This window comes from Muntiacus reevesi, unplaced genomic scaffold, assembly GCF_963930625.1.
Source record: "Muntiacus reevesi unplaced genomic scaffold, mMunRee1.1 SCAFFOLD_31, whole genome shotgun sequence".
Taxonomy (NCBI): Eukaryota; Metazoa; Chordata; class Mammalia; order Artiodactyla; family Cervidae; genus Muntiacus; species Muntiacus reevesi.
The window spans coordinates 2,058,568-2,130,656 of record NW_027078022.1 but is presented as its reverse complement, the minus strand read 5'-3'; the positions used below and the strand labels follow the sequence as shown (position 1 = coordinate 2,130,656).

The 72,089-nt window shown below is 40.0% G+C and overlaps 1 protein-coding gene and 1 non-coding gene across 2 annotated transcripts; both read left to right on the top strand.

Annotated features, from left to right (window-relative positions):
• The first annotated feature begins 24,792 nt into the window (after window positions 1–24,792).
• LOC136155404 (exocyst complex component 1-like) lies at window positions 24,793–53,035 on the top strand. The gene is made up of 15 exons (XM_065917143.1): window positions 24,793–24,990; window positions 26,788–27,015; window positions 27,226–27,358; window positions 27,941–28,053; window positions 28,874–28,945; window positions 32,771–32,920; window positions 33,794–33,882; window positions 39,429–39,532; window positions 40,546–40,572; window positions 45,626–45,789; window positions 46,359–46,466; window positions 48,523–48,599; window positions 49,117–49,345; window positions 51,661–51,712; window positions 52,898–53,035. The coding sequence occupies exons 1-15, from the start codon at window positions 24,907–24,909 to the stop codon at window positions 52,900–52,902; spliced, it is 1,635 nt and encodes a 544-aa protein (XP_065773215.1). The 5' UTR covers window positions 24,793–24,906; the 3' UTR covers window positions 52,903–53,035.
• A 232-nt stretch (window positions 53,036–53,267) lies between these two features.
• On the top strand, window positions 53,268–53,340 carry TRNAG-CCC (transfer RNA glycine (anticodon CCC)). Its single transcript has one exon. It is a non-coding gene; the product is annotated as a tRNA-Gly (tRNA).
• Window positions 53,341–72,089: the final 18,749 nt, after the last annotated feature.

The following is a 72,089-nucleotide window of genomic DNA, read 5'->3' as shown; positions in this document are numbered from 1 at the left end:
AAGAATTAGTTCAGCACAGAGGGCCTTGAGACAACTCAAACTCTTTATTTAGTACTGAATTATGATTGGGTAAGTGTGTATGTTTCATGCTTAAGTGATTTTTATCCCACTTGTGTGTTCTTTTGGAGTTTAGATACCTAAATGTATTAATGCAGACCAGGTTATGTCCTGTACATTCTAGGTAAGCATTGTGATGTGTGTTTACTGAAAATGCCCAGTGCAGTCAGTGAGTTAGAATGCTGTCTCCTGCAGTAGCTGGTCTCTGTTAGGGTTCCATAACCAGTCCCAGCTGCAGCTTCTCTCAGAGTCACTCTGTCTGACGCTTCTGGAGACGCCGTGTGGAAACAGAGCTTCGGGCGCTGAGCTGTGTCTCCTATGCGTCGTGGGCTCAGTTTTGTCCAGCTCTCCGTGGCCCCGTGGAGCGCTGAGTTTCACATGGTCTCAGTCCTTCCTCCTCAGATCGAGTGTGTTGTTTTATTTAAGATCGATGAAACATATCTCATTCCTGTCATCTATTATTTCCATTATGTAAGATACTTGAAATTTCACTTTTGTATTTCCTCCCGCAAGTGGTTAATTCTATATTTATGTATGCATTAACTTCTGAAAGATTTGCCTTCTTACAACTAGAATACAAGTCCCATGTATTTAGAGAACATTCGCTTTGTTAACCATTATGCACCAGTTCCAAAAACTTGACTCAACCTATAGTAGTTATTAAAACATATTTATTAAAAAAAAATTTTTTTAAAACATATTTATTGAATAAATAAGTACATTCCCATACTGTCAAATACCTTTAAACCTCTTTTAGGAGTAGATTACTTATCATATTATGAATGATTTAGTTCAAAGCCCTTCTACATGTTCCTCTGTTTTTCTCTTTAAAATGCTGTCTTTATAAAATGTGGCAAATTTTACTGCTTCTCTAGGCTGATATGATCCTCTGAGTTTCATTTTTCCATTTTAGATAATTTCTACACTAATTAGAAAGCAATGAAAAACATACTATTATTTTTAGTCTCTAAAGCATGAGACTGTAGTGCATTTGTTCTTCCACTATAGTTATTTTTAAAATAAAAGGCAGTGTTTCAGTTTCATAGGTTTCTCTTAACTGCCTGGTGAATGCAGTCATTCTTTTGGGAGGTACTTTCTGACATATACTTGGAGAGTAGAGTATAAGAGCCTGTCTTTAAAAACTCACTGTCCAATAGAATATAAAAATCTTAAGGGGTGTGCCAACAGCCCCTAAAGATCAACAGAAAATCCTGAATCCAGTAAAGCTAAATTTATTTGACATATTGCAATAAGGGAAAATACACTATAGCTGTCACACTCTTGGTAACATCTCTGAAGGGGAAAACCGGGGAGGTGGGGAATAGTTGCATGGTTTTAGAATTTTAGAGAGTAATTTTCAGGTGAATCTTGCAAGAGAGGGAACCAGCTGGGACCGGGCAGAGTTTATGCTGTAACTGCTTTGGGTTGGCACGTACAGGGAAGTGAGGGTTTTGAAGTGCGGTGTGACAAGTAAGTCTCGTCTCCACAAGTCAACTGCTCTTATTTGCTCAGCCTTCTCTTCTAGGAGGGAGTATTCCCTGGAGCAAAAACCTAATTTTACTTTGCTTATTCTCAGTATTGTTTAACATAGTCAGAGGAAGTTTGCTCAGTCTCTGTATTGTTTAACACAGGAAGAGAAAATTATTTTGGCATCAGGTTTCAGTCCTTCGTTTTTGTGATTTATCAGCTTTGGCTGAAGAAGACTATTATCATCTGATCACATGATAAATTATATATGTATCACTGTTTGAGCTATCCAGCTCTTTGGGAAAGACCCTGATGCTGAGAAGGACTGAGTACCGGAGGAGTAGGAGACCAGAGAGGATGAGACAGTTGAACGGCGTCACCAGTTCAAGGAGTCTGAGCAGACTCTGGGCGATAGTGAAGAGCAGGGAAGCATTCTGCGGTCCTTCAGGGCACAAAGAGTAGGACATGATTGAACGACTAAACACCAGCAGCACTGTTTGATGTTATGGCTGCATATAAAGTTTCTGATAATAATCACTGCAGCTGTTTAAGATTTTCTTCTCTATTGGGGGGCAGGTAATTTATTATATACATATTGTTTGATGGAATTGCAGCCATGAAACAATATTTAAGACTGAAGATTAAACAATTGAGCACTACAACACAGACACATACTAATATGAATTATTATCATCAGAACTGTGGTTCACTTCTAAGCCAGAAATAGTCCTCATTCTTGAGAATAGATCAAATCCCACACCCACATTATCTCAAATTATGTATGGGTATTTCTTGTGTTTGTCCAGTTTTGGCATCAGGGTAAATTGAAATAATAGAATGAGTTGAGAAGTATTCTGTCCTCTTCTGTTTTTTAGAAGACTGTGTAAGGAATTGGTCGTGTTTTCATTAACTGTTTGACCATAAAATTCTTTGGAATTCAGCCTCAAAGCAATCTGTACACTGCATTTTTAAAAAATTGTTCATCAACTCACAAATCTACAAGTTATCTGAAAAGTTTATCTGTAAAACTCTACCTTTCCGTAGCTTCATCACATACTATGGATATTACCTTAGCACTTTATGGAGCAGTGTCACATACAAAACAAATCCCCTCTTCTTTTTCCTGAACGTAAAGTATTGTTGATTTGTTACATTGAACTCATAGTGAGCAGCACTATAAGTCATGCTTGAATGAAGCTTATCTAACACACATTTTTTCCTAAGAAGCACATCACAGCCGTCTTGTGCTTGTAGACAGCACTTCACTACACTTGAGGCCATTTAAAATAGCAAAATCACAAAAAAAAGCACGAGAACATGAAAAACTTGACACTAAGTATACGTCAGAAAAGAAACTTGTTCCGTGTGAGAGCTGAAATGACAGGGCAGTGTGTTGCCTGATTTGACCTCAGTTAGAACATGTTTTGGGTGACTCAGATGATTCATTACTTTTTATATAAGTTTGTAAATGACTGTGAACTTGCGCTGAGTGTCCGTTTGGGGGGTTACAAACACATTTTGCAAGTCGTCAAATTTGCAAATGCAGAATCCATGAAGAATGGATCCGTACGTTAGTATGCTCAATAGTGTCCTACATTTCTCCAAGGCTCTCTTCATTGTTCCTCATTCTTATTTTTTTTCTGCTCTCAGATTCTGTGATCTCTATCAGCCTGTCTTCGTGTTTACTGGTTTATTCTTCTCCTAACTCCCATTTCCTGTTGACCCCTGAAGCAGAATTTTTGTTTGGTTATTGGGCTTTTTGAACTCCAGAATTTCCTTTTGGTTCAACTTATCATTTCTATTTTTCATTGATCTTTTCTAATAGATGAGACATTATCATCATATCTTCCTTTAATTCTGTAAGTGTGACTTTCTTTAGTTCTTTGAAGGTGTTTGTAATAGCTACTTTAGAGTTTCTCTCCTCAAAGTACATTTGGGCTCTCTAAAATGCAGTTTCCTTTGCCTGTTCTTTTAAATCCTGAAACTATGCTTTCTTGTTTATTTGCCTTTCTCATAGTTGGTACTTTTTTAGTTCCAAACTGGATATTTGATAATACATTGTAGCAGTTCTGATACTAACTCCCTATTTCTAGGGCTATCATTGTTAACTAGTCTACTTGTTTGTTGGCATTTATTTTCTAGTTAGTTGCTTGTTTTAGCTGAGTGAAATTAGTTTTTCCCCAAATGTGCAACCCTTAATGTTGAGCTTAGAGAGTGCAGGCTTGAGTATGACTCCTCCTACCCCACTGGGTTAAAATGGTTTTATCTCTGTCCTCTTTGATTATCTCTTTCAGTGAACTCCCTTTGAGGATACTGCTTTAGTTGCAGATGGCATATCTGCATTGGTATCAGATGCCACAGTTAGCCTATGCTAATTTCTAGCTGATTGCTCTATTGTTTTGACAACACCCTGGTAAATAAATTACTCTGAAGTCTGATCTGATTCTGCTTGAACAGAAACAATCTGATTCCAGTGCTTCTACAACTTCTGTAGGAGTTGTCTTTGAGGTCACATTTTAAGGCTTCCGCCACCCCCAGGAGGACCCTGCTACTTCTTTCCTCAGTTATTTCTACTAACCTTCTAGCTGTTCTGCCTTTTCTCGTATTGCTGTTACAGAGCTATAAGCCCCAACTAATTTACTTATCACCAAAATCACCACTGGTGATTCCAGTGTCCTTAGGCTTGAACTTCTCCACACTCCATTCAATATAAGATGAGTCCTCTTAAGGAGAAGTATGGAGTGCTCTGTGCTTTTAGGCTTCCTCTTCTTCCCGGGCAGAATGTACCTGCTACTGCTTCATAGTTTAAGGTGAGGACATCACCCTGTTTCTCTTGCAGAGACACCCATGTTCTATGAGCAGAGTTCTAGGCAAAGATACTGTATGGTCGTCTTGGCTTTCTCCTCCTAACATGGAACCTCAGCTATACTCGTGTACTAAGACGAGGATGCTTAAGGTCTAGTATTCTCAGCCTGTCATGGCTGCTGTGGAACTTTTGTCCTACAACAAGGCCCAGGTAGAGGAAGAGAGCCTCTACCTTCTCAGTCATTTTTGCCTGAAATAGAGCTTTAGCCACATGAAGCTGGGAGAGGAAGGGATGAGAAATAGGTGGTCTGCTCCTCTTGGCAGATACCATAACCCTAGGCTTGGACTGTCATGAAAGACTTACTCCATCTTCTTAACTTCCCAAGCCTAGATTAGACCTCCTGTCACTATACCTGGGAAAGGAAGGGGGCAAGGCATGGTTCAGATGGCACTGACTCTGTTCTTCTAAAAGTTAGCAGATTTTCTTGAATAAGTATTTCTCCATTTGTTATATGACCTTAGGATGGCTTCCAGACATATTTAAATTGTTTTCCATACTTTGATCATTTGTTTTTTATTGGGAAGAGGATCCACAGAGTTCCTCACATCACTATTCTAGAAGTGCTTCTGACTTGACTTTTCTGGGATGTGTCACTGTTTATAACATCTTTGCATGAAAAGTTCCCTTGATATCTCTAATTTTCTTGAAGAGATCTCTAGTCTTTCCCATTCTATTGTTTTCCTCTATTTATTTGCATTGATCACTGAGGAAGGTTTTCTTATCTCTCCTTGCTATTCTTTGGAATTCTGTATTCAAATGGGGATATCTTTCCTTTTCTCCTTTGTCTTTCACTTCTTTTCATAGCTGTTTGTAAGGCCTTCCTAGACAGCCATTTTGCCTTTTGCGTTTTTCTCTTGTTGATGTTCTTGATCACTGCCTTCCCTGCAATGTCACAGACCTCTATCCATAGTTCTACAGCCACTATCAGATCGAATCCCTTGAATCTATTTGTCACTTCCACTATATAATTCTAAGGGATTTTATTTAGGTCACACCTGGATGGTCTAGTGGTTTTTCCTACTTTGTCCAATTTCAGTCTGAACTTGGCAATAAGGAGTTCATGATCTGTGCCAGAGTCAGCTGCTGGTCTTGTTTTTGCTGACTGTATAGAGCTTCTCCATCTTTGGCTGTGAAGAATATAATCAGTCTGATTTTGGTATTGACCATCTGGTGAAGTCCATGGGTAGAGGGTTCTCTTGTGTTGTTTGAAGAGGGTGTTTGCTCTGACCAGTGTGTTCTCTTGGCAAAGCTCTGTTAGCCTTTGCCCTGTTTCATTCTGTACTCCAAGGCCAAATTAGCCCAGAGACTTTGAAAGATGGGGCCTGACTGTTCTCTAATTGTGATATACATCTATCATCACCGTGGTGGTTTGTGAACTTGATAACAGCTGTGAAGTTTGGCACTTCCTCACAGTTAATACATGCCGGTATCTGAAATTTGTTTGTTCTGTTGTGGGATAGGCATTATTTAATTAAATAACTGTAATGTATGGATGTGAGAGTTGGACTGTAAAGAAAGTTGAGTGCAGAAGAACTGATGCTTTTGAACTGTGGTGTTGGAGAAGACTCTTGAGAGTCCCTTGGACTGCAAGGAGATCCAACCAGTCCATCCTAAAGGAGATCAGTCCTGGGTGTCCTTTGGAAGGACTGATGTTGAAGCTGAAACGCCAATACTTTGGCCACCTCATGCGAAGAGCTGACTCATTTGAAAAGACCCTGATGCTGGGAAAGACTGAGGGCAGGAGGAGAAGGGGACGACAGAGGATGAGATGGTTGGATGGCATCACCAACTCGATGGACATGGGTTGGGGTGGACTCTGGGAGTTGGTGATGGACAGGGAGGCCTGGCGTGCTGCAGTCCATGGGATTGCAAAGAATCGGACATGACTGAGCGACTGAACTGAACTGAACTGAACTGAAATTCATGCATGAGCAAACTGTTCAGAGTGAGAACTGCCTGTATAGCATATGTTGAGTAATGTCCCATGGTAAGAAACAAATACCTAGAGGCCTGTAGGATGAGAATTTGTATCTTGTTATGAGGAAGTCTTTCTCTAAGCGGAGTGTGAAATTGAGATATAAAGAAAAAAGAGAGTTGCTTTGACTTCAGAAAAATGAAAGAATTCTGCATAGCAAAAGGCAACCCAAATAGAGTTAAAGATAACTGGCAAACTTGGAAACATAAACATTTGATGATGTCTTTGGCCAGCAATTCCCTTTTTTCACCGTAGAATGAGGGGGAAATCTCAGTGAGCCAAACCTCATGAATCAATAGATAAGAGGTTAGACTAAATTTCTCATATGGTGTGGATTTAATTTTATGGAATGCAAAGTATCTTCCTGTAGGAAACACGGAGTATTAGCAGTCTTATCCAAATCCTTAGCAGTGCACGCAGGTAAACCTTGCGTAACTGCGTGATGGGTGAGTCTCTTTTCTGTTCTATAAGAGAGAGAGAACAATGAGCAGAATGTGTGTTTCTCCAGGGCCGAATTCTAGTATTGTCTCTGGACCACTGAGCTTTTCAAAAAATCGAAACGCACAGTCTCTCGCCAATCACTCTGAAACAATCAAGAGGGAAAGAAATGGAAAGGTTGATGAACTTGCCAGTCACCGTTGTGGTCCTGACTCCTGAAAATAGTGATGATGGGGAGGATGAGATGTCACATATCTGAAACTTACAGGGCATGAAGATTCAGATGTCCAGGGTGTAGATTCACATGGAGTAGGGAAGAATGCCTCTCATAACCTACCTCAGCTGAATTACTTATTGGGAATTGTTGATTAAGAAATGAGAGGATACAGGCAGGAGCAACTCCTGAAATAGTGCCTAAATAACTCAAATATTCCTAAGGAATCCTGCGGGCAACTGTGTCAGAGAGGAACTGACAAATGGAATATAATAAGCACAGAGATCATGCCCTTGTCAGCTAGCATACGGAGAGCATTACTGATCCTCAGCAAATTGCCAGGAGCCAACACACGAGACCCTACCCCTAAAGAGGCCATAGGGGAGAAAACCTGACGGGCAAGGCGAATCAGGTTTTCAGGGGTTTTGGAAAGCTGCCCCCGGCTCTCACCTTAAAGATGATATCTGTCTTTCTGATGCCTGCCTCAATGGACTACTCCCTAATTTCTCTGACACAGGCAGGAGGGCCTTCCCCGATCTCTTCCCAAATAAGAATCAATTTAGAATTTTAATCAATAAGTTTCCCAGGTGGTGGTATTTTATGAGATTATTTAGGGTGAAAGGAGTGTTTTAATTTAAACTCCTTTGCTGGTATTTTAGTTTGTTTGGCAAATGCGTTTAGGTCCTTGGTACTAATATGCATGATTGCTTATAATATCCTAATCATAAAACAGCATAAAGAACCTGATCACCTAAAGTCTTTAGTAGGCACAGAGCCCTTCGGGGGTGAGGAAGCCCTATGAGAGAACATAAAAATATTATTCTAAAAGTGGTTATAGTTAAAGATTTAGAAAAATAAGAGTTTAAATTTGTTAATTTTAACCAGGAATGCTAAACAGGGGCTGCCTCACTGGAGCTGCAGAGTCTTTGTGTGGTAAACCTTTTAGATAAATTTAACTGATAACTTCTGGAAAAGGATTGACCTTTGTGTTCATTAAAGAATAGATTACGGAAAACAGCTTTGCATTCACCTAGGTCATAAAATGTCAATAGGCCCCAAGGCCAGAAGATAATGTACAAGACCCTCATAAACAAAGAAGTATGCAGAAAACACCCTGGTTTCGTGAAGGACAAGCTGACGTAATGTTAAACTATCTTCCCCTTAGAAATGTACAAACTTAGGGTATAAAAGCTATGGTAAAAAATAAAGCATTGCCAGACTCTTCCAGACTCTCTGCACCCCCGTATGGTCATTCTCTCTCTCTCTCTCTCTCTCTCTCTCTCTCTCTCTCTCTCTCTCTCTCTCTCTCTCTCTCTCTCGCAGACTTGGCCCTATCAATGCTAGTCTCACGTCTCTCTCTCTCTCTCTCTCTCTCTCTCTCTCTCTCTCTCTCTCTCTCTCTCTCTCTCTCTCTCGCCGACGCCGTTCATCCTGAGGGTATCCCCTGGATCCTGCCGAGGCTGGACCCCGGCAGCAAATCATTACTGATCCTCAGAAAAATGTAATGTGACTGGGCCTAAAACCTGGTTGGAATTTTCCATAGATGTGTGATATTGGAGATGTGTTTGCAGCTGCACTTGCCAAATCTCCTTTTCAAAGCACAGTAGGTCATGGCCAGAGGAGCAAGGGCAGCTCTGCTCGCTCTCAGGCAGAAAAGGATTTTAGAAATGTCAGGTTCTCTCCCACAAAGGAAGGGGTTAGCAGATTATGAATTGGTGATTAGTACAAGTGTCTGTGATCCCTCAACTAATTTCCATCTTGAAGCTGGGATATAAAGACTCAGGTGCTGGGTGGTGAGTCACAATCTCTGAATAGGTGCTTAGTCAGGACGGATGGGCTGAATCCGGGTCTCGGCATCTGGTACCCAGCTCTTTTTCCAGCAGGATGCCTTTAGACATGACCCTGACACCTTTGCATCCATAGCTTTTTGTTGTTGTTTGGTTGTTTGAGTATATAAAATGGTGATAACACTACTTGGTGGCATTTCCAATTAAAAAAAAATAGCAACCTTTCATTACTCAGTGCAAATCAAACAGGAAATGCTTTCTCTGCTTAACAATTTTCTGGACTCTTCTGCGCTGGGCCAGATTCAGAAATACACAAGTGAAAGATGAGACAGTACATCATGTTTTATTCAATTGGGTCTTGATACCTGTGTGTGACTCTTAACCAAGTAGTATGCAGTAGTTAAGGACACAGATTGAAATTGTTTAGAGTGTGTCCTAAACTCTGACTGCCAGGATTTAAACCTCAACTCTGGAGATTGTAAAACCTGGGAAAAATTGCTCTCCTAAACTTCATTTCCTGCAACCGAGAAACATAACTGTATCTTCCTTGTTGTGTACTGAATAATACCCTTGTCCCTAAATATCCATATTCTAATGCCCAGAACCTGTGAATGTCACATTAAATGACAGAAGGGATTTTGCCAATGGGATTAAATTAAGGTTATTGATAGGAAGATTCTCCTGGGTTACCTGGATGGGTACTCAGTCATCACTGGTGTCCTCACGAGAGAGAGGTAGAGGGAGATTTGACTCCAAAGAGAAAGTGATGATGAAGCTAGGTTTGGATTGATGCAGCCAGAAACCAAGGAATGCTGACAAGAAAACAGATTCTGTCTTAGAGCCTCTAGAGGGGGCATGAATGGTCCTACCAACTCCTGATTTCAGTCCAGTGAAACTGGTTTTGGACCTCTGTCTTCCAGAACCGTAAGAAAATGTGTTTCATTTTAAGCCACCAAGTTTGTAGTAATATTACAGCAACCGTACCGAACAAATGTGCACCTCTTAGGAACTATTACCCCAGTTAAGATGTGTGCCTGGAAGCACACTTAGTGGAATAGCGGCATGCAGCAGGTTTGCCATCATAAGCCATTCTTAAAAACCTGAATCCTTGGCTTTGCGGGATCATCAGATCCAGTACAGTGGTTGCCGTTTTTCTCCTTGTTCATCCTGGTAACATGTCTGGACAGCTAGTAGAGAGAGCTCTGTCCTTCTCCACAGGTCCTCTCACCTCTATTAATTAGAAGGAAAGTAAAAGTTGCTCGGTCATGTCCAACTCTTTGGAGACCCCATAGCCCCCCAGGCTTCTCTGTCCATGGGGAGGCTCCAGGCAAGAATACTGGAGTGGGTTGCCATACCTTGCTCCAGGGGATCTTCCCAACCAAGGGATCGAACCCAGGTCTCCTGCATTGCAGGCGGATTATTTGCCAACTGAGCCACGAGGGAAGCCCAAGAGTACTGGAGTGGGCAGTTTCCCTTCTTCAGGGGATCTTCCTGACCCGGGAATCGAACTGGGGTCTCCTGCATTGCAGGCAGACTGTTTCCCAACTGAGCTACCCAGGAAGTCCTAACGAGAGGGAAGAGGTTACTTAAGTAAGACGTTACTTAAGCCACCATCTTCTTTTCCTCTCCTTTATGACTCTTCATCCAACTGGTCTTTATAAATTTTAAAGAAAACAAAGTCATTTCTCAATGGATTCAGATACTACCCCAAATTAATATTCCCCAAAAGTTCTTATTCTTATTTCCAGACCTCATCACCAGAAATTCCTGAGCCTGAACCCTGCCTAGCTTCTAGGATCAGTCATTTTCTCATTTCTCCCTTTTCCTTTTAGTTGAGTCTTGTCATTTTTGTCCCTTCCCTAAACATAACTTGTAATAAGGTGACATAGCAAAGTGATGAAAGTATAGATGGTTTGTTTTAATCCTGGGTTTTTGCCATCTACTTACTGTGCGACATTGGACAGGCTCTTTAACCTCTCTGGGCCTCAGTTTCAAAAAAATAAGTCAGTATTATAAATAATACCTACCTAAGATTGCAATTGTGAGGATTAAATGGGCTTAAGCACTTGCTAAGCACTTAAAATAGTACTTGTTGTAGTGTAAGCACTGTAATTGTGCTTGCTAATAATCATAAGTGCAATTCCCAGCACATAACTTACTCAACTTTCTGTCATCACTTTGAGGTATGTATTTGATGAAATCAGTAAAATCATTCTGTTTCAAGGGGAACAGAAAAGTATTTTTGAGCAATTGTCCATGTGGCTATTTCACCACATTTAGTGTTTTCAGATTTCTGTACAACAGCCTGGGCTAGTCCAGCAGCAAATTAAAAATGGACAGAGCTTATGTTTTGCACCCTTTATCTCACTGTCCCCCCGCCTCCCCCACACACATCCCCATCTCTTTGGACATAAGCTTTCATTTTTCCTCCATGTTCTGAAAACCTACTTCTAAGAAAGTGTCTCGGTTCATCCATGTCGCCGCAAAGTAGCATTGGCATATAGACACTATCATGTGTGAAATAGCTACTAGTGGGAAGCTGCCGGATAACCCGGAGAGCCCAGCCTGGTACTCTGTGATGGCCTGGAGGGGAGTGAGGGGAGGGCTGAGGTAGGCTCAAGAGGAAGGGGAGATACAGATATGGATAATTATATGTTTATATTATATATAATGTATATATTATATATGTATATATAATTATGACTGATTTGCTTTGTTGTATGGCATAAACCAACACAACATTGTAAAACAAGTATCTGCCAGTTTAAAAACCAAAGGTGTGTGATCTCCAACTTAGCGTGAATTTAAGACAAAAGTGCCACTTGTCTCAGAGAGAGAACTTTTCAAGCCTGGTTCTGTTTCTCAAGGTTGTTTTGTTTTTCTGTCTCTCCTAGCCTTTCCACCTTGGGCAAATACGGGAGGTCCACATTGTGGCTCCAACACTTAGCACCCGCGGCGTTCTCCAGGCCTGAGAGGAGCGTCTGAGGGCGGCACCCCTGTCCCGGGGCTGCTGAGGGACCGCGCCCGGCTCCGTCTCACGTGAGGCGTCAGCTGCTGCTCAGGCAGCCCCTCGCCTCTCGTCACCCTGGGTGACGGCAGCGCCCGGTCCAGGGAGGGCCTGGGTGGGCTCAGCATAGGCAAGGGTGTTTCTGGATCTCTGAGAAGAAAATATCGGCGACAAGAAAGACATGCATTCATGAGTCTGGGATTCTCAAATCTTCCACAAGCCGCCTGCTAATTCTTGAGAGGTATATGTGGGGAAAATGCCCTGCTTGATAATAACGAGAGTTTTAGCCTGAAGTTCCACACAAAATTTCTAATCTTAAGAAATATAAGAGGCCCTAGGTGAGATCTCACTCGTGGCCTAGACCAGTATTGGGCACAGTATGGAATAAGGACTACCTGGCTCATAATGACCTGAAGTACTGGTTGAAATCCAGATTGTTAACTCTCCCACAAGGCAAGGAAATTAGGAGTGATGGGGCCAGAATTATGCCGTTTTCATGATCAGTAACTAGTGGTTATTTCCAGTCTAACCTGAAAGCAATTTGGTCTCTTTTCTTTCAGGGTCTTATGCTTCCTTTGGTCTTAGAGCTTCAAACTGAGGAGGGGGAGGGGCAAGGGTTCTGAAAGAGGAGGGGATCCAGGCAAGGAAACAGTGTTGCCTTTGAACATTTTAAAAATAGTTTATTCTGGGGAAATGGTTCAAGAGAACAAAAGAAGGTGGGTCAGATTTTAGGAGAAGTGATGACATTTTGTGAGAAAATAGCAGTTGAAGGAAAAAGCAAACTGAAATACAGCATGAGTTTAAACAGTTGATGATAGAGACAGAAGTAGGAGCATCATGCCTACAGAGAGGGAAATACAGTTCTACCATTCTGTTGTCCCCAGGACCGAGCAGAACTTAGTTAATTTAACTTACTGGTTTTCAACCCATAGCATCAACCTGTAAATAAAACACAGGACACTTTGTTGTGTTTGCATAACAAATTATAAATATTATCATCACAGGTAAAGCAAACATGCTATTGCCCAAAGGTGAGCTGTACAAGGGGAAAGACAGAACTGGGGGCACAAGCAGTCTCAGGCATAAAGAAAATGATGAGATTAGAGTGAAAGTGAGTACTGTAGCTATGTCCTATAGCTAATATTTCTTGAGAGCTTCCGTGTGTTGGACATTGAAGGCTGCAGATGTGTTATTATTTGCATCATCACGAGCAACTCCACGCAGTGGTGGTTATCATCCAGTTCCTCATCATACAGGTGAGGAAACAGAGGCCCAGGAAGGTTGAGTAAATTGCTCAGGATTGCAGAGCTAATATACTGAAGAACAAAGCTTCCAAGCCAAGTGGTCCATCTCCAGAACCAAGGCTTTTAGCCACTAGGCTACTACTTCTCCCTTCAATAAAAGCCAGCAAAAATTGCATGGCATTACAGAAGAGAGGCAGCAGAAGTGATGAAATGAATATGATGTATTGGAGGGAAGAGGGATGAGAAGTAGTGGGGGTAGGAGTTTATCTTCCTGCCTCATGCTAGGGTGCTAAAATGGATCTACAATGGATACAGCAGATAAACATAATGTCTAGAATTATGGGGGCAACATTCCTGTGGCCAAAAACTGTCTCTGGAGAGGGGAACTGGGGTTAGAAAAGTTGAATTTCTGTATTTGAGATGCTATCATGTCCACATAGTATTTTCATAACAATATTTCCATTTATTTAGATGAAGCTTCAACTGTGTAAATGCATTAAAACATGAAATTCAAAATCATCTTTATATCTCATACATTTGCTAAGTGCTTGCCTTATCAGAATTGTTGTTTTCAGCTTTGAAGGATTTTTGTTTTTTAATGAAAAGCATTATAAATTTTAAAAGTTAAAAATTGTCCCTGGTGATGTTGTCCTGCATGGCCGAGAGAAGGTGTGGAACTATTAGAAGCAAACTGTATTTCAACCCTGCTTCTGGTAGGGAAGGAGAGTGTCTGAAGTCAGGCAACAGGAGCTTTGATCCTCTGGAGTCGGAAGGAACAACTTGGAGTAAATGAATCAGGCGGCAGGGTGCCGGGAGGAGGCTGTCGGCCTCTCTGTGATGGTGTTCTTTGTTTTGCAGGACTAATCTCAGAAATGTTGCATTAGGCTCAGTGCTGTGCATTTTTAGGCTGCAGTATTTTTCCATCTGTATACTTCATGAAAGCAAGCACTTTTATGCTCCCTTTAAAATGGGAATCTCCTATTTGAATTGCCTGGTGAGGACATTTGAAGTAATTCATTAAGCATACATATGCATGCTCTATCTCCATCTATGTAGCTATCAGTTATCCTTTCCCTACTCACCTGCCTGTATTAGTCTGCTCAGGCTGCTATAACAGAATAGCATAGACTAAGTGGCTTAAACAAGAGACATTTCACACTTCTGGGAAGTCTTAAGAGCAAGGCAGAAACACTTCCAGGTGAGTCCTCCATTTTTGGCTTGTAGATGGCCATCTCCTTGCTGTGTCCTCCTCACATGGTGGAGAGAGAAAGCTTTCGTGTTTTTTCTGTTTCTTATAAGAGCTAATCCTATCATGACAGCTCTACCCTCATGGCCTCTTCTAAACCTAGTTACCTCCTAAAAACTCCATCTCCTAATTCCATCACACATAAGGGGATAGGGCTTCAATATATGAATCTGTGGAGGGGGACAAAAAAATTGTCTTAACTCTCTATATCTGTCTGTCTATCTGTCTTTATGTGTAGAATAATAACAGTGGCTTATAATTCATTTCCCTGTGTTATTTTATCCTTCCAAAACTCTTGTGAGGTAAATTGGCCATAGGAAAATCACTGATTTCACTGAAACGTTTGAAGGTTGAATTAACTTTGTGATCACACAATCAATAAATGATGATGCCACAATTCAATCCACATCTTCTCCACCCTCCTTTCCTCTTCTCTTCTCCCTTCCCACTTTCTGACTTTCTTCCAGCCGCATTATTTACTAGCTTTTCCCTTAGGACATTGGTGTCCTTCTTCTGGGCCTTGCAGAGGTTATTCCCATTATCTGGAATGCTTTTTCCTCAGGTATCTGACTCAGTTCCCTCCCGCTACACTGTTCAAACTCCACCTTCCCAGTAAGACTTATCCTGTTCTACTGTTTAACTGGAACACCTTGTTTCTCTGCCCATACACTGCTCAATCTCTGTTGCGTTTGTTACTAGGCTTCCCTGGAGGCTCAGTCAGTAAAGAATCCACCTGTAATGCAGGAGACCTGGCCCGATCTCTGGGTCAGGAAGACCCCCTGGAGAAGGAAATGGCAACCCACTCCAGTATCCTTGCCTGGAAAATCCTGTGGACAGAGGAGCCTACAGGTGGGCTACAGTCCCTGGGGTTGCAAAGAGTCTGACACAACTTAGCAACTAAACCACACCTCCAGCTTGTCAGATAATTTACACTGATTTCTGTTGTCCCCTCTGACTACAGGATAGGCTACAGAGAGTCAGGAGTTTTGCCTTTATTGAACCTCCTGGAGGCCCAGCAAAACTCTAGGGTCTGCAAGAACTGGACACAGTTATACCTCTTATGTTTGGTATTTTAGCAGCCTATCTCAGAGCCAAGCCAGTTATTGAAGAGAATCTTTTCTGATACTTTAAGCAGTATGATCAACTTGAAGTAAACTTAAATTTTCAACAATTACAGAGCAGGCATGGACTCTTCCTTTGTTTCTCCAGACACATGAACCTGGATACAAAGTCCATCCTCTCTGGGTGAAGTGGGAACATACAGAGATGACTGGCCTAAGTTTCAATTGGATCAAAAGATGCACAAAAGAGACATTTAAACGTTTTCAAAAACGAAAACCATCAAGTGTGTTTCCTCTTCACACATCAGGGATTGTCTGGCCTCTGGTGTGGTTCGAGTGGTGCAGGGGGAGAGAGAGAGACATAGAGAAGTAAGGATGAGCTGCCCTGTCTCTCCCTCCTCTGGACCTTAGTTCTTCCTGGACTGTCACTCCTTACACTCAAAGCAGATTTCAGAAGTCAGCACACATGGTCATAATGTATGCCTAGCTCCACAACCCAGTCACTGGGACCCAGAAAATTTTGCAACCTTAAGTCTGCCTCAACACATCATGACTCATATATATCAATGGGTAAAGACACACAAACAGTAGTAGATTAACAGGAATAAGTTTTTACTTATATATAAATTACCTATATACATATTTGTCCATAAAGCTGGGAAAGATAAGTGTCCATTGAGGCAAATGGGTAGGGGGAGAGGAAGCAGCTAAAGACAGCTGTAGAACTTGCTAGTTCCAAGTGTAGGGAAAATATCCAGAAGTTTGGGTCGGCCAAGTTTACAGTCAAACCAGGGATGGCATAGTGGATGATACATGCAGATTACTTTCCATCCTCCACATGGAACTTCTCAATTCTGGTATGTAGTTCTGAACTGGGCTCAGATACTTCTCAGCCTGCACGACACACACACCCACCTTCCTCACCCATGCACATACAACACACACCTACTCGTGCATATCGCTGAGCGTGTGGTCCTTTGGCTCATTGCTGCTAAAGGCAACATCGTGCTCCTCCAAAGTCAGAGGGGTGCCCTGAGTTGGGGTCCCAGGAGTTCTGAGTGCAGACATTCCTCTCTAAATATATATGGTGCTATCCCCCATCGTACTACGTGGGTTTGGGCTGGGGAGGCCTGGGTGCTTTGTGTGAATGGGACAGCAGAAGTGTACCCAGTCACAGCGGGTGAGGTGCTGGCCCCCGTCACCCGCTCTGTGCTTTGCATATATGAGTTCCGAGCCCAGTGGCAGGTGCTGACACTGGGGCCTCCCATCCGAGATGAGATGTGGCTCCTTCCATGTGTTCACCCATGGTGTATTGGCCAGGTGGGTCCCAGTTGTACTGATGGGAAGTGTGGCTACCAGGTCCTCCATTCCTGGGAATGATGACGTTCCCTCCTATACCACCACCACTTGGATCTTGGACAGGTGGACCCCTTGTGTTTGGAAGTCAGGTGGAACTTCTAGTGGGTTTCAAGCCAGGGGTGGGTCTCACAGTTGCAAATCCAATGGATGCAGTGTTGTTCTAGTGAAAAGTTGAAATTGACTTGTCCCTTGACACAAATTTCTTCTTCATGGTGATGGGATTTGTAACTGTAGATTGTCTACACTCATGTGGGTCCTGGGTGCAGTGATGGGAAGTGGTAACACCCCGACCTCTAACCATAAGGATGGTGGTTTCCCCTGCCGTGACTCTACCACCTGGACTTGGCTGAAGGAGACCCCAGGCGTTTGGATTCAAGTTGGAACCAGATACGTGCCCGGATGCTGGGATGGGGGCTTGCTGTTCCTACTGCAGCAGCCAGCTGCAATGAGATGAGCCCAAGGTGATCTGGCCACAGTAGGAACACAGGTGGTGCTGGGTGTCCCACACAGTTCTGTGCAAAAGTGAGGTGGGCCAGATGCTTCTGAATAAGTGAGGCCTAGGGCATTCACACCAACCCAAAACTCCCACCAGCCATAGAGGCTGCAGCCCCATCAACAGTGGGCCTCATGTGGTACTAGCAAGACAACAAGCTACTGTCTCCAGGACTGGGCACTGTGGTATCCATTCCAAAACCAGAAGTAGCAGATACATCCCTGGGGAAAATACCTGAGCTGTAGACAGAGGGCGGCTGCATGTTGATGGTGGTGGTGGAAGACAGGGGATCTGGTAAACCCGAATCCATTATCCTTCCTCTGGGTGGCTGGACTGCAGAAGAGGTTAGCTTTTCATCTTGTGCTAGGGCTAATGGGTTTCCCAGTGGAATAGACTTGTTAGGCTTCTTCCTATTGTTGGCCCCAGATGTGGGTTCAATGGTGAGTTCTGGGTTTCAAGCTTCACTTGAAACATGGGTACCTCTGTTGACCACGTCCACAGGTAAATAAGTCGAGGCTCGGGTCCAGGCATCGCTGCCACTGGGTGCTGTGTTCTCAGAACCAGGAAGAGCCATGTGGTATGAGTAGTGGTTGTCCTTGGAGTCAGAGGTAGACTAGAAAGTAAAGTCTGAGGAGGAGGTGCATCCATAGCTTTGATGTCAAAGACTGGTTTGACATCTGTAGAGATGCTGACTGCTGAAGCATAGATAACTGCCGAAGCCATAGGTGGGGGGCTGGGGGAGGCAGGAGCCGAAGCCATAGATGGGGGTTTGGGGAAAACAGGAGCTGAAGCAATAGATGGGGGGCTGGGGGAGGCAGGACCTAAAGCCATAATTTGGGGACTGAGGGAAAGAGCCAAAGCCCTAGAGAGGGGGCCAGGGAAGACAGGACCAAAAGCTGTAGATGGGGGGCTAGGGGAGAGAGTGGGCAGAACCCTAGATGGAGGGATGGGGAAGACACTGGCTGGAGTCCTACACAGTGGGGCCGGGGAAGACAGGACCCAAGGCCGTAGATGGGGTTCCAAGGGAGACATTAACCAGAGTCCCAGATGAGGGCCCGGGAAAGGCAGCAGCCTGACCCCCAGGTGGGGGCCCGGGGAAGGCGGCAGCCGGAACCCCAGATGAGGGCCTGGGAAAGGCAGCAGCCTGATACCCAGGTGGGGGCCCGGGGAAGGCGGCAGCCGGAGCCCCAGGTGGGGGCCCGGGAAAGGCGGCAGCCTGACTCCGAGTGGGGGCCCGGGGAAGACGACAGCCTGACCCCCAGGTGGGGGCCCGGGGAAGGCGCCAGCCGGAGCCCCAGATGAGGGCCTGGGAAAGGCAGCAGCCTGACCCCCAGGTGGGGGCCCGGGGAAGGCGGCAGCCGGAGCCCCAGATGGGGGCCCGGGAAAGGCGGCAGCCTGACCCCCAGGTGGGGGCCCGGGGAAGACGACAGCCTGACTCCCAGGTGGGGTCCCGGGAAAGGCGGCAGCCTGACCTCCGGGTGTGGGCCCGGGGAAGATGGCAGTCGGAGCCCCAGATGAGGGCCAGGGAAAGGCGGCAGCCTGATATCCAGGTGATGGCCCGGGGAAGACGGCAGCCGGAGCCCCAGATGAGGGCCTGGGAAAGGCGGCAGCCTGATAACCATGTGGGGGCCCAGGGAAGGCGGCAGCCGGAGCCCCAGATGAGGGCTCGGGAATGGCGGCAGCCTGACCTCCGGGTGGGGGCCCGCGGAAGACGACAGCCTGACCCCCAGGTGGGGGCCCGGGGAAGACAGCAGCCGGAGCCCCAGATGGGGGCTTGGGAAAAACAGAGGCTCTCTGCTGCCCATCAGTGGCTGCAAATGTAGGGTGAGGGTTGGTTTGGGAGTGAAAGGCATAGATAAAGATTGAAGCAGGGCAGGAGACCGTCGGCACAAATGGCGCTGGTGGTGTCTGGTCTCCCTGCAGTGCGTGTCTGCTCCACCCCAATACCTGGGGGAGACTGAAAGGTTACAGCATGAGCCGGGGGAGTAGTGTCCATGTCAGTGACGTCCTGATCTGAAGGAGACAGGAAGGTTACACTTGGAGATGCTGTGACTGTGGTGGTAAAAGGGACTCCAGTAGAAGTTGTAGCAGGGGGAGCGATGGGGCGGTCTGGAAGAGGGGTGAGTAAGTATGAGGGAGGGGGAGAATCTACACACATGGGTGTTGGGGATTCATTTTTGTCGGAGGGTGGCTGGAAGGGGAGGGTTGGGGTGCTCAGGGGTGTGGAGAGGTCAGAAATAGAAGGTGGTGTTGCTCTGACTGCACACGCAGTGCCCGCATCCTCCTTGAGGGCAGTTCCCACAGTGGGATTGGAAACTGGAGGCAGAGCATCTGCAGGACTAGCAGAATGAGAGTCCACGGGGGCTGTGTGTCTTGCCACCCGATCCACATAAGGTGTCAGGCAAGGTGGAAGGCCAGCCAGATTGGGGAATCTGGAGGACAGGTCGGCCAAGTTGGTGGTGGTAGGAGGGACCTGCAACGTGTGACTGACCGGAGGCAGGGAGCCTGTGGTCCCTGGGGCAGGCGGGGCGGCGCTGCGGCGTCGCATGGCCTTCCTTGCATCCCTCAGGATTCTGTTCCTCTGACGGTCCCTGTTTTGTTTCAGGGTGCCCCGGGTTTTGGCGCGAGTCATGGCTGGAAGCTTCGGAGGCGGGGGAAGGTCACTGCGACCCCAGGGCAGCGGCAGCGGGGGCGGCAGTGGCGCCAGCGGGGGCGGCAGTGGCAGAAAAAGCGGCGGGGGCATCGTCCTCTTGCGGGGGCGCCCACTGCCGGCGGCTCCCAGGGGAGAAGAGCTTCTCCGCGGGGTGTCTGAAGGTGGCTCACGCTGCAGCGCCTTCCCGGACATCGGTGACTCTGGGCAGCCGGGTTGGTGGTCTTCACCCAGCACCACTTCTGGCCTCTCGGGCAGCAGGCTGCAGCGCGGACTTGGGGCAGAGAGCACCGTGGCCAGGGGGCCAGGCTGCGAGGGAGGCCGGCCGTCTCCAGCAGTGCCGTCTGAGCAGATGGCGGGGCTTTGGGAGGAAGGCTTCGTCCGAGACACCTGGGCTTTCTCACTGAAGTTGCCTCCTGGGTGCCCCGGAAGGAGGTTTGGAGGCTCGGGAGGGCAGTGGAGGGGCGGGAGGAGCCCGCCGGTCTCCTGGGGCCTAGGTGTCATTGTCATAGCCCCGCTGCGGTCCGGACTCATCTTTCCGTTGTCCTCTCCTTCGGCCTCTGTGTGACCTTCCTCCTCTGTCACGCCTTCCCTTTGATCTTCCTGGACCATGGCCTTACTCTCCTTTGCGCGAGGAAGTGGGCGGTGACTGGTTGGTACCGGCTTCCCAGCCTTGGCTACCTGAACAGGTAGCTCAGGGAGTGAACGCAGGAGAGTAATTTTGCGCCCCGGTGGAGGAATTCTGACGGTTCTCGAAGGTCCGAACATCATGGAATTGCGAGTGGACAGGACGGGCTGCTGCTTCGGCCGCTCCCTCAAGTTCGCCAGGGGTAGCCCGCCCACACGGGAGTACCCAGCCTGCTGGATTGGGTACCACCTTTTCGGCATGCTGTAAAGCCCGGACGATGAGGGCACTGGATCCTGGTTGAGCAGCCTGCGACCAGGTTGTAAAGCAGGAGCTGGGGCGGCGGGGTGACCCCGGCCAGATGTGGTGGCACCCCGAGGGCGCAAAACCAGCGAGCGCCGGCCCAGCGGGCGCCGGCGGCGGAGCACAGAAAGAAGTTTACACAGTAAATTGCCCGTATAGGACAGATTGTGCGCCAAATAACCCGAGAATAGAATGTGAAACTGGGAGAGCGTCTCCCTAGCTTCTTACTCCTCTCGCGGTCAAACACGCCCTGGAGGGAGGAGGACTCAGCCTGGCAATTGTGACGCGTCCATGGTATACGTGTCACAGAGAAACTGCAAATTCCGGGGCAAAGGGCGGGGCCCAGTGCACGACCCCTCCCGGGCTCTCTAGCCGCTGAGACCTCCCACTGTGGGTGGCAGGTGTTTGGCACGAGATGGGCCACCGTGCAGAGACTCTTCAGGACCGTGGGGGCCTCCTTCTTCAGAGCTCATCCCATCTAGCTCCTCATCATGCAGCCCCCTTGGTGCCTGCGTGTGTATCTGCCGGCCCTTCCCTGTCTCAGAGACCTGTGCAAAGCTGACTGCAGGAGCCACCCACCCTCCCGGGGGTGGTCCAGCACCTGTGGGGACCTCTCCAGCTTCTCTGCGAGGCCAGGAGCCAGGAGCAGCTTCTCCGCCGCGGCTCCTCTGCCATCATCACCAGCCGGAATGCAGAGCCCTCACCTGGCCAGGTGCTGCACCCCACCACGTCCTTTTCTGGCGGGTAAGCCTCTTTCTTCACTTCTTTTTAGAAATTTGGTACAACAGTTAAATCTTAGACTGTTCTTCAGGGTGTGCAGATGGTAATGGCTTAGCCAGGTTGTGACCCAAACCTGCTCTGGGCTGTGGTGCCTCCCCGCCATACATGCTTCACGTGTTACTGTTCTTTTCTTGTCCTCCTTATGGCACTTAGCCCTAAGTGTCATACCTATAATGAGTCTATATCCTACCCTGTAGGTTTTCGTTTGCTCAATTCATGAATTGATCACCTGCTGCGTTGGGTTCTGATCTCAGAAGAGGCAGGTTAAGGACCACCAGTTGTCAGCATAGCACCAGCGGAGGTTTTCCTTTTGGTATAGTTTGAAGGATCCAGATATGTAAAGATGATAGTCTAGATAAATCATGGGCTTTCCTGAAAGAAACTTACCAGTGCATTATTCTGTATGGATTAGAAGCCTGTTTCTGTGGCCTTCCTGGAGTGTGTCCAGTAAGGCAGCTCATTCATGTTGAGAAAGCGAACACATCACTTATTGCAGCTTCATAGTGGAGCCCTGTGTCAGCTTCAGTCAGTCAGTACAGTTTGGTCACTGTGAGCATGTCAGCTGGGTCCACTCTTTACTACCATATATAATTCTAAAGATTCTTATGCCCAGGAGAGAAGTCACACTCTTGGGTGTCTAGGACAAGGGAGACATGTTATTATTCACAAGGTAGAAGCTTCAAAAGAATAGGAAAGAACTGAAAACTCGTAGTCTAACATGGCTTTATCGAGTTTGAATCTTGTTTCTTTGGCTTACTTCATTGGAGTGTTTTCTTTCTCCTGGGCTGACATTGTGTGTTACACAGCAGGCATGTGACATGTAGAGGTTTCAGAACCCAGAATTGTATTGATCAGTGAAACTTTATTTATATATTTTAGTTTAAAATCTGTTTAAAATAACACTGGACATAATTCATATATTATAAATTAGTTTGCCCTCTGCTCTTGAGATTCTTTTTATAGTATGTCAGAGTAAATTTGGACTTCCATCCCCAAGAAGAGTTGAGATTGGAGGACACAAAAGGTTTTTCTCAGACCTAAATTATGTCTGAAAAAAGCGAGAAATATCATAAGCCCTATCTGACCTCTCTAAGAGCAGAAATGATTTACAGCTGTGGCATTTAACCATAATTCCTTGATCTCATTTGAGAAGAGTTCAGTAAGGAACAATCTCTTCATTTTTGTTTCTTCCTTATTTTCTTGTCTTGCTTACCAACAATCCATTGTAATCCATGGATCGATATGGCAGCAGGCTGAGTGGTCTCTGGAGCTCATACAAGTAACTTTTTTCCCTAAAATAACTTTAATTTCCTTTTTTTTCAGCTCCTCTTCTTTCCTTGCCCTTTGCTATAACCAGAACTCACCAAAAGCTAACTGGCTTTGTGCAGACCCTCCTTAGGACATTCTTTCCTTAGTTATTTTATTCATCACTCTGTTTCATTTTTTGCCTTCTCGAAATATGTTGAAATCTTTCTGTAGTTGATGACTTCCACAACCTCTTGGCTTTTACTGGCTTATTAATTTTGGTATTTCTACACTTTTATTTAAGTATGGTTTCAGAAGGAACAGAAAGTAAATATGTGTCCTAGTCTGCCATCTTGAGCTGAAAATCCCTGTCAGTTTTAGCATCCAGCATTCCCATGGGGGTGGGGCGGGGACCTTGGCATTAATAGGTGTAACACTCAAGATTTCAGCTTTTCTTGGGCAGTCACTAAGGACATAGTATGTGGTAATTTCTAATGGGAAAATAATAACTATTTCATGGAATTTATTTGAGGATTACATTAGATAATGAACATACAAATGCTTTCTAAAGTTTCAAAGTCCATAAAAATGTTTCTTGTTATTGATTTGGTGCTACTTCAGTTTTACTTGACAGTGATTCATGACCTTGCTTATGTGAGAAGATGCCTTCTGAAACAATTATGATCATTTAAAATATTTGTTTATTTTAAATGTTTACTTGTGTAAGGAGCTGTGCAGAATGAACTGGGCATCCCCTGCCCCCTAGTGGCTAAAAAGCTGCACACAAAACACTTTTAACATTTCCAGAGTGACTTGGAAAGGGCTGAGAGCTGGGAGACGCCGCTCTAAGGGACTTGCGTTTGTGTACTGCAGTCTGTAATTGCCTGTGCCGAAAGTTTTAGCCCCTCTTTTTTTTCTGGCATGTTATCTAAAGCTGGCTAATTAGCATTCTTAAGAGTAGATCATTTGTTACTTTGAATTAGGTGTGTTTTGTTCAAGGACAAGTTAACATATGTCAAGTCATGCTGAATGTAGATTCTCATTTTCATACAAAATAATGAATATCTAAAACACTTGGAATTTGTGTTTTAAAGCGTGTCCTGTGAATTGTTGAAAATCAGTAACTTTGTTTCGAGGTTTATTTAAGGGTAAAATTATTTTTTTCATTTTATCTCTCGATCTCAAGATTTATGTAAAATCCCATATGCTGAGTCTGTTCTTTCTAGAAAGTGAACTGAAACATTTATCTAGAAAGCATCTCAGTTCTGACCTCCTGGTCTTTTGTTTTGAAGCAGGAAGACAGCTGAAATTTTTGTAGTTTTACACAGCCATGATGTTGTTCTTACTATACAGATATTGAGAAAGTTTCTATTAGCTGATCCTTAGAAATTTTATAAACACATGTGAAAAATTTTTACAGAGAGAAATGGAAAGTTCAGTTAATATTTTCATTGCCCAAAATAAATTATGAATTGTAGATGCATTTTTAAAATTTCAATTGAAAGTTATTTGGAGGAAAACACAAAACATAACAAAGATAAAAAGAACAAAAATAACAGAAGAAGGTGTTACCTGGAAAAAAAAGGAAAGCAAATTGTTCCTCATGTGTCCTGAATTATAAGCATTATTGTATTAGAGCAACAGTTATCTCAGGTAGAGAAAAAAAAAGGTTAGGCTTGTACACGTGTTTCGTTTCCGGTTTTATATTTGTTTTATAGTTTAATTATGTTTTGGGAAAGTGTGACTAAGGCCTGTTTTAACACAAGTCAATAAATTAGACTGCATGCTTTTGTTATAATAGACATGTTAACATATGCAGTTCTTCATAAAAATAAGTTTTTTTTCATATATTTTGAATCATTTTTTTCCTATTTTTCAGCCTCTAAATGTGACCTGTGCTTATAACTGACCTTACCTGTAAGTACAATGCTGTTGTCCTTCCTAGTTTTTTACTACTTTATTTTTAATTTTTACCCTCTTTTAAGAATCTGTTCCAAGTGGAGAAAATCAGAGTGTGACAGGAGGTGAGGAAGAGGCAGTGGATGAATGCCAAGAGTTAAATGCAAGAGAAGAGCGGGATATTGAGATAATGATGGAAGGCTGTGAATATGCAATTTCTAGCGCCGAGGCCTTTGCAGAAAGGTTGTCCAGAGAGCTGCAGGTGTTAGATGGGGTCAGCCTTTCTTGTAACGTGTGGCTAGTGATGTGTGGTAAGCTGAGGAGACTGGTGATGTTCATATTCTGCTGCCGCTGCCTTTGAGCCTAGACGGTGGGATCGTTGCTGTCTTTCCCTAGAAGCGCATCACCAGCTGCCTCCCTCTGTCTTTCACTGTTCTTGGTCCAGAGACAGAACCATTCCTATTAGGCCAGTGAAGGCAGTTGGCTGAGGTTCTGGATTTGGGGAGGTTCTTGATATGAAGTGATGGAAGTAGAAAGTAGCCAACCTGAAACCACCCTGGGGGTTGATTCCCCCAGCCTCTGGAACACTTCAGAATAGTTCAAGGCAAGAGAATAACATTTTTGTGGTTTGGGGGGAAAAAAATAGGTACAAGTTAGAAGGAGAGAGAGTGAGCTGAAAGAAGCGAATCCTTTACCCAAAGAGAGCAAAATAGTGTAGTGAAAACAGGAGAGCCAGGGCAAAAGGATGTTTGACGACTCCTCTGAACTGCTGTGGAATAGATGCTGTTTATTTGTATGCACATATCTGAGCTTGTACCTACATGTACATCTTTAGGAAGTAAAAAGCTACAAGTAGCACCTGTCTTATGAGAAAAATCTAAAATGAGAGTGTTTTGTGAGGGGGGTGTCGTTTTGTTAGGCAAAGTATGAATTTAAGAAAAACTCTGAGAATAAGGAATGTTTTTAAGACTTAAAAGAGTGTTGGCATTTTATACATGAAAGGTACAGAAGTTGTAAGGTTGAACTGAGGTCCAGAGATTACACCAATAGCCCAAGCTTACAAATTTGTAGAACTCTCTGGAAGTAAAGCCTAGAAGAGACTTCAAGATGTTGAAGTGAAAATTGTCCTGGATCAGTTCAAGTCACAGCTCTGCTGCTTAAGATTCAGTGGGTCAGAGCTCTGCTGCTTTACAGTTGGGCTGCACCTCCATGGGAGTTATTATGAATAGTATATAAAATAACATGTGAAATTTTAGCATCACCCATACAATGATATTATTTTAACTCTTTATCCAAATTTTTTCCTCATATCATGTTATCTGCCTTCTTAATGTGGCTTTGTGGTTTGTATTTTCTAGTTAATGTTGCCTCTGTGTTTCAAGTCATCATATTACTTTGCAGTTTAATTTTGGGTTTGAAAGCTTCCATATTTCAGGGAATTGAGAATCAATAGAGTCTTTAGAAAATATTAATAAGGGGTCGGTGGTTTGTTGCTACTTTGGGAAAAAAAAGTAGTTGCAAATGAAAGAGAAAAGAAAGAATATTGTAGAAGGAGCTATCTTATGGCAATAGACTCTTGCACATCCTATTAGTACAAATCATGCTACAGTTATAAATTAGTTCCATGTATCTGTTAAAGACTGGCATGCTACTGCTACCCTCTTAACTAAGGTATTAGCATAGGTGATTATTATGCTTTTGTTTAGGATTTTACATAAATGTTGCAGATTATAGAAAATGTCTATAGTTGATAGAGCTGGAAGCAGCGTCAGAGATGGTATAACCTAACGGCACTAATGAGAGTCCACCATTGCTGATGATACATCATGGCGCATGTTCTAAATATGCGGTATTGAGATCTGGTCCCTATCCTCCACATAAGGGGACGTGTGCTTCCCTGAAATACTGTGTGAAAAAGTGGAGTGTAAACACAAAGCAGCCAATTAAAGTAGACGTGTAGATGTGTGTGTCAGCCTTTGTTGCCGCTGCTGCTGAGTCACGCTGCTGTCAAAGATTTATGGATATTTCATTTGAAGAATATGAAGTATTACTTCTCTTTTTAACTGTGTAGGCCAACATCCAGTCTATCATGGCCTCTGAAAAGCAAGTCAACATCCTAATGAAGTTACTGGATGAGGCTCTCAAGGAGGTGGATCAGATTGAATTGAAACTGAGCAGTTATGAGGAAATGCTCCAAAGTGTAAAAGAACAGATGGATCAGATCTCCGAAAGCAACCACCTCATTCATCTCAGTAACACTAATAACGTAAAACTCCTGTCTGAGATAGAGTTTCTTGTGGTAAGCATGGTTATAAACTACTAACAACAATTAAAAAAAAACAAACCTAATGATCTCTAAAGCCCATTTGCAAGTATTTTCTAGTTTCCTTAGGAGAGCAGGATTTAAAAATACTGAAGTTTCAAACACCCAGTAATAGGATTGCGTAGCATCTTACCTGTAAACTTCCTAAGAGTACACAGACAAATGGTGTGTTTATTTACTTTCCAGAGCCACATGGACCTGGCCAAAGGTCATATAAAGGCACTTCAGGAAGGAGATCTTTCTTCTTCCAGGGGCATTGAGGCCTGCACCAATGCTGCAGATGCCCTGCTGCAGTGCGTGAATGTAGCTCTTCGACCAGGTATGACCATAAAATCTGCCCAAGAACCTGGGACTAAGCTTCTGACTTAGTGTAAAGCTTTTGACAAGAAGTCCATGAGGCAGGTGGTTTAGGGTTAGATTATTAGCTATTGAAACAAGTTTCACTTACTCTCAAACATAATTTATATCGGCACGAAGAACTTGTTCATTTCAGTACCTTCTGATTGACCATCAGTGACTCTACGTTAACACCAGCATTTTTCTTCAGCGCTGTTCACAGGACCTAGCACAAAGTAGATGCCGTAAGGCTTTGCTAGACCAGCGGTTCCTAAACTTGAGCTTGCATCGGGATCACGGCTAGGGGCCACCGCAGAAGCAGTAGGTCTGCTCTGAGGCCTTAGAATCCATGTTTCTGACCGTTCCCAGGTGAGGCTGAGGCAAGACCGCAGCGTGAGGATCGCTGAGTTACACTGTTTTTCCCCCTTACCTTTCTTTTATAAACACACGCATAAACCAGCAAAAGGTTGAGTTCTTCAGAACTGAAATACGGCTTCTGTTATAAATGCACTCCTTAGACATCCGGGAGCTCTTTAACCCGTTGAATAAGCTGTCACGATTTCAGGCCATGACGTGCTTCTGGCAGTTCAGCAGCAGCAGCAGCAGCGTTTCAGTGATTTGCGAGAGAATTTTGCCCGGAGACTGGCCAGTCACCTCAACAATGTTTTTGTTCGACAGGTAATTTTATCTTATTATAGTACTGGCATGTTCCTGTAGCTTGAAATGAAATGGTCACAGAAAAAAAATTTTAATGTATTTAATTGGGAGCACAATATGTTCCTTTCTATATTTATTTGATTTTAATATTTTTAGATACGTGTGTATTTGCTCATAGATGTTTTGGGGGCCTCAGTGGTCTCCTATGAAGACAGTTCCTTTTAGCCAAAATTCCCTAAGTTTTAAATAATTGTGCTTGCATGTTACATATACCCCATTTAGACAATCTTGTTTCTAAAAATAAGTCCAAACTTGTTACGTTTTTAATGTTTGGCCTGTTTTATTTTTCAGTATTTTCAAGTGAGAACAGGGACTTGATTCCATGTTTTCAGTATTTCATTGGCTCCATATACTTATAAATATGAGAAAAATGACTAACTCAATTGTAAATTCTAGTTGATTTACTCTTATAGAAAACCTTTATCTCTATTTCTATGTGGAAAGGGTGTTATAATTAAGGTTGTGGCAATGATATAAATGTTACTGTTAAGTATACCTTAGAGGGATTTGACTAGAAGGTGCTTTTTTTAATAAATAATAAATTAGACTTAATATTTCTTGAATAAATTAGGTGTCATAAATTAGATTTTGTGTATTTATGATCTCTTTAATAGGGATTTGGGGCCAAAAAAAAGTTGAGTGAAATTTTGTTCATCAAGAAATGCTGACTGATATTCCAGGTTCTTATTTTGTTTTCACTTTGTAGTATTCTGAAACAATTGTATTTACTCTATTTTATTTCTGATTAGTTTACTCAGGCCCTCCTTCAACTCTATAACAGGTCCTACTTTCTTTCCGTGCCTGTGAGTACATCAACTTTGGCTCCAGCTTCTCCGATTCTTTTTTTTCCCCTGTAAGGTTTACTAAGCTTAATAGCAGCAGAATCTTTATAGTTATAATTTACTGATTTGAGCTACCTGTTAACCATATTTGTGGCAGTTTTTTTAATGTCCCATAACAGAAAGTTTATTTAGATCCAAAGGCATTTAATCTCATTCTGCTTGCCTTTCTTTCTGTCATTCTTTCATTCACTCACTCACTCCTTTATTTGGAAGTCATTTGCCAAGTGATTAAAGATGCATTCCAGACATTTCATTGGAATAGATGAGAGGCTGATTCTTTGCTCTAGTTGCTCACGATCTAGAGAAGGGCGACAAACAGACTGAGGGAAGGTGTATGTTATGGTGGTACCATGGGAGTAAAGGAAGACCAGCTAACTAACCGCGCAAGGGGGAAACAGGGGAAGACTCTCTTAACATTCCACTTGACTTGAAAAGCTTCAGGAAAAAAGTAAACCTAGGAATCACATAGGAAATACTAATGCACATTTTTCTTACACTATTATTTCAATAATATCTATTTTTACACAATTCCCTAGTTTTTTTAAATTATCCTCTTGACAGGCTATAGTCCACATTTGTAAATGGTATGGAAAATACCAGTCAGTAAATGATAATCCTTTCTCCACCCTTAATTGTTTGTTATAACATGCTATTATTTGTGATTTTTGCTTCCTTGCCTTATAAACTAATGGCTTTGTTTAAAATGAATGCATCCCAGTTCTGAAAATCTAATATGCATTGTTACATGTGAGTAATGCATGTTAAAAACCAGAATGTTGCAACAACCTGGAATGTGCTGAAGAAGATGAAAGACAGTGTCCCAAGTGCAGAAAAGAGATTTTCTGTGTGTTAAATTGAATACTTCGTGTCACCTAGCAAAGAGTTGGGAAACAAGGGGATTTCTGTTCCTGGTTGTGGGACACACGGGGAAGATTCGATTACCGCACTGGGTTACATGTCTTTGTTCACCATCAAATTTTGATTGTGTGTCTGATTTGTGTGTTACATTGTGTGACAGGACTCACTGTCCTCCATATGTAAGAGTAAGAAATGGCTGCTACCCTCAAGATGCTTGTGAGGATGTGGTAAAGGTAATGTACTTAAAACTCTACAGCAGTGTATAGGGGCTACCTTAGGGACACCACAATGAAGTGAATGTGTCAGTAAAGCAAGTCACACAAATTTTTTGGTTTCCCAGTGCATAAAAAAGCTATGTTTACACAGTATTTTAGCCTATTGTGTGCAATAGCATTATGTCTAACAGAAGAATGTACACATTTATTTTAAAAATACTTCATTGCTAAAAATTGCTAAGCACCCTCTGAGCCTACCATCTGAGTCATCATCTTTTTGCTGGTGGAGGGTCTTTCCTCAATGTTGAAGGTGCTGGAGGACCAAGGCAGTGATTGCTGAAGATTGGGGTAGCTATGGCAATTTTTAAAAATAAGACAAGAGTGAAGTTTGCTGTAATGATCAACTTTTCCTTTCTCAGACAATTTCTCTGTGGCATGCAATGCTGTTTGATAGCATTTTACCCACAGTAGAACTTCTTCCAAAATTGGAGTCAGTCTTCTCAAATCCTGCCACTTGTTTTATCAACTTAGTTTATGTATTAATTATAGTCTAAATCCTTTGTTGTCATTTCAGTAGCCTTCACAGCATCTTCATCAGGAGTAGATTCTCTTTCAAGAGACCAGTTTCTTTGTTTATCCGTAAGAAGCAACTTCTCATCCATTAAATATCTGTTAAATGAGATTATAACAGTTCAGTCACATCTTTAGACTCCACTTCTAATTCTAGTTCTGCTTTCTACCACATCTATAGTTACTTCCTGTACTGAAGTCATACCCCTCAAAGTCATTCATGAGGGTTGGAATCAGCTTCTTCCAAAACTCCTGTTAATGTTGATATTTTGACCTCTTCTCATGAATCATGGTGTTCTTAAAGGCATCTAGAATGGCCAGTCCTTTTCAAAAGGTTTTCAGTCATCATTACTAATTTATTTATCTCTAATAAGAAACTTTAAACAATGTCTTAATTTTTAAAGTATATAAAGAGTAAAATTCTTAGCACGATTGAATTCTAGATATGATAGTTATCTATATTATTGATTGAATTAAGCAATTTAAGTATTTTTTCTCCTTCCTATATATTTTGAAACCAGTTTCTCTTAAAATCTTTCTGTTAACACTAACAATATTTAATATATCCTAATAGTCTGAAGGTAATAATGTTTTTATATCAGTGAATTTTCACATGATGATGATCTGGAAATGCTACTTACAGTAGAAAGTTTTGAATAGTAATATATGTAGAAGAGCTTTGTAAACCGTAAAATTCTCTATAAATGTTGGTTCTTCCATTTTGCAGGAGAGATGAAGGTTTTTAATTGAAGAGTTTTCCTGACATTAAATTAAATAGTACAACTTAACATGCAGTGACCTGAGTAAACAGCTATAGAAGAACATAAACCATGATTTTGAGTCTTGAATTATTGAAAAAATTAATGAGGAAGGATAATGGAAATATATCTAATATTATTATTAATAAGGGTAAAATATTTGGAAAACATTTATCAGCAATAACAAGTTTGTCAAATACTCCTTCCTTTTAGTTAGTGTAACTTAATTAAGGCACAATTTGGAGACATTAGCAGACTTAAAACTAATCTCTCTCTGTGTACAGTATCTAATATCTGTGAGTCAGTGGAATCTCAGTCATCCTTCTGATGTGGTAAACATTTCTGAAATGTAATGTTTGTAATGACCTTCAGCAGTTTTTGAGTCTGGTTAGAATGGTTTTGTTTGGCATGTTTTTAAAAGAAAACAGAAGTGAGACTCACATGGCTGAGGTTCAGATTCTAGCCTTCCGCCTGTGTGGCCTGTGTGGATCACTTAGCCCTTTGAATTTCAGTTTGTTCCGTTGGGTCAGCTGATCTACTGGATCCATATACTCTAGAACAAAAGTCAGGATGCATCGTCTGCCTCAGGCTGATTGAAAACGTGCTCATTTATATAAGTCATGTCAAGGATTAAAAACAAAATTATATAGTTGCTTCTGTAGAAAATTAATGGAAAAATTAAAATTACATTATTATTAGGGGTTATCCTGGAAAGGGCTTCCCAGGTGGCTCAGTGGTAAAGAATCCGCCTGCAGTGCAGAAGACATAGGTTCAGTCCCTGGGTGGGGAAGATCCCCTGGAGGAGGAAATGGCAACCTACACCAGTACTCTTGCTGGGAACTCCCATGGACAGAGGAGCCCGGCAGGCTACAGACAATCTATTGGGTTGGCCAAGAATAGGATATGATCCAGCAACTGAGCACTGAGCGCTGTCCTGGAAAGCCCAGGAAGCAGTCATCTGCAGTCCTTCCTAGTTCTGACATTCTGTGTCCTGTGCATTTTCACCTGCTGTTTAAATATCGTAGACTCTAATGGAGATATCATAGATGGAGACAATTTGTTTTGAATGACTTCCCCTGTTCGGTGTGTGTTTCTTAGTAACAGTTTATATCATGATATTTATTTGCTTAGTCAATTGTAAAATGTTATGGGAGAGGTAAAGTTGATTAAACTATTCATTCTCAACTACTCTAAAAGATAAAATGAGTCGACTTATCAGAGAGTCATTCTTGTGTGTTTATGACTATTTTATGGTGGTGGTGTTCAGTTTGTATACACAGGATGATTAAAAAAAGACAAGTAAGTACTCGGTTCTTATATTTCTATGTTCTGTTGTTTTTGCTTGGCCATGCTTGATCATTATTAAGGATATTTAGTTACAACAATGTTTCTTTATACTGTCAGTGATAGTTATGTCCTTATTTATTCACTCTAGGGTCATGATCAGAGTTCAACTCTTGCTCAGCGCTCTATTGAACTGACTTTACCTAATCATCATGCATTTCATAGAGACTTACTCCGATATGCCAAGCTGATGGAGTGGCTAGAGAGTACGGATTATCGAAAATATGAGGGACTAACAAAGGTATGGATTTGACGTCAGTTACTCACTGAGTATAGAGCATTATCTTTTAGAATCGAGAGGTCGTGTGTTCAGTTCCGCAAGTGACATTTGAAGCACTGTTGTATGTTCTTAAAAAAGCAGCAAGTAGTTGAATTTCTTAGTGCTCATTAGCTATGGAGAACATTTTTTTTCTTTTTCATTTATTTTTATTCGTTGGAGGCTAATTACTTTACAATATTGTAGTGGTTTTTGCCGTACACTGACATGAATCAGCCATGGATTTACATGTGTTCCCCATCCTGATCCCCCCTCCCGCCTCCCTCTCCATCCCATCCCTCTGGGTCTTCCCAGTGCACCAGCCCTGAGCACCCGTCTCATGCATCCAGCCTGGGCTGGTGATCTCTTTCACCCTTGATAGTATACTTGTTTCAATGCTGTTCTCTCTGAACATCCCACCCTCGCCTTCTCCCACAGAGTCTAAAATTCTGGAGAACATTTATTTTATGTACTTAGATGGAGAACAGCTAAAATTTGAACTTCAGTATAGTATTAGGCCATACTGTAGCGTGAAGCATCATTTAGTTTAGTTAGTTAAATAATTATTTCCTGAGTTGCTTTATGTGCAATATAAAAACTAGAGAGTATGAAGTTATATTTTCAATGAGGCATTTGCTTTATAAGAACCTGTAATCTGTTCTTTTAAGCACATGCAGTGTGCCTCTTTATTAAGCAGACATTCCACTGTTCCAGGCACAGAGGAACATGGGTATTTCTGTTCCTGATTGTGGGACACACTAGCTGGAAAAATTGGATTATCATATTATGGTACATTTCTTTGTCACTCACCAGATTTTCACTGTGTGCCTCTTTTGTACTCACTAATCCATATGTAAGAATAAGAAGTGGCTCCCACACATGCTCCTACTTCCAGAGAGCGTCAGGTCTGCCTGGGAAGAGCAACTATCCTTAGCAGCCGGCCAGAGGTAAGTGCTGAACTGGATATGAGTTTAAATGTATAGCATGTTAGAGAAAGGAAATTCATGACCTGTAGCCACAGGAGAAAACTTCATAGAAAACATTGGACTTGACTCTTTTCCCGGGACTTTAAGAAGACCAGCCTGACTGAAGCTGAAATTCCATATTCTAGAAGAGTGAGAAGTTAGGTTGAAAAATCTGAGTCGTGAGTCCTAGCAGCATTCTTCAGACACAGGAAGAGACTTGATAGGGGAAACTAAGAACCTAATACAATAATGAGCTGAAGTGAAATCTTGGACGAAGAAGATGATAGTAGGAATAGAGATTATAAGTCACAAGAGAGAATCCCAAAACAAGGGACAGGATGGTGCCAGACTTGTGAGACGCAGAGATTAAAACAGTGATAAATACCACTTGGGCTTCCCAGGTGGCGCAATGATAAAAAAAAAATCCACCTGTCAATGTAGAAAATGCAGGCTTGATCCCTGGGTTGGAAAGATCCCCTGGAGAAGGAAATGGCAACCGACTGCAGTACCATTGCCTGGAGAATCCCGTGGAGAGAGGAGCCTGGTGGCCACAGTCCGTGGGGTCGCAGAGTGGGACACGACTGAGTGGCTGAGCACACACACACACGGATGGCCACAGCTGGACAAGAAAGAGCCATTCACACGTTCCCTTAGCAAACGCGCTGAGCATCTGCTGTGTGCTGACACTGTTGTATGCACGAAAGAGAACGGCGCTGAAGGAGACAGGCGAACACTTGCCTGTTCAGAGTACATATTCCAGTGGAGAAGGACCAACATAAAAGTCAACTTCACAGTCTGCTGGAAGGTACTGCTGAGAGCTCTAGAGAAAATAAAGCAGGGAATGCTAGGACATCAGAAAGGTTGCGGTTTCAAAAAGGGTGGTCCGAGAAGGCAACATTTGAGCACAAATTTTAAAGATAAGCAGGGGTGCGCAGTGGGAATTTCCGAGGAACGCTTTCCCAGCACAGCACAAGTGCCCCAAGGCAAGAGCAACCTGGAGCACTGGAGGAGCAACCAGGCCGTGGTGGTGGGAGCACGGCGAGTCAGGTTCAGGATGGGAGGGCGGGCGTGAGAGGTGCGGTGGGGGGCGGGGGGCGGGGCAGGGCAGATCTGGAAGGGACTGGGCACCGGTGTTGGAATTTGGTTTTTACTTGCAGAGAGATGAGGGAGGGGTGTTGATGGGCTTTGAGTAGCAGAATGACATGCTCTCATTTAGTAAACGGCCATTGTAGCAGGAACCCTTGGGCTCAGGACTCTACTGTTGTGTTGTATTCTGATTAGTTTTGAGTCAGCAGAATTCTGATTTGGAGATAGTTTACAGAAGAATATTTGCATGACTGGAATCTTTGCCTTCTGAAGTTTTAAGAGGATTAATACTGTATTTTGAATGATTAAATATTGTTACATCTTAAGAGTTTTGTGCCAACAAGTGCTTTGTCCCCTAGTGAATATTCAAATGAGTAAAATAATCAATAAGCTTTTTGCCTGATTGTGTTCTCAGTGAGTATTATTGCCGTATCTTTATATATATGTAGCGTCATGAATGTAATTTAAAGTGAAGAAGCAAGCCAGTAGCCAGTCTAGTGCTGAAGTATGGAATCATTCTCTGCTCATGGTATATTTTCAATTGACAGTATTGATGTGCTTTTTTAAATGAAATTATCTTATTTCCAAAGAATCTTGCTTTATCTTGTGTTTGAACTTGTGACAGACCATGCAGTTTTATGCCTGATAATCTAATTTGGTTGCTCAAGTGTTTTCAAAAATAGGAATCTTATTAATATGACCAAGAAAGGAATGAAAGGAAATGGAAGGAAAGGAATGAAAAAAGGAACCTGACAAATCAGTGTTTCTTTGGTAAGAAATAATAATTAAATCCAGATGCTATTTGTACTTGATCCTTTCCATGTAGTGTGTGCTAGTGGTAAAGAACCCGCCTGCCAATGCAGGAGACAGGAGATTCAGCTTCAGTGTCTGGCTCAGGAAGGTCCCCTGGAGAAGGAAATGGCAACCCACTCCAGTATTCTTGCCTGGAGAATTCCATGGACAGAGGAGCCTGGTGAGCTCTAGTCCATAGGGCTGCAAAGAGTTGAACCTGATTGAAGTGACGTAGCACTCACCTTTGTACTTGGTTATTTGTACCCAGCTCACACTTTTTGGCAGGACCAGGAAAAGCTTGTCTTCATTTCTTTAGGGAAAAGAATAACTAGGCCCTGCCCCAACTCTACTTACGGCTGAATCTAAGCAAACCCCTGATTTGGGGGTGTATGTAATTTAGAGCCTAAGGAAAATAGAGGTGCGTTGGGCATGTAATAAGCTCGGCTGCCCAGAATCCCTTCTGCCTAGCTGGGGCAGTAGAGCATGTAGAGCAGTTGAGCAGGGAGATGGTTTATCCTTGTTTAGGTAGGAACAATCTTTCCTCTCCCAATAGCCCCTTGAGGCCGACAGTCTTTAAGACTGCTCACACATTGTCTCAGCCTCAGTCCTATATTTGTAAATATAGAAAATAAAACATGGTGTTATCTGTAAGACTCTAAAGTGAGCACAAGAAAAAGTTGGAAATACTGCCTGAGATAACAGTATTTAAGCTCAAGATAGTTGGATTTTAAGTTAGGTGCTGTATACAGGATGCTAAGAGAAATACTCCCAGTGAGAAGCTTCTCTCTGAATTCAGTAAGTGAATGAGCTGGGAGTCACGCCTGTCTGTGGGCTTCCCCACCTGTGGGTTCTGTTGAGAACCTGGGGGAAGGTGTTCAGTCATTTCAATTGTATTGAAAAAGAAGGTGATTTTCAGTAGTCTGCTCAAATCACTGTTTTAAAAATAGCGACTGTTTAAATTGCTTGGGTAGTAGTGTGCACTTAGTTTGGGTATTGGAATGCAGTCTGTTATATTGAGTGAGTTGAGTAGAAATCTAATGAAGATTTTATGAATTATAAGTTGGTCAGCCATTTACATTGATTTCCAGTGATCAGTGTTTTTGTGATAATTTAAAATTCAACGAATGAGATGCTGAAAAGTGAAATAGCTGAACGAAATAGGAATAATTTTAGTGTCTGTTTAGCTTTAGATTTGCTTTTAAAGCTACACACAAAGATCACAGGAAAAAATTTCCTATTTAACTTTCCTTATGGAGAATCTGTGGGAAATGTATGTGGCATGCAAATTGGAAAAAAGAAGGCTCTATATTATGTTTCATCCAAAAATTTTTTATAAGGACATGTCTATCAATAAAATATCTAAATATATATAAATATATCTAATATATTTTTATATACTTATAAAATAACTTAAAAAAATCAATAATGAACTATGAGTCAGTATACAAATAATTTAAGTGATATACCTTTGAAAGTTACATCTGATGTTTAAAGCAAAGTAAACTGTTCTAAAACTGGATGTGTTTGAAATTGAAGTGTAGATTTCATGATAAATTTAAAAGAATAACTAGGCATAGGAGTTTTTCTGCTGCGGATTTATTTAAATTTAGTGAAACTCTACATAAGGCATTTAACATAGGATTTGGAAAAGTACATGGCCTCCCACTGTTGACTCTTTCGTCAGGGTATAAAATATTTTTGTATGATAATAAGCATAGATGATGAGGGAATGAGTTTGCATGTTAAATAATAGATGTTTTCATTTGAACTAGAATAAATTTTGTTTTTTAAAAAGAAATCATTTGATTATGAAAACTGTAAGATAAGGTAATTAAATTCTTATGAGAGTAACCTATTTGGGGCTAATTTACTACCCCATGCTGGCAAGGTATGGTAAAACTCAGTGTCCTGCTTCAGTGTCATTGATCCTGTCTGTTGGTATAATAATTTTTGAAACAGCATGGCATTATGGAAGAAGAGTTAAAAGATTCCCTTATTCTTTAGCACTGTAATTTTACCCTTAGGAAATTATTCCAAGAAAGCAGTTCATTAGAGATGAAAAGCTTGTTGTAACATTGTCTATCACAGCAAAACATCAAAACCAATTATGTAGTCTGTGTTAGGAGGTTGGTTTACTAAACTGAACATCAGCAGAGCATAATACTGTGCAGTCATTAGCATATGACCTGGAAAAGCGTGATTGTGCTGCCCCAAACACCCAGTATCGTATGAATGCAGCTATGTTTAAAATACATGAAAGGTAATGTGTAAATTACCATCGGATCATTGAAAAAGCAAGAGAGTTCCAGAAAAACATCTACTGCTGCTTTACTGACTACGCCAAAGCCTTTGACTGTGTGGATTACCAAACTGTGAAAAATTCTTCAAAAGATAGGAGTAGCAGACCACGTTATTTGCCTCTCAAGAAATCTGTATGCAGGTCAGGAAGCAACGGTTAGAACTGAACATGGAACAACAGACTGGTTCCAAATCAGGAAAGGAGTATATCAAGGTTGTATACTGTCACCCTGCTTATTTAACTTATATGCAGAGTACATCGTTTGAAATGCTGGGCTTCGTGAAGCACAAACTGGCATCAGGATTGCCAGGAGAAATATCAAAATCCTCAGATAAGCAGATGACACCAGCCTTATGGCAGAAAGTGAAGAACTAAAGAGCCTCTTGATGAAAGTGAAAGAGGAGAGTGAAAAAGTTGGCTTAAAACTCAACATTCAGAAAACTAAGATCATGGCATCTGGTCCCATCACTTCATGGCAAATAAATGGGGAGACAATGGAAGCAGTGAGAGACTTTATTTTGGGGGGCTCCAAAATCACTGCAGGTGGTGATTACAGCCATGAAATTAAAAGAGGCTTGCTCCTTGGGAGAAAAGCTATGACCAACCTAGACAGCATATTAAAAAACTGAGACATTACTTTGCCAACAAAGGTCCATTTAGTCAAGGCTATGACTTTTCCAGTAGTTATGTATGGGTGTGAGAGTTGGACTGTAAAGAAAGCTGAGCACCGAAGAATTGATGCCTTTGAACTGTGGTGTTGGAGAGGATTCTTGAGAGTCCCTCGTACAGCAAGGAGATACAACCAGTCAATCCTAAAGGAAATCAGTCCTGAATATTCATTGAAACAACTGATATTGAAGCTGAAACTCCAATACTTTGGCCACCTGATGCGTAGAAGTGACTCATTTGAAAAGACCCTGATGCTGGGAAAGATTGAAGACTGGAGGAGAAGGGGACAACAGAAGATGAGATGGCTGGATGGCATCACCGACTCAATGGACATGAGTTTGAGCAGGCTTCAGGAGCTGGTGATGGACAGGGAGGCCTGGCATGCTGCAGTCCATGGGGTTGCAAAGAGTCGTACATGACTGAGCAACTGAACTGAACTGAAAGTATAAAAGTGAAAATGTGAGTGTGATTATTCAACTTCATATTTTTACAAACTGTTAATATTATGATGCCAGTTCAGTTTTTTTAAAAGATGGAAAATAGCCTTCTTGTGTCCTATGAAATGCATCAAATATTTTCAGACCACAAAATTGAAAACAAGCACAAAGGATATGGGGGGATTGAGAAATGGAAATTGTTATACTTGTTTTATTAATGAGTATGTGTTGTTTTCACTTTTAAGAATTGCATGGATTATTTATCATGACTGTGAGAGAGAAATTAAAGATGTCTTTGAAGTTGCAAAGATCAAGATGACTGGCACAACTAAAGAAAGCAAGAAGCTTGGTAAGCTTAGGCACCTCAGTCCCCTTGTTTTCTCTTCTACTAAAAATTATTTATCTGTGACACATAATTTTAAGACTTTTTAGGCAAGGTGGAAGGAGATGCAATAGAATTAGTAAAAGAATAAATCTAATGCATTGGTTTGATTTATAGGTTTTTCATGGAACAAGTATGTCTCTAAAGCCTTATTTTTACTAATTAAAATTCTGCAGTATGTGAACTTGACAGCAATTGTATATACATGCCGTGTCTAATAAAAGTACAGCGCAGACGCGGAACCCGTAAATACGGAGGACCAACCATGGGACTTGAGCATCCATGGATTTTGGTGTCCACCACTGGTGCTGGAACCAACCCTGCACAGACACCAGGGACAGCTGTGTATAGTCACAGCAGCAGAAGTTGGCCAGGGAATGAAGTGCAGTCTGGAGAGAAAGTACTAGATTAAGAGACAGATGTTGGAAGTTCAGTTTCTGATTTCCTAAAAGACCTTTTGTACCAGTTGGAGGCAAGTCTGTGATCTCTTAAGTCATTGCACTCCACAGGGAAGTGAAGTGATGCCTGGCTTCTTACTTGTCACTGGCTATTTTGAATCAAAAAGAAAGTTGCTAAGTGTTTTCTCCCCTGTGAAGGGGCTGTAAAAATGTCACCAAAATTTCTCCTGTAATTATACTTTATTTTTCCAAAGAGTTATTTTTGAAACAAGAGGGGTTTTTGTTGCTTCTAAATATGTTAAATAAACAAAAAACTTGATTTAAAAGGATAACCAGTGAAAGTATCAAGTTGCAAGGAAATGATTTGCCACGGCCACGTTCTGCTCTTGCATGTACCCATCTCTGGACTTTCTGGATGGAGTTCTGTGCCTGTCGGAGTCAGAACCTGGCCTTAAATGGCTACAGTGTGTCCTCTGTGTCTGCATAGCTCCCCTTTAGAACCATGAGTGTAGCATTTGCTTGTTGAAAGGAGCCTGTGCCCTGATTGAAATTGATAGCTCGTCTTTCCATTCTTTTCTTTAGGACAAAGAAGACTATCTTTAGTAGTGGGTAATTATTTTGTGATTCACTGGTTTGTGGTTTGTTTTTGTTTTTAATACAACACTAATATATTGGTGATACTAGTTCCGATTTTTTTAATGGTTTGAATCTGTGTATTGCACTTTGGTAAAGATACTGATAAAAATATTGGGACAATAGGCTTTTGGAAACAGAAATGCTAACTCATCCTAAAGGTTACTTGTTCTTAAACGGTGTGTTTATATCCTTGTTAATGTTTCACCATGGATATGTTAAATTGAAGAAGGAATTCATAGGGCCTGGACTCCCATCTCAGGCCTGTCCGTGCTGATCCTGCTCGGCTGCCTCTCCAGTGGACTCTGAACTCTCTGCTTAGTGCCTGTGGGAACGACAATGGAAGGATAAGACCCCCTCCAGACAGGGGAATCTTGAAGATCACATCCAGGTTGCTCATTGCCTAAGAGGAAGCATACCGTAATCACCCCTGTCTCCGGACAGGTCATAAACTTTTCCTGTATCTATCAGGATGTAATCACAGGCTTATCGATTATTAACTGGTTGGAATGTAACTCCAGGCTTATTGACTATTGACTGTTTGAACACACAACACTTGAATGATGGGGTTATTGTAGTTGTATTTACCCTACCTTTGTTTATGTAAGTCTCAACGGAATTGAGGTGGTGGGTTTGGACACGTACACATGGGGTAGGTGGTGGGGTTTGGACACGTACACATGGGGTAGGTGGTGGATTTGGACACGAACACATGGGGTATAAAAGATTTTCACAAATGCTGGACGGGGTTCTTGGCTAAGAGGAGACTCTGCCTTGGGCCCGCCGGTGTAATAAACTGCACTCCACTATCTGCATTGTCCTTCTGAGTGAGTCTGTTTCCCGGAAAGCGTGGCTATAACAAAATCAGTTTTTCTTTTTAGTAAACAACATATTAATACAGTTACATGTTTAATGTTTTCATTTAGTATATTTGTCATCACTTGCTACTGCAGTAAAAGGGAAATCTTTCTAAAACTACCTCCTTGGGAGGTTATTAATGCCCCTGTCATAATATTAATTTATCAAGCTTAAGATTCTCATTGAGATAAATGACATAATTGGAATATAATTTAAATCAAATACAATACTATCTTAATGGTATCATTGCATTAACCTAAAACCTTAATTTTTTTTCTTATTTTTTGAAATTCTTAAATTATCTTGTTAAAAAATTTTTAATTAACCTAAGACAAGTTTAGAAGATACTTTTAAAACAGGGTTAAAATTACATCTCTCGTATGTATCCATTAAGTAGTAAGAAATAGGAGAGTAACCAAAAAATTATAGTTTCTATTACTTTGATGTTATCAGTTACAAGAAAGGAAGAACTAAATAATAAACAGAATTCAGAGAATAAAAACTATTTTGTTCATCTTTGAAAATGTAGCTTGTTGGTCAACATTTAAAAATAAATTTCAAGTTAAATACAAATGACTTCAGAAGTTCTAAATAGATAGAATGTAAACTTTTTAAAGATACCTTTTCAAGGATTCGAATTATGTTTAAATCAGTTCTTAATAGTAATTACAGTTAAAAGAGAAACCTAAAATTTGGGGAAGGTAAATTTTCAATGGATCAAAATTAAGGAATTATGAATAAAATTTTAAATTTGTTTTGTTTTTTCCTTGCTCTGAAAATGCTGCATCCGAGATACTAATAAAAATAGAAAGTCAGTGGCGGGCGGTTAAAAAAAAAAAAGAATAGAAAGTCAGATTGAATGTATTTTACAAAAGGAAATTGTGTATAGTCATAGAGATTCAGGGGAATTCTCTCTTTTTGAACCATTCTTTACTCAAGTCTTTAACATCTACTTAGTTTAGATAATTTAAAACAACGTTAAAATGCCAGTAAAGCACTTTTTCTTTGTGGTAAGGTTTTTATAAAACCTTTGCCTTTCTAAGGTCAGAAGGTTACCCTGATACTCTCAGAGGTGTGGGATTGTCCTCCCGAGATTGATACTTTGGTGTTTTGTTTTTCTTCTGTATTCCTCAGATGTACTGAGTGAAAAGACAGGCAAAGGATATCTAGTAATAATTTTTTAAATTGCCCATTTTTTTTCTTTTTACTACTAAGATAAAACACACAAGTATTAGTTGAGTCCATTTACATAATAACTTCCTTATCTTTAGTAATCCAAAACTTAAAAAATGATATGCCAAACACATTTTTTTCAGTGTTTCTCCACTGAAATTAAGAAATCTTGTTGACTCCAAAGGGAGTCTTGAACACAAGACTACATTCAGTCCTGAGTAGAAGATTCATTCAGTAAATGTTTATTAATTACCTATTACATGATAATTGCTGCTCGATACTGAGAATGCAGCAATGAGCAAAGACCCTACCCTCTTGGTGCTTGTACTCTAGCAGAAATTGTTTAAGGATATTTAAAATTTACCAGAATATTGTTACTTCTTGCTGATAAATAATATAGACTTTTTTATGAGCCCAAATAGAGCACTAGTAGTATTTATTAACTACTTTAAAAAAAGAAAACTATATGCAGAATTAGGCTTTGCTCTGAAACTGGTGAACTTAGTAGAGCGACACCTTAAGATCGCCAGCAGGTACTGTTCAGATTGACAAGCTAGTGGCTCCAGTGCATCCCCCGCTCCTGGTTGCTGTGTGTCCAGCCTTATCATTTCATATTCCTTTAAACTTCAGGCAGACAAGGCTAGGAAGATTGACATGTTTTTGGTGTGGCAAATTAGTAGTTTATACTCGAGCTTTTGCCTAGCAATAGCAACTATCACTATCCCTGTTTGGCAGGAGTTGACACCTTGTTTTCCGTTTCTTAAATATTTCTAGAGTTATATTCATTAATTTTCTGTTTTATTCTATAATTTCTTTCTTTGCCATTCAAGTTAGATTCTCATTTGGGTTTAGAATGTTTCACAAAACGATCTCTACAATTGATCTAACAAATACTAAAGAGAGGTTTTAGATAAAGGAAATGCCAAATGACCCTGAAAGAACTCCAATTCCCACATTAGACCTGTCTCTCAGCTTTACCCTTCTACCTACCCATCTCCCAATAATTAGTGTTTTGATACATGTGTTTTATTCTCAGTGTTCACAGAGCCAGCTAAGTTACTAAACAGTTTAGCTTATTATTTCTAAAATGGTTTTAAAACTCCACTCATAATTTTTTTTATCAGAGGGAGTATAAAATTATTTAGTACAGTGGAGATTCCTTCCAAGAGCTTTCAGTGAATACAGGATTGTTAATGCATTTAATGTATAAATGTGCAAGTTCATTCTATTAAATTTTCACTGTATTAAATTATTTACTTGAACTCTGTTTTCTTCAGAAATCAGAACTTGGAAGTGTAGTCTTTAAATTTAAGTACATCAGCTTAGGAGACTTAAAAGTGTGGGGGAGGTTTACAAATGTAGATATTTTTACCTGAATATTTGCATCAAATAGTACATTAAAAGACTAGTAAAGGTTTTTCTGTCATGTAATTTCTCAAGCAGTAGCTGACCAACTAAACATATGTTGCCTCTCTCGTTGCTTGGTGCTCCTGGTTCTTTGCATGTGTCTTTTCAACTAGAGCTTTAACTTCCTCTTGTGCGCGGTTTGTGCAGATTGCAGCTTGCTAACTTGTCTTTGTCTGTGACGCTTGCAGCCTAACCCGTCGCAGCCACACTGCCTGGAAAGGCAGTGCTGTCAGACGGGAAGCCGAGAGTGGGCGTGCTCGGCGTGTCAGCAGGTGCTCTCAGTGCGTGTGTGTGTCTAGGAGCCAGTCGTTCATCCTGGAGAAGCTGCGCCAGAAACACTGCTTGCTCTGGGTTGCCAGGGTTTGGCCAGAAAGAAAACCAACAGAAAGGAAGTGGGATGACTGCATCCAAGAAATGTGTGGCATGGTTAAACATGTATGGTGGGTAGTCAGAAACTTATAAAAAGTCTTAACCGTTATACTTTTGTTTTCAGGCTGTGTTTAGAAACTATAAAATTTCTTGTACGTATGGTCAGATTTTGCATAATGAAACCAAAGTTTGTCTCTAACTAACTGTATATCATATTTGTTGTTGTTATTTTTTACTTTACATATACAAATATGATTTGTATATCATATTTTTTATCACTTATTTTATTATTTGTCCCTTCTGACCATCAGTGAATAATACAGGTTTAGCTGAGAAATAGTCAAGAAGAATAAAAATGTTTTACTGTTTAAATTTAATTCTGAATAGAAACATCACATTTTCTTGTAAAAATAGAATCCTTTAATAGTTTGGTGTATGTAGGATATTGTGCAGACATATTGTTCTCATTTTTCCTCATAGCTATGATAGATACCTATGTTTATACCTAAACTCAGATGTCCCATATTAATATAGTTAACTATGTATGTGTTATGTTAGTTGTATTTTAAATACAACAAATATTCAGGGTTTTGTTTTTGTTGTTTTTTTTTTCTCTCTTCATTTTGTTTAGTTTTTAAAAGAACTTTAATCAATTCACTTGCTGAAAAAACAGGAGTGTCTGAGTTCAGGAATGTATTAAGTTGAGTCATGTGTAATTGACGTTTTTAGTAGGACAAGATTAATTGAGTGTTGGTAGTTTCATGTGGTTCAGCCTAATATGTTGATTCAATGTAGAGGCAAATAATATTGGAATATGGCAGTTTTTTTCTAGAAATACAATCATTATGTTAGCTAGTATTCTAGGGGGTCAGTGACTTTCATCCATAGTCATGTCTTCTGAGTGGAAAAGAACTCCTCATCTACTTTTGAAAAATCATCAGACAACTGTGATGAGAGTGGGCAGGGCACAGTGTGATCTCTAAGATCCCTTTCAGTCTTATTCTGTGATTCTGTATGATTTCACCTATCTTTACATAGGCTCAGAAGTAGAACACAAATCTTAATGAAAGAGGAAGACACTCTACATCCTCTTCATGTGGCAGAGTTGTGCCCTAACCCATATGAGCCCCAGAAGAGCAGGACAGCAGAAGGGAGCCCTGATGGATGCCATGAACCTTTCATTCGTGAAGGTCACAGCTTTTAAAGGTTTATCATTTCCCAGGTCTTCACGGGAGTTCCGGGAAATTAACCGGGTCTACTTCCAGTCTAAATAAGCTCAGTGTTCAGAGCTCCGGGAACCGCCGGTCTCAGTCATCTTCCTTGCTGGACATGGGAGACATGTCGGCCTCTGATCTCGATGTTGCCGACAGAGCCAGATTTGATAAGGTAAGATAAAATGACGCATGTTTCTTAAACATTACTGTCAGTTTTCTAGCACCAGTTTGTTACTGCTTTAATTGTGTTCAAAGATTTGGGCTCTATTGACTCTTTTAATTAACCGTGTCTTACTTTCCATTTCTGAATCTAAAAAAAAAAAAAAAATAACTGGTCAAATGGCAACTGAAATGTGATTCATCAATTAAATGACATAACAGCTTTATTAAAATTTGTTTTAAATCATAAAGAGCTTGCATTGTCAATCCAGTTATTTGAGTGACTACAAAGAGGAAACAAGTTTTATGAAGCTAAATTGTTTAAATAAAGTTTTATCACTCTGTTCCTCTTTCCAGATTCCAAGTGAGTAATTGTTGTCAGTTTTGTTTTAGGTATGTTCTGACCCTCTTATGCCTCATTAGTACTGCATTGTCCTGTCAATCTTGGAAGTATTTGTTTGGGGGATTCTATTAAGATTATAGATAAAGCTTCCCTGGTTGCTGCAGAAAAGTGATTAAATGTGGAATGTTATTTTAAGCGTTTTGTTCAGTTCTTTGTAGAATCATTTTGGTTTTCTTCAGATCTTTGAACAGGTACTGAGTGAACTGGAGCCCCTGTGTCTGGCAGAACAAGACTTCATAAGTAAATTTTTCAAACTACAGCAGCATCAGAGTATGCCTGGAACTGTGGTATGGGTGACATTTATTTACTAGCGCATATTTATGATCTGTATCATAATTAGCATAATCATTATATTGTCATAATTTTAATATCAGAACAGAAAAAATTTACATTGTAAGGATTTTTTAAATAATTTTTATCATATAAGATAATAAAAAAAAGGATAGTGTTTGGGCATCTAATCTAATATTCTAGACTATCTTAGGCCTAAACATTCTCCAAATTGATGAGTGGGGGACATGTCTGAGTTTACTTGGCAAAAAATATTTTTAAAAAGCAAATTTATTGTTTTAGTGATCAAGAAAAAGTAAATAGAATTAAAAAATTAAAATGATGTTTTAATGTATATTTGTTGTTATTTAGTCACTAAGTCGTGTCTGACTCTTTGCAACCCCGTGGACTGTAGCCCACCAGGTTTCTCTCTCCATGGGATTCCCCAGGCAAGAATACTGGAGTGGATTGCCAGTTCCTTCACCAGGGGATCTTCCCAACCCAGGAATTGAACCCGTGGCTCCTGCATTGGCAGGCAGATTTCTTTCCTGCTGAGCCACCAGGGAAGCCCCCATGGTCTTAAAAAATAAATGAAAGCAAGCAAGAGAAAAATGGTGAGCCTCAAATCAGAATCTTTCTTATGGCTTTCTTACTATGAGACTGAGAGAGTAACAGGCGGGAAGGCCAGGGGTCTCCAAATGGAGGAATGAGGCTGTAAGTGCCAGACATTTTTATCTCTCCTAACCGGCAGAAAAGAACAAACCAGCGATCTGTTTTTCCTTCTCTATACAAAATTAAAAGGAGGTTTCTCCTAACATTCTGTGTGGCCATGACACCTGGTCTCACCTAAAGCTAACTACTCCCAAACCTTGAGTTAACCAATACATTTCTTTTTCGTTTGGAAATGTTGTCTCAAGCTATGTTAATGAACCCCAGACTCCATCTTCAAGTTGGTTCCCCCAAAGGGCCTAACTTAACTTGTTCAGGTATTGTTCCCCTAATCTATGTAAACGAAACTATTTGTTGGTACAAGATGCAAGTCAATAGTTTTATGGCCTGGGATGAATTATCTGGTGCCATTCTAGATTTTATGACATTCCTTTCTTTTCATTAACAGACTGTGAGTGACTATATACCATACAGCTAAAGACTAGGAGGGGGGTACTCTTTTGCCCCCTTCTGATGCCTATGTCAGAAGCTTTGTCTATCTCCTTTATACTTTAATAAAACTTTATTACACAAAAGCTCTGAGCGATCCAGCCTCATCTCTGGCCCCGGATTGAATTCGTCTCCTCCGGAGGCCAAGAATCCCGCGTCTTATCGTTCAGCAACAACCTTTCAAGACCATAAACTAATTATTTAATCCCTACTTTTCCTCATCTATGTAATGGGTATAATAATGCCTATTGAACATGGCTCTCTGGTGGCATAAATGTAAGAAAATAAAATGAGCCATTTGCTAGAGTATTTTAAAGAACTTAAAAACACAATGCAAATCGAGTGATTTTTTTTAAAATTAAGATGATCTTTAAAAGAACTAACATATAAAAACAGTGCTCAAAATTAAGTCTTTCAGATGGTTAGGGGGTTTGTTCTTGTAGATGGTAATTGCTAGTAAATTTGTTAGTTTCTGTAAGAACTTCTGACAGCATTTTTTATGCTCAAGTTTTATTAGGATGATTAATTTTATTACAATGATTTTAATTTTCAAAATTCTCCCTTGAACATGTCCCTAGATATTTTCAGCTTTTTATTAAATTGTCCCCTCGTTCCTGCACTCCCTCTGAGTCTCCTCTACCTTTCTCTCCCGCCCCACCCCCCCCCAAATGTGCTCACAAGCAAACACAGCTTCTCATTCTCAGATAAAATCTGAAAACAAAGCTTCTCCTGAACATTCTGAAGCAACATGTTAAATTATATAATTTCATTGATAATACTACCTTTAAAAATCATTATTTCTCATCATACATTCTCTCCTAAGAATTTGGAGACTGAGCAGGCTATTGCTATATAAACTAAACTCTTCAATTTGTTAGCCTTTTATTATGTAAAGTATCTGAATAATTTTTGCAGACTGAAGCAGAGGACACAGATGGAGGAACTTTGTCACAGCAACATAATGCTGGCACATCGCTGCCTGTTTCATCTGAGTATGTGTTTGTTACTATCTGTTGTTTATTGTGAAAAAAAAGTAAACTTTCAATTGAGCAGGAAGGAATGCTGCCCAGTGAGGAGTCCAGATTACTGTCCATAGCTGACAACACTCAGAGCACCGATCTGTGTGCCCAGTGTGTTACAGAGCTTCTCAATGAAGTAAACTTGGTCCCCTTTATAGCTCTTTGGCTTTTCTTTGCTCTTGTAATCACACAAATGCAGTCAATTTTGATGTTTGCTGGTAGGAAGTTGCATTTGAATTGTAGTGTATTTCTCAGAAATCACAAAGCACATTTCAGGACCCAGTTCTACAAAGGACGTTATTTTGAGTGATAAAAATGCAACCTCAAAAAAATATGTTTATGTTGGAAACCACTCTAGAATAATTAACTATTTGGACAGTGTTAGTTGATATATCAAATTTTAGTCATTTGTGTATACCGAGTGGATTAAAGTTAAAGGTAAATGCACCTGAAGCTTGTACTAACTATTCTGTTTTGTATTTCTGAACAGGAAAGATATGATCCGCCAGATGATGATTAAAATATTTCGCTGCATTGAGCCAGAACTGAACAACTTGATTGCATTAGGAGACAAAATCGATAGCTTTAACTCCCTTGACATGCTAGTCAAAATGAGTCGCCATGTGTGGACTGCACAGAACGTGGACCCCGCTTCTTTTCTGAGCACTACACTGGGAAATGTTTTGGTGACTGTCAAAAGGAACTTTGACAAATGTATTGTAAGTTGGGTATTTTTTTTTTCAGTAACTTAGAACTCTTAACCATTGCAGAGTATCTGTGTGTGTGTGTGTGTGTCTGTGTGTGTGTGTGTGTGTGTGTGTGTGTGTGTGTGTTTCAAAGACTTCTGGCTTCCCACCAGGGGACCTACTGTTCCTATCCCCACGCCTTGCAGCAGGGTATTGGCTGCAGTGTCCAGGAGCAGGCTAGTGCCAAGTTGTGTCCCGTCTACACTGTGAACCATGGCCAGTCCTGGAGTGGCTGACACAGAGGCAGCAGCGATTACACCCGAGATCCACTAAGTAACTGAAATCCCAGGTGACCAATTAGTGACCATAGATTTAATGAAGCAACTGAAACTTGAATTTATTGTTTTTCTTCTTTTAATATATCACAATAGGGTAATTAATATTTGGGTTATTTTAATTGATTAAAGTATTTTTTTCAGTTCAATAGCTTTAATCATATTGCTTTAAGAATAAATTGTTCTTATGACAACTTTTGGTAGTTATCATTTTTCTCCTAATAGGGAAAAAAATCATTAACTTTATTTTTCCTGTTAGGTTTTGGTAAGCTGATAGATATGAAGAGGATTGGGCCAGGTTCTAAAAAGAGTTTCATTTTATGAATATATTTAGTATTAATATGTAAAAATAGGTATTTATCATCTGAATTATTCTACTATGTAACCTCTAAGTTAAATCCAGTGCTTGAATAGCCATAGAATAATGAGTGAGTGAAAGTCACTCAGTCATGTTTGAGTCTTTGTGACCCCATGGTCTGTAGTTTGCCAGACTCCTCTGTCCATGGAATTATCCAGGCAAGAATACTGGAGTGGGTAGCCATTCCCTCCAGGGGATCTTCCCAACCCAGGGATTGAACCCAGGTCTCTCGCTTTGCAGGCAGATTCTTTACCGGCTGAGCCACCAGGGAAGCCCATAGAATAATGAGAGAATAATAAAAATATTAAGGGTGATTAAAATCCACTTCATCTTTTATACTTTTTAAAAATAATGCTTACTGATTTCTGAAAGTTTAAAAGCCATCCGTAGAAACGTAAATGTCACCTCAACAGACTTGTTAACCCTCCTTCCCCACCAAATGATTGCACTGGCATTTGAAATATTATGAAATTTGGCCACTTATCCTCTTCCCTGCCCAGCTTTCTTCAGAAGTGATGATAAACCTGTAAGGTCTGATTGTAAGCTGATTGCCAAAAAGAAAATAAAGAATTACTAAAGTCTAAGATAGTGAGTCCCATGTGACATAGAATAAGAATAGCTAGAACATTAACCATGAGAACACTGTACATTTTTAGAATATGAAGATTTTCTTGCTCTTATCAGTGAATAAAGCTAGTATATAAAACTTTAATATAATACCTCTCAATCCAGTTGAATGTAATTGTTAGAAGTGTAAGATATAATAGTGTCAGGGAGATGTAGACATGGGTTCAAATGAAGTGCTTAGCACATTGCCTGGTACAGAATAAGAGCTTGTAACTAATTGCTTGTAATGGTGATGATGATGATGATGATGATGACAGTAATGAAAGTGAAAGTAAAGTCGCTTAGTCGTGACCGACTCTCTGCGACCCCATGGACTGTAGCCTACCATGCTCCTCCGTCCATGGGATTTTCCAGGCCAGAGTACTGGAGTGGGTTGCCATTTCCTTCTCCAGGGGATCATCCCGACCCAGGGATCGAACCCAGGTTTCCCACATTGTAGGCAGATGCTTTACCATCTGAGTCACCAGGGAACAATAGTGGTAATTAGTAATAGTTTGCTGAAGAATGTTCGTGTTCCTCTCAAAACTGGGAAGTGAAGAAATTTAGTTAAATTAACCTAGACAAAGGTATAAAGTCGTGTTTTTTCCCTAAATTGCATGTATTTCTAAAAGATGGACCTTGTCACTAAAGGGAAGAGGATGGTTCCTTCTGTTGGTTATCATCAATCTGTTTCTTAATTTAAATCAAGTCTTTTCACAGTGTCGTCAGTTGTGTGTGCTCAGTAAGTGTTACATGTTTTTGGTACTTGGGACAAGATCTGGACCTAAAGCATACCTTGAAAGAGTAGTGAATGGTTCTCTGTGTATTGAGCCAAAGAATGAATGTCAGACAACTGCAGAAAGTGGAATAGATGGTATCTGAGTTTAGTACTTTCATCTGGTGGCCAAGCCCAAAGTGTTCTTCAAGGAACGGGGCTAAAAAGATTAGCCTGCCAAGAACTAGGGATAAAATTAGAAACATATCAAGTACTACCAAGCTGGACACTGCACTCCAGTACATTTCTTACCTGCATTTACTTTGCTTTTCAGGATTCCTCACACTACAGTGATGTGGTTTTGTACCCTTTAACCTTTGAAAATGGTATGATCTGGGTGTCTCTGCCTCATTGTATAGTCTTGCCTTCTTTGTCATAGATTAATTAACCGTATAAGGATGGGTTTATTCCTGGGCGCTCTGTTCTGTTAATGTACATGTCTGTTTTTGTACCAGTACCATATTGTTTGATGACTGTAACTTTGTAGTATAGTTTGAAATCAGGGAGCATAATACCTCTGATTTTGTTCTTCTTTCTTGAGCTTGCCTTGGCATTACGATCTTTTGTGTTTCCATACAGGTTTTAGAATGATTTGTCCAATTTGGATTCCTTTTATTTATTTTTCCTGTCTGATTGCTATGTCTAGGACTTCCAATACCATATTGAACAAAAGAACGGTTACTTTTCTAATCTCTACATGTCATATGGTTTTCAGGTTATACCCCCAGAATCTCAGCACAATGAAATTTTAGGTAGGAGTTGAAAATGACTCAACACTTGGGCAGTGTACTTCTTACTGGGAATAGAACTAGATCCCCTGGAAGTACACAGAATCATAATTGATTATTTTGAACCAAAGTGACTATGTTCTGTCTATATGTCTATTTGTTGCTTTGTATCCATCTTACACAAGTACTTTGCTATACTGATTTAGAGTGAATGACTAATAGGTACATGGAAAACTATATAATGCAAATCCACAGTAGAAGTACCTGTTCTCCTCTGTGCTCATACCCCCAAAACATAGAACTTCTCTATCCAAACAAATTTTAGGCTGATGAGATTTGGAAATGGTTGTGGTTCTCAACTTGACTATATAGACACCAACCAGAAATAATCTTGAGAGATCCTGTGTGTGCTCTGGTATCTGCTCTGCCCCAAAGTGGGCAATCATTATATACTTACCTTTTATAAATGATAGAAGTGTTCATTGGTTGTTTTTACTTGAAACAAAGACCTGAGGTTCACAAGCTTTGAGTGCATTTTGTTTTGAATAATTTGGATTTTTTCCCTTGATTTTAGTTCCTTCAATGATATCTATGTACTTTTTAATCTCTGGAAATAGTTTTTCATAGTTATCCATATTGTGTTAATCTTTGATTAGTACATGTCCGAAATGTTCTAGGTATTAAATTACATCATGCCTTTGTGGTATATATATTTACTTTTAATTGTACGTTGTTTCTAAGTTGCTTAGCTATTTTTCTCCCTTGCTTTCTGCCTAACTTTAGAGTAACCAAATAAGGCAAATGGAAGAAGTAAAGATCTCAAAGAAGAGTAAAGTAGGAATTCTCCCGTTTGTTGCTGAATTTGAAGAATTTGCTGGACTCGCAGAATCAATCTTTAAAAATGCTGAGTGTCGTGGAGATCTAGATAAAGCATATACTAAACTTATCAGAGGAGTATTTGTTAATGGTAAACTTTTGTTACATTATGAAGAAGTTTTTGGTGGTGGTTTTCCTTATTTCTGGTGTTTTTGGTCAGTTGTTTTCATTATTTCTGATTAAGTTAGAAGTTGGGAGACAGATGTGTTCATTATTTTCCATAGTCTCTAGTCTTTTTTAAGTTTTCTGAAATTAAAGATTTCTTAAATTTGGGACTTCTCTGGTGGTCCAGTGGCTAAGACTCCACACTCCCAATGTGGAGAACCTGGGTTCAATCCCTGGTCAGGGAACCAGATCCCACATGCAGCGATGAAGTCCTGGCACAAGTAAATAAAAAAATATATATATATATTAAAAATAATAATAATAATGATAAAGATTTCTTAAATTTGAAAAACAGTGTGTAAAACCCTTTTGTATTTACCAGGAACTACTTATATTTTAGGGTTCATATGGGCTATCAGTATGCAAAGTTGAAATTCATTTTTTAAACACAAAAATGACCTTGTGGATTACATTCGCATTTTAGCAAGAGTCTTCTTGAGCTGATCAACAGTGATGTCTGTATGTGTGTGTGCTTAGTCAGTCAGTCATGTCCGACTCTTTGCAACACCATGGACTGTAGCCCACCAGGCTCCTCTGTCCATGGGATTCTCCAGGCAAGAATACTGGCACGGGTTGCCGTGGAATCAGCCAGGGGATCTTCCCAACCCCGGGATCAAACCCAGGCCTCCCACATTGCAGGTGGTTTCTTTACCATCTGAGCCACCGGGGAAGGTCAAGAATACTGCAGTGGGTAGCCTATCCCTTCTCCAGGGGATCTTCCCGAGCCAGTTACTGAATCTGGGTCTCCTGCATTGCAGGCCGATTCTTTACCAGCTGAGCTACCAGGGAAGCCCAAATTAATGCTAAAATAGTGTAATTCATCATCTAGCTATGTCAGATCACACAGTTAAGTTACAGAAACAGTGTGGATGTGTTTAATTTGAAATAAATGATCTGACTGCATCAATTCAGGAATTTTTAAAACTAAAAAAAATGACCAAAGTAGAATTATCTCAACAGTTAGAGATAATACATTTTTGGTGGAAACAGGTTTAGGGGAAAGATGATAAATTACATGATTGAATGTTTATATGGTTGATATTTCTTTTAAAATTCAAAGTAGCTTTGCGTTGTCTGATTGTAAAGTAGTATATGCTCATTACATACCCCCCAAAATCAGCAAACTGACTTTAAAAATCAAGAAGAAACTAAAGGTAATTTGTAATCTCATCATACAAAGGTTAACGTTTAATTTTTACCTGTGTGAACTTTTCAGTATATCTCTCTCCCTGACAGACATGCACATATTGTGTGTTCTGTAATTTGAAACGTTTCTCACACCTTACACCCTGTTTGGAACCTGCTAGACTCTGTGATTCTAGTGTCTGTCCTTGTCTCCTGATACAGATAACCGTAGTCACTTCTGATGATTACATAGAGTTCCATCTGTCATTGTTTCCTTAGCAGATCTTCTGTTAACAGGCATTTGGTTTGTTTCCAGTTTTCTGTATATTTCTGTATATTGTCCAATAATTTCCCTAGGATCAGTTATTAGAAATAATTCCTGGGTCAGAAGTTTTGTGTCTGTTGAGTTTCTGCCAAATAACCACACAGAAAGATTATACCTGTTTGGTCCTTTGAGTGTTTGGTGAAAGTTTCTGTCACATCTGCCTCGAGACCCAGTATTTCTCGGTATTATCAGTCTTGTTATCCTTTGTTAACCTAGAAGGATATAAATCAGTTTTGCTTATGGTATGTTTTACTTCCAAATTATATGTTAAGTTTATTCATCTTTCTCTTTATGACTTCTCAGTTTTGGGCCATTCTTAGAAAGTTCGTACTACCACAGAATTATTTCTTTAATTAGGTTTATTTTTCTTAGTACTTACAATTGCATTCATTTATTTGCCTTTGACATTTTAAGCACTTGAACAGTTTAGAATTTGGTTGGCTAAAAGATGTGAAATAGGAATCCAAATTTAGCCATATATATATATATACACACATATATATATATATATATAACTGTTTTAGAATGATTTTTTATTTAGGTTTAGGTCGATCCTTCAATACAGTATGTTTTATTTGATTAAGTCCAGAAATGTGCTTACTTCTTAAAGTTATAAATGAAAAGAATCATGTAATTTTTCCATAGCTAAATGTGGTCATAGTCATACCAGGTCATCGTTACATTTTTTCCATTTTTGTTTTAGTGGAGAAAGTAGCGAACGAAAGCCAGAAGACCCCCAGGGATGTCCTCATGATGGAAAACTTCCACCATATTTTTGCAACACTTTCTCGTTTGAAAATCTCATGTCTAGAAGCTGAAAAAAAAAGAAGCCAAACAAAAAACCACAGATCACCTTCAGTCTTATGTCATATACTCTTTAGGACAACCTCTTGAAAAGCTAAATGTCAGCATATTTTCATTCAGTATATTTTTCTTGGTTTTGAACCTGTGTTTAGATGTGAGTAACACAACAGACATTTAAATTTGCTCATTCATTGGTGGGTGCAGGAGGATAAGGAAGGATGGACTGAGATATTGAAGCTGCTCAGACACTGCTAGATGTTTTATATACATTATTTCTTTTAATTCTTGTAAACGATGATGTGGGGTAAGATAGCATTATCCTTGTTTTACAAATGAAGAAACTGGAAGTAAATAAAAAGTTATAGTAATTGACAGGTAGCAAAGCAGGGGGATTAACCATAGATTTAGCCTTTTCCATTATACCAGTCTTCCATTTCTTACCTCGTAAATGGCTAACCTTTATCCCTAGCTCAGATGAAGATTTTGAAAATTCTATCAAGATAAAAAGAAAATAAAAAATTGTTTTATTCATTGCCTTTTCTTTATCCTTCCTTTCTTGACTTGTCATTCCCCAGAGCAAATCTGATCTTTAAACATGAGAAATGGTAGTTTTAGAGAACTTTGCAACATAGTAGAAGCTTAAATGGACCCTTCTAACAAATTAGGTCCACAGTGTGATTCGTCATCTTTGTTTTGAAGTTAGAGTCAAATAAAAATTGTCTATCTGTTGTCAGCAATTCAAATGCAGAACCAGTGCCTTGTAAACTGAAGAACAGGCAGATATTCCTTTAGGGTAAAGGGTCTGTCTCAGACCTAAAGCCTGCATGATGCGTAACTGCAACATAAAGGAACTTCTTTTGAAATCAAATTTAGAGCAGACACATTGATAAATCCTTTATTATGTAACATTGTTAGAGAAGCTCTAGCCAATGCAGTAAGACCGAAACATAAAGATATATGGAAAGAGAATCATACTGGAATGGACTGCCATTTCCTTCTCCAGGGAATCCTACCACCCAGGGGTCAGATCCGGGCCTCTTGTGTCTCCTGCTGGCAGGCGGAGTCTGTGACTGCGCCACCTGGGAGGCCCTCGGGCTTACAATCACCTGTGTGTGACCTGTGGGAGTTATTTCATCTGGTAAAGTAAAGTAGGTTTTTTAACCTAGTCAAGGTATATATATATATCAAAAAACAATTTGTTTCCTATATGTTATAATAACCAATTAAAAATCTGTGTAGAAAAATAAATACATTAATTAAAATCTGTGTAGAAAAAAAATTTAAATATCTGGAACAGATTTGTCTAGAAAATTATTATTAAAAATGTAGTAATTTAATGAAGAATAAATAAATAATTGCTAAGAAAATTTTAGAGAATAGTAGAGAGGGGATTTGACTTGTCAGTATTAAATCATGTTGTGCTCAAGTAAAGACTTGCCAATATACATGTTAAAAAACCACTTACACTTAAAAGGCAGCCTGAGAAGAATATTTATAACAGTACAAGAGTCAGTATGCTAAATATAAAAGATCTTTTTAAAATCAATCAGGAAAGCACTAGGATCCCAATATATAAATGGGTATGGGTTCTGAATGTACTTACTGAGCATATGAAAAGCAGATAAACTTCATTGCTAGCTGAAGAATATTGAAATAAAATGACAAATAAACCTTTCTTACCTTTTTTTTTTGGCTACACCACTTGGCATGTGGGATCTTAGTTCCCCATCCCCGTCCGTCCACCGGGGATCCAATCCATGCCGTCTGCATTGGAAGGGCAGAGTCTTAACCACTGGACTGCCAGGAAAGTCCCCCTTTTTCACTTTTCAAAATGACAAAGATTTTTCTTTAATTATGATAATGCTTATGATAGTATGATAAGATAAAATAGTGTCATATACTGCTGACAGAAATATAAAGTAACTGAACTTTTCTGGGAAGCAATTTGTGTATATGAAGAGTCTTCAGAATGCTTAACAATTACACTCCTCAACTGAAGAATTATAGTCCTAGAAATTTATGCTGGACAGTCATCAAAAATGTGGGTAAATACCTATGTATGAAAGTTATTTATAGCTGTATTTATAATAGATTTTGTTTTTGATGAGTAGATTTTGCCAACTTCAAGAGAAAAAGTAAAAAATATTAAATACTTAATACTGAAGGAATGAATAAACATAGTATAGTCATTGGACGGAACATGATGCAGCCATTAAAATTTATACTTTGGGAAAAACATATCAAATATTAAATGGAAAATATAGCATACAAAATTAATCTCATTTTCATACTCACACATCAAAAGACTAGAGGGAATTCTAGTCTTTTGACAGTGCTTATCTCTGAGTAGTGTGATAATAGCTGATTATTATTTTATCCTTTATATTTTCACACACTGTCTGATTTTTACACAGTGGATATATACTAGTTTATAATCAGATTTTTTTTTTTTTTTTTAATTTAAGTGGTAGTGAGAGCCGTTCTTAGCCGTTGTTTCTTTTCATTTCCTTGAAGCATTTCTTTGAAGGTGTGGAAGCTCGAGTGGCACAGGTATAAGAGAGGAGGAAGTGAGCTATCAACTTGCGTTTAACAGGCAAGAACTCCGAAAAGTTATTAAAGAGTCTCCTGGAAAAGAAGTGAAAAAAGGTCTCGATAACCTCTACAAGAAGGTTGATAAACATTTATGTGAAGAGGAGAACTTACTTCAGGTATGCTTTAGTTCTCTTAACCTACCTAGATTGCACATCCTTTTATATATCTATTTTCCCCTAAATATTCCTCTAGAAATGCTATACATTTTCTAATTTTAGTGCAGGAGGAAAGCGCCATATAAAATGCAGACAAGATTAGTAAATTGTGAGGAAAAAAGGAATATTTATACAAGTTTATATGGCTATCTCTGTGTATTTTATATTTCTGTGGTATCATTTTGAGACATTAAGTTGTTTTGCTTTTGTTTGGGGACGGGTTTTTCATGACTTTCTGTGTTTTGTTTTAGTTTGGAAGGTAGTAAGGGAATGGAATGTGGAGTGATTGTGAGCATGGGAACCTGGATATGGGTTCATAATCTGCCTCCAGGTAAAACTGCCTGGTTTGGAGCCAGTTAGTTCACCTCTCTGAGCCTCAGTTTCCTTATTTGAAAAGCAGAAATAATACCTGTACTCTCTAGGTGGGCACTAATATTATTGCCATTGCCATTTTATACATGTGAAAATCAGAGCTTGGAGAGGTAGAGTAATGTGACCACGATCCCATAGCTAATGTATGATAGAGTCAGGTTTAAACCTCAGTTAGAGATGAGTAAGAATCACTCTTGATTTTAGCATCATGGAAGGCTTCATGAAGGAAAGCATTTATGTTAGTCTCTGGAAGTCAGATACTAACTTAACAGATAAAATAGAAGTGGCATTCCCAGTGGAAGAAATACTGTGAGCTAAAAGATGAGAAGCAAAAAGTGTAAGTAAAGCTGTTTAGTAAAATAGTCTTAAGCTGACTGTTAGGAATTTAAGGTTTGTGACATTTAGGATTTACAAGGAAAAATCCTCGAAGAAGGCACTCTTTGAACTGGCAGATAGAAGTGGTGTTCGTTCATAGTACCCGCCCTCACCAGGTTGTCATGAGACTTAAATAGAATAATACGTGCATAAAGCCCTTTGCACTGTGCTGATGTGAAACAAGTCGAGTAAGTGTAGCCTATTGACAGCGCTGCCGTGTCAGTGTGTGTGTGTCAGGTTCTGCCTTGATAGTTGTCTAAGGTTTATTTTCTGATGGGACTGTTCATTTGTTTACTTTTTCTTGACTGAAGTACAGTTGATTTACAGTGTCGTATTGATTTCTGCTTATATCTGTCAGCAATTTAGTTTCCACTTCTAGACTATAGATCCCTTTGACTGCTCATGATTAGTCTGACTCATCTTGGTGTTCTCCATGTCATCAAGAAGTGTTTTGCATCCTTAATTTTAGATAAATTAAACTTTCATCTGCTGTGAAGTTTCGTTTAATCCTTAGTCTTATTTCATACATAGTAGTGCATAGCCACATCTGTGTTGGCTATTGGAACAGATACAATAACAGCTGAAATGTAATAAACATTACTGTGTCAAACACTGTTCTGAGCACTTTACATACATTCACTCATTTAATCTCATTTGAACCTGTGGGGAAGGTATTATTATCACGACCCAGTTTACAGATAAGGAGGGCCTTGAGGCACAGAAGAGTGGTGTAACATACTCAAGGTCACTCGAGGAGTTACGAATCTTCCTTCAGGATGTACATTCTTAATTGTTGTTGTTCAGTCGTTCAGACGTGACTCTGTGACCCTGTGGACTGCAGCACGCCAGGCTTCCCTGTCCTTCACTCTCTCCCAGTTCAGCTCCGTCGCTCAGTCGTGTCCGACTCTTTGCGACCCCATGGACTGCCCAGAGTTTGCTCAAATTCATGTCCATTGAGTCGATGATGTTACCTAACCATCTCATCCTCTGCCACCTTGTTCTCTTCCCACCTTCAACCTTTCCCAGCATCAGGGTCTTTTCCAGTGAGTCGGCTCTTCACATCAGGTGTCCAAAATATTGGAGCTTTAACTTCAGCATCAATCCTTCCAATGAATATTCAGGGTTGATTTCCTTTAGGACTGACTGGTTGGATCTCCTTGCAGTCCAAGGGACTCAAGAATCTTCCCCAGCACAGTTCGAAAGCATCAGTTTTTTGGCACTCAGCCCTCTTTATGGTCCAAGTCTCACATCTCTACATGACTACTGGAAAAACCATAGTTTTGACTCTACAGACCTTTGTCAGCAAAGTGAAGTTTTTGCTATTTAATATGTTGTCTAGGTTTGTCATAGCTTTTCTTCCAAGGAGCAAGCATCTTTTAATTTCATGGCTGCAGTCACCATCCACAGTGATTAACTATTATGCTATCCTGCTGCTAAGTCACTTCAGTCCTGTCCGATCCTGTGCGACCCCATAGACGGCGGCCCACCAGGCTCCCCCGTCCCTGGGATCTCAAGGCAAGAACACTGGAGTGGGTTGCCATTGCCTTCTCCAATGTGTGAAAGTGAATTATGCTATCCTAAATGCTTAGAATATGTCTTGACAGTATTTCTACATTCTTGTTATGTATTGTTTCCTCTTGCAGTTTAGCGACTCTCATTTTCATTTTGTAGGTGGTGTGGCACTCCATGCAGGATGAATTCATTCGCCAGTACAAGCATTTTGAAGGTTTGATAGCTCGCTGTTATCCTGGATCTGGTGTTAAAATGGAATTCACTATTCAGGACATTCTGGACTATTGCTCCAGCATTGCACAGTCCCACTAAACCTTATAAAAGAAGAAAAGATAAATGAAAAGAAACACTCTGAGTACACCAGACACTATTCAAAAATACCAAGCAACCGTTTTGAGAACTCCGACTTGAAATTTTACGTATTACTTAATGTCAGATAATTGGGTAATGTGTGCATGCTCAGTTGTGTCTGACTCTTTGCAACCCCATGGACTGTAGCCCCCCAGGTTCCTCTGTCCATGGAATTTTCCACGCAAGAATACTGGAGTGGGTTGCCGTTTTCTTCTCCAAAATGGATGATGCCATACCACATATATTCAAGAGGAAAACTACCAACGAGTGTGGCAGTTTTATTCACCCAGTAGGTTGTGTACTAACTTAAAGCATTTATCTCTTCATAAATGCCTTTATCATTTTCTTACGACTGAACAGAAAATTTTCCTTTATTGTCTCGCTTCTTGTATTTGAGAATGGTTATCCTATATGTAATTCATTGAGAGTTCTTCAGCTTTCAGTAATTCAGTATTGGTTACAAATCATGTAACTACTAAAATACTGTATCGAATTTTTCCTTCTGAATAACTATTGTGTATATGGATAAGGGTCTTGTGAAGATCAGTTGTAAACTTGAATTTTGAGGATCATGTGATTCTGTGTAACAGTCTGAAATACATTTTCCAAAAAGTTGAAATGTGGTAATATTATTCTTAAATTTATCATGTGCTGTCATTTGTATGAAAGCAAGTCCTTATAAAATCAATATAGAAGAATTATTACATGTCATTTATCATAAAACATAGTCAGTCAGTGGTACTCAGTGAGGACTGAATCACTGCCATAAAGAGACTCGTGTCCTTAATGCATAAACACAAAGACCCTGTCAGTGCAGCGGGTTCACTTTTTTGACATTTATTTTACTTTTGGTTACGTCAGGATCCTCACTGCAGCCTGTGGGCTTCTCTCTAGTTGTGGCGCTCAGGCTCAGGTCCCATGGCCTATGGGATCCCAGTTCCTGGGCTAGGGATCAACCCGCATTCCCTGAATTGGAAGGCGGATTCTTAGCCACTAGGCTGCTAGGAAAGTCCCTCTACAGTTTTAATAGCAAAAAATTGCAAATAATCCAACTTTCCATTAGTAGTAGATGGATAGATTAAGGTGTATTCAGTATTTGCCAATAGAGTAGTGAGAATTAGTGAATTTTATCTACAAAAAATACTGCAGATGAATACCAGGAAAATAATGTCAGGTTTAAAAAAAAAAAGTCACAGAATATATATCATATGATTCTATTAATATAAAAGTTCAAAATAAACAGTATTTAGAGTTACAAGTGTTGTATAACTGAGAAAAAGCAAGGAAATGATCATAAAATTCTAGAGTGATTAGGGAGCAGGAAGGGAAGATTATGGTATCTAGCAGGGGCAGGATTTGAAAGGTATGTTATGTTACTTAAACTGGGCAGTGGCTACATGGATTTCATTGTACTATGATACTTGATACCTTACACATACCTTATAAATCTTATTTTAATTTAAAATTAAATTTAATTTAATTAAATTTAATTAAATTTAAATTAAATTTAATTTAAATTTTAAAAAAATTTGTTTAATTTAAAACAAAATCAAACTCATATGTGTGTGTATATTCTTTATTGACATAGGAAAAAACCTTAACATTTGTAGATGATCTGGAGACAAAGAAGATCCAAGGTTGGTTGGATTGCTCGAGGTTCAAGCCAAGTATTTTCAGAGCTGATATTCCACACAACAGTGACCTCCCTCTCCAGAATGTTACAGATTTAAATATATTTAAACATCTAAAGATCAAACACTGTCTAATGTTTGTGTTAACAGACCAAGTTAATTTTACCTGAGGTGGTATGACTCTTATTTAAAGAAAAGGCAGATAGCAAAATACTTCTTAGAAAAGAGTCTAGAAAAGTAAGCACGTCACATAACAAAATTATCTAAATAACTGGATAGAAATTTTGAGAAAGTAAGATGTACATGATTCCTATTAAAGATAAACATTGGTTAGTTAATATGTCTCAGTTTATATTTGTGTTAGTATCTGTTTATTCTAAGGAATTAGAAACTAAGTTTAATACAGCTTTTCAAAATTAAATAAGATATTTTGAATGAAGACAGAAAAGGCAGTGGATGACTGATCAGCTACAATTTTCTAGATCTTAGAGATATGTAATATTTTGTGCTACAGATGGAATGAAAAAAGAGCAACATATGATAACTTAGAGAATATAAAGAAATGAAAAAGTGCTGAGAAAGCAAAAATGGCTATGCCAGGAAGGTTAAATATACAATGGTGTCTAGGAAGTAAGATTATTAATTCTCATAACTCTATGTTCTAGGATCCTCTGCATCTGCAAGTCCCCAATTTTAATGTACATATGAAACAACCAGGAATCTTGTTGAAATGCAGGTTTTGTATGATCTAAGACTGCATTTCTAGCAAGATCCCAGGTAATATCAGTGCTTCAGGCCTATAACCCACAGCTGAAATTGCAAAGTTTTACAGTGGTATCAGTTCAATTCAGTCGCTCAGTCATGTCTGACTCTGCGACCCCATGGACTGCAGCACACCAGGCCTCCCTGTCCATCTCTTTTGTTTCTTTAGGTAGATATACTCCTAAGTATTTTATTCTTTTTGTTGCAATGGTGAATGGTATTGTTTCCTTAATTTCTCTTTCTATTTTTTCACTGTTAGTATATAGGAATGCAAGAGATTTCTGTTGTTAATTTTATATCCTGCAACTTTACTATATTCATTGATTAGCTCTAGTACTTTTCTGGAAGAGTCTTCAGGGTTTTCTGTGTAGAGGATCATGTCATCTGCAAACAGTGAGAGTTTCACTTCTTCTTTTCCAATCTGGATTCCTTTTACTTCCTTTTCTGCTCTGATTGCTGTGGCCAAAACTTCCAACACTATGTTGAATAGTAGTGGTGAGAGTGGGCACCCTTGTCTTGTTCCTGATTTTAGGGGAAATGCTTTCACTTTTTCACCATTGAGGGTGATGCTTGCTATGGGTTTGTCATATATAGCTTTTCTTATGTTGAGGTATGTTCCTTCTATTCCTGCTTTCTGGAGAGTTTTGATCATAAATGAGTGTTGAATTTTGTCAAAGGCTTTCTCTGCATCTATTGAGATAATCATATGGTTTTTATCTTTCAATTTGTTAATGTGGTGTATTACATTGATTGATTTGTGGATATTAAAGAATCCTTGCATTCCTGGGATAAAACCCACTTGGTCATGATGTATGACTTTTTAAATATGTTGTTGGATTCTGTTTGCTAGAATTTTGTTAAGGATTTTTGCATCTATCGTCATCAGTGATATTGGCCTGTAGTTTTCTTTTTTTGTGGCATCTTTGTCTGGTTTTGGAATTAGGGTGATGGTGGCCTCATAGAATGAGTTTGGAAGTTTACCTTCTTCTGCAATTTTCTGGAAGAGTTTGAGTAAGATGGGTGTTAGCTCTTCTCTAAATTTTTGGTAGAATTCAGCTGTGAAGCCATCTGGTCCTGGGCTTTTGTTTGCTGGAAGATTTCTGATTACAGTTTCGATTTCCGTGCTTGTGATGGGTCTGTTAAGATCTTCTATTTCTTCCTGGTTCAGTTTTGGAAAGTTATACTTTTCTAAGAATTTGTCCATTTCTTCCAAGTTGTCCATTTTATTGGCATAGAGCTGCTGGTACTAGTCTCTTATGATCCTTTGTATTTCAGTGTTGTCTGTTGTGATCTCTCCATTTTCTTTCTTTTTTTTTTTTATCTCTCCATTTTCATTTCTAATTTTGTTGATTTGGTTCTTCTCCCTTTGTTTCTTGATGAGTCTGGCTAACGGTTTGTCAGTTTTGTTTACCTTTTCAAAAAACCAGCTTTTAGCTTTGTTGATTTTTTCTATGGTCTCTTTTGTTTCTTTTGCATTTATTTCTGCCCTAAGTTTTAAGATTTCTTTCCTTCTACTAACCCTGGGGTTCTTCATTTCTTCCTTCTCTAGTTGCTTTAGGTGTAGAGTTAGGTTAGTTATTTGACTTTTTTCTTGTTTCTTGAGGTAAGCTTGTAATGCTATGAACCTTCCCCTTAGCACTGCTTTTACAGTGTCCCATAAGTTTTGGGTTGTTGTGTTTTCATTTTCATTCGTTTCTATATCAAGAGGCCTTTTAGTTCCTCCCTGCTTTCTGCCATAAGGGTGGTGTCATCTGCATATCTGAGGTTATTGATATTTCTCCCAGCAATCTTGATTCCAGCTTGTGCTTCATCCACCTCAGCAATTCTCATGATGTACTCTGCATATAAGTTAATAAGCACAGTGACAAAATACAGCCTTGACGTAGTCCTTTCCCTATTTGGAACCAGTCTGTTGTTCCATGTGCAGTTCTAACTGTTGCTTCCTGATCTGCATACAGATTTTTCAAGAGGCAGGTCAGGTGGTCTGGTATTCCCATCTCTTTCAGAATTTTCCACAGTTTATTGTTATCCACACAGTCAAAGGCTTTGGCATAGTCAATTACAATGGTGTATGCTACATCATTCATACCTCTGAACAAATTAACATAATTTGGGGGTTTTGTTGTTGTTGTTTTGTCTTTTGGAAGACAGCTGACGTGTGTGCTTGTGGCTTTAAGAGTTCTCAGCTTTTAATATTTGGCAGCACCATGATATGGTATGCTGGTATGCATAGGTCCTGAGTTGTGTCCAACTCTTTGCAACCCCGTGGGCTGTAGCCTACCAGGCTTCTCTGTCCAAGGGATTTTCCAGGCAAGAATACTGGAGTGGGTTGCCATTTCCTTCTCCGGTGCGTGAAAGTGAAAAGTGAAAGTGAAGTTGCTCAGTTGTGTCCGGCTCAGCGACCCCATGGACTGCAGCCTACCAGGCTCCTCTGTCCATGGGATTTTCCAGGCAAGAGTACTGGAGTGGGGTGCCATTGCCTTCTCTGAGTACTAAGTGCATTTAGGAGCAATTCATATTTTGAAAAGAGGAAGAAAAAAGACAGTGGGGCGGATGAAAGGGGGGAGAGGAATATATGAAAAAAAGGGAAATCAGGTGATAAGAAACAATGGAGAATATAGCAAGCAAGACAAACATGAGTCTGAGCACATGTCTTGCTCAAAAAATCTTGAGAAAGCAGCTTCTCTGAGATAACATCTCGATCAATTTCACTGGCAAGATGGTGAGTCTTTCAAGAAGTTCCAGGTAGTCAGCTAGAAGAGAAGGTAGTAAAAAAGAAATTAAGAAATGGAAGGAATGTGCTTTAATCTGAATTTAAATTTGTCTCCATCTCACTTTAAACAGTTAGCCTTTCTGGATCTCCTTTCATTTCAATTATGTTGCCCTGTAACTCTCTCATAAGAGCCTATTCTTTTCCTTCATGGCACTTAACTATAATATACTACTTCTTTAGTATATCTCCCCTATATCTAAGCCTGCAGTCTTTGTGACTAGGATTATTTTGTGTAACAGTATCTGTCTAGAACATGTACATACTTAAATATTGAGTTTAAACAGTAGAAAGTGAACAGGCAGCCTTGAATTGTTAACTCATGGAAGGAGGAAACCATTGCATGAATTTCTTTACAATTCTCTTCAATGTTTAGAGCACAACTGTATTCTTGAAAGTAAGTTGCATTAGGGCAGAATCTCTGTTCTCTGCTTGAACCTAGCACCTAATGTAACTAGATGTGGATCTCATTCTAGGTGCTGAGTGAAGGTTGTTACAAGGAAATTGGACTTACAAGATAAAGTATACTCTACTCCCAGTTTTTACCTTATACATATACAGGGTCTCCACAGTGGTATACATTCTATAAAGATTGACGAATTAAATTCATGAAGGGCCTAAATGAACAATGTCTTCTGTAGATTTCAGATATGCTCTCTTGGGGAGGCCGTGTACCTGATCTACTGTCAGCTCCTCTGGTAGACACTGTGAGCTGTGGGGTCTGCCTGCTCCTCCTGCTAACAGAGCTCTGCTTTTTACAGAGTAGGAACAGGCCAGACAAAAGTGAAACACCAAAGCTGGCATAGACTCTTGGATCCCGACCTGCTGCATATTAGAGTTGTGGAAATGTTTAAAACTCCTGATATCTGCACCCTACTCTAGCCAAAGAAATATGAATCTCTGAAGATGGGGCCCAGGTTCTTACAAGCCTCCCAAACCATAATGGGCAGCATGCTTGGCCTGGTCTCAGCAGGCCATGACAGTCCAGCTCTCCTTTGCCTATGTTTGATTGAGGAGTACATATTTGTGTAAACCCAGCTCTAGTCAGTGAGATCTAGGAGGAAGTCTGCTAAGAGATCTCGAGAGAGATTGTCCATCCTGAAAAAAAAAAGAAAGTTCATAAGACATACAAGGGTCTTTAGCCTCTATATCTTCTTCCTTCTTGGTATGTTGTGATAGGAGATGAGAGCCATGGCTGCTGTGATCATGAAGTAGGATTACCAGAGCCATCAAAGAAAAAGGTAAAGCATGCAATGATATATGTGTATTAAAACATGCAAGCATGTCAAAAAAGTATGTATATAAACAGAGTAGGTGCAATTGTTTGAAAATTTAGGGTATTGAATGTAATTTCTTTTTTTTTTTTTTTTTTTTTTAATATTATTTTATTAGTTGGAGGTCAATCACTTTACAACATTTCAGTGGGTTTTGTCATACATTGACATGGATCAGCCATATAGTTACATGTATTCCCCATCCCGATCCCCCCTCCCACCTCCCTCCCCACCCGACTCCTCAGGGTCCTCCCAGTGCACCAGGCCCGAGCACCTGACTCATGTATCCCACCTGGGCTGGTGGTCCGTTTCACCATAGATAATATACATGCTGTTCTTTCAAAACATCCCACCCTCACGTTCTCCCCCAGAGTTCAAAAGTCTGTTCTGTATTTCTGTGTCTCTTTTTCTGTTTTGCATATAGGGTTATCGCCACCATCTATCTAAATTCCGTATATATGTGTTAGTATACTGTAATGTTCTTTATCTTTCTGACTTACTTCACTCTGTATAATGGGCTCCAGTTTCATCCATCTCATTAGAACTGATTCAAATGAATTCTTTTTAACGGCTGAGTAATATTCCATGGTGTATATGTACCACAGCTTCCTTATCCATTCATCTGCTGATGGGCATCTAGGTTGCTTCCATGTCCTGGCTATTATAAACAGTGCTGCGATGAACATTGGGGTGCACGTGTCTCTTTCAGATCTGGATTCCTCAGTGTGTATGCCCAGAAGTGGTATTGCTGGGTCATATGGCAGTTCTATTTCCAGTTTTTTAAGAAATCTCCACACTGTTTTCCATAGTGGCTGTACTAGTTTGCATTCCCACCAACAGTGTAAGAGGGTTCCCTTTTCTCCACACCCTCTCCAGCATTTATTGCTTGTAGACTTTTGGATAGCAGCCATCCTGACTGGCGTGTAATGGTACCTCATTGTGGTTTTGATTTGCATTTCTCTGATGATGAGTGATGTTGAGCATCTTTTCATGTGTTTGTTAGCCATCTGTATGTCTTCTTTGGAGAAATGTCTGTTTAGTTCTTTGGCCCATTTTTTGATTGGGTCGTTTATTTTTCTGGAATTGAGCTTCAGGAGTTGCTTGTATATTTTTGAGATTAATCCTTTGTCTGTTTCCTCATTTGTTATTATTTTCTCCCAATCTGAGGGCTGTCTTTTCACCTTACTTATAGTTTCCTTTGTTGTGCAAAAGCTTTTAATTTTCATTAAGTCCCATTTGTTTATTTTTGCTTTTATTTCCAATATTCTGGGAGGTGGGTCATAGAAGATCTTGCTGTGATTTATGTCGGAGAGTGTTTTGCCTATGTTCTCCTCTAGGAGTTTTATAGTTTCTGGTCTTACATTTAGATCTTTAATCCATTTTGAGTTTATTTTTGTGTATGGTGTTAGGAAGTGTTCTAGTTTCATTCTTTTACAAGTGGTTAACCAGTTTTCCCAGCACCACTTGTTAAAGAGATTGTCTTTTTTCCATTGTATATCCTTGCCTCCTTTGTCAAAGATAAGCTGTCCATAGGTTCGTGGATTTATCTCTGGGCTTTCTATTCTGTTCCATTGATCTATATTTCTGTCTTTGTGCCAGTACCATACTGTCTTGATGACTGTGGCTTTGTAGTAGAGTCTGAAGTCAGGCAGGTTGATTCCTCCAGTTCCATTCTTCTTTCTCAAGATTACTTTGGCTATTCGAGGTTTTTTGTATTTCCATACAAATTGTGAAATTATTTGTTCTAATTCTGTGAAAAATACCGTTGGTAGCTTGATAGGGATTGCATTGAATCTATAGATTGCTTTGGGTAGAATAGCCATTTTGACAATATTGATTCTTCCAATCCATGAACACGGTATGTTTCTCCAACTGTTTGTGTCCTCTTTGATTTCTTTCATCAGTGTTTTATAGTTTTCTATGTATAGGTCTTTTGTTTCTTTAGGTAGATATACTCCTAAGTATTTTATTCTTTTTGTTGCAATGGTGAATGGTATTGTTTCCTTAATTTCTCTTTCTGTTTTTTCATTGTTAGTGTATAGGAATGCAAGGGATTTCTGTGTGTTAATTTTATATCCTGCAACTTTACTATATTCATTAATTAGCTCTAGTAATTTTCTGGTAGAGTCTTTAGGGTTTTCTATGTAGAGGATCATGTCATCTGCAAACAGCGAGAGTTTCACTTCTTCTTTTCCAATCTGGATTCCTTTTACTTCCTTTTCTGCTCTGATTGCTGTGGCCAAAACTTCCAACACTATGTTGAATAGTAGTGGTGAGAGTGGGCACCCTTGTCTTGTTCCTGATTTTAGGGGAAATGCTTTCACTTTTTCACCATTGAGGGTGATGCTTGCTATGGGTTTGTCATATATAGCTTTTCTTATGTTGAGGTATGTTCCTTCTATTCCTGCTTTCTGGAGAGTTTTGATCATAAATGAGTGTTGAATTTTGTCAAAGGCTTTCTCTGCATCTATTGAGATAATCATATGGTTTTTATCTTTCAATTTGTTAATGTGGTGTATTACATTGATTGATTTGTGGATATTAAAGAATCCTTGCATTCCTGGGATAAAACCCACTTGGTCATGATGTATGACTTTTTAAATATGTTGTTGGATTCTGTTTGCTAGAATTTTGTTAAGGATTTTTGCATCTATCGTCATCAGTGATATTGGCCTGTAGTTTTCTTTTTTTGTGGCATCTTTGTCTGGTTTTGGAATTAGGGTGATGGTGGCCTCATAGAATGAGTTTGGAAGTTTACCTTCTTCTGCAATTTTCTGGAAGAGTTTGAGTAAGATGGGTGTTAGCTCTTCTCTAAATTTTTGGTAGAATTCAGCTGTGAAGCCATCTGGTCCTGGGCTTTTGTTTGCTGGAAGATTTCTGATTACAGTTTCGATTTCCGTGCTTGTGATGGGTCTGTTAAGATCTTCTATTTCTTCCTGGTTCAGTTTTGGAAAGTTATACTTTTCTAAGAATTTGTCCATTTCTTCCAAGTTGTCCATTTTATTGGCATAGAGCTGCTGGTACTAGTCTCTTATGATCCTTTGTATTTCAGTGTTGTCTGTTGTGATCTCTCCATTTTCTTTCTTTTTTTTTTTTTATCTCTCCATTTTCATTTCTAATTTTGTTGATTTGGTTCTTCTCCCTTTGTTTCTTGATGAGTCTGGCTAACGGTTTGTCAGTTTTGTTTACCTTTTCAAAAAACCAGCTTTTAGCTTTGTTGATTTTTTCTATGGTCTCTTTTGTTTCTTTTGCATTTATTTCTGCCCTAAGTTTTAAGATTTCTTTCCTTCTACTAACCCTGGGGTTCTTCATTTCTTCCTTCTCTAGTTGCTTTAGGCGTAGAGTTAGGTTAGTTATTTGACTTTTTTCTTGTTTCTTGAGGTAAGCTTGTAATGCTATGAACCTTCCCCTTAGCACTGCTTTTACAGTGTCCCATAAGTTTTGGGTTGTTGTGTTTTCATTTTCATTCGTTTCTATATCAAGAGGCCTTTTAGTTCCTCCCTGCTTTCTGCCATAAGGGTGGTGTCATCTGCATATCTGAGGTTATTGATATTTCTCCCAGCAATCTTGATTCCAGCTTGTGCTTCATCCACCTCAGCAATTCTCATGATGTACTCTGCATATAAGTTAATAAGCACAGTGACAAAATACAGCCTTGACGTAGTCCTTTCCCTATTTGGAACCAGTCTGTTGTTCCATGTGCAGTTCTAACTGTTGCTTCCTGATCTGCATACAGATTTTTCAAGAGGCAGGTCAGGTGGTCTGGTATTCCCATCTCTTTCAGAATTTTCCACAGTTTATTGTTATCCACACAGTCAAAGGCTTTGGCATAGTCAATTACAATGGTGTATGCTACATCATTCATACCTCTGAACAAATTAACATAATTTGGGGGTTTTGTTGTTGTTGTTTTGTCTTTTGGAAGACAGCTGACGTGTGTGCTTGTGGCTTTAAGAGTTCTCAGCTTTTAATATTTGGCAGCACCATGATATGGTATGCTGGTATGCATAGGTCCTGAGTTGTGTCCAACTCTTTGCAACCCCATGGGCTGTAGCCTACCAGGCTTCTCTGTCCAAGGGATTTTCCAGGCAAGAATACTGGAGTGGGTTGCCATTTCCTTCTCCGGTGCGTGAAAGTGAAAAGTGAAAGTGAAGTTGCTCAGTTGTGTCCGGCTCAGCGACCCCATGGACTGCAGCCTACCAGGCTCCTCTGTCCATGGGATTTTCCAGGCAAGAGTACTGGAGTGGGGTGCCATTGCCTTCTCTGAGTACTAAGTGCATTTAGGAGCAATTCATATTTTGAAAAGAGGAAGAAAAAAGACAGTGGGGCGGATGAAAGGGGGGAGAGGAATATATGAAAAAAAGGGAAATCAGGTGATAAGAAACAATGGAGAATATAGCAAGCAAGACAAACATGAGTCTGAGCACATGTCTTGCTCAAAAAATCTTGAGAAAGCAGCTTCTCTGAGATAACATCTCGATCAATTTCACTGGCAAGATGGTGAGTCTTTCAAGAAGTTCCAGGTAGTCAGCTAGAAGAGAAGGTAGTAAAAAAGAAATTAAGAAATGGAAGGAATGTGCTTTAATCTGAATTTAAATTTGTCTCCATCTCACTTTAAACAGTTAGCCTTTCTGGATCTCCTTTCATTTCAATTATGTTGCCCTGTAACTCTCTCATAAGAGCCTATTCTTTTCCTTCATGGCACTTAACTATAATATACTACTTCTTTAGTATATCTCCCCTATATCTAAGCCTGCAGTCTTTGTGACTAGGATTATTTTGTGTAACAGTATCTGTCTAGAACATGTACATACTTAAATATTGAGTTTAAACAGTAGAAAGTGAACAGGCAGCCTTGAATTGTTAACTCATGGAAGGAGGAAACC

Bases quoted from the DNA above. Each gene is read 5' to 3' on its own strand.
- LOC136155404 (XM_065917143.1), top strand. From the start codon at position 24,907: ATGATGGAAGGCTGTGAATATGCAATTTCTAGCGCCGAGGCCTTTGCA. The intron at 40,573-45,625 runs GTAATTATTTTG...ATCATTTCCCAG, and splicing joins AAGACTATCTTTAGTAGTGG to GTCTTCACGGGAGTTCCGGG. The intron at 49,346-51,660 runs GTAAGTTGGGTA...TTTGCTTTTCAG, and splicing joins GGAACTTTGACAAATGTATT to GATTCCTCACACTACAGTGA.